The sequence below is a fragment of the Drosophila sulfurigaster genome, chromosome 2R (genome assembly GCF_023558435.1).
Source record: "Drosophila sulfurigaster albostrigata strain 15112-1811.04 chromosome 2R, ASM2355843v2, whole genome shotgun sequence".
Classification (NCBI taxonomy): domain Eukaryota; kingdom Metazoa; phylum Arthropoda; class Insecta; order Diptera; family Drosophilidae; genus Drosophila; species Drosophila sulfurigaster.
Window position 1 is genome coordinate 5972929 of NC_084882.1, and position 69444 is coordinate 6042372.

Sequence of the window (69444 nt, forward strand, 5' to 3'; positions counted from 1 at the left end):
AATTGCAATAACTATCCATTTTGACATTTTATAATAAGCTACGTAGAATTCTTTAATGACACATTTCAATGAATTCCCATTGTAACATTTTAGTATATTAAAAATATGATGTACAACAAGGTAAATTCAAAAACAAAAATGTCCAACGAGACAAAAAATGTAATTAAATTAATTTCAAACATATATACATATGAGACAACCTCATAACTCATTTCCCTTTTTTCGTCAAAAATTACCAATTACTTAAATTATATCAATATTTACATCGGTTCCATAATAATACAATCAAAAATATCTTTTTTTGTTGTTGCTAACCATAGTTTTCGGTATATTTTTGTAATTTTTCGGGATATTTTAGGAATAATGCGACTCTGTTTTACTGTTGAGCTAATCCAGTAGATTCATTGAAAGAGTACATATGGGAATTAAATAATTAATTATCTAATATGATATTTACGTGTCGTATTTTATTGCTTTGAAGTTGACCATTAAAACTTCTTCTGAGTAAGGTTCTCGAGGACGTTTAACAAATATTACTGACATAATATACTTAGTAGCATTTTAAAAATATAGATAACTTTTGTAACTCATTCATTTTTTATACCCGCTACCCATAGGGTAGAAGGGTATTATAACTTTGTGCCGGCAGGAAATGTATGTAACAGGTAGAAGGAGGCATCTCCGACCCTATAAAGTATATATATTCTTGATCAGCGTCAACAGCCGAGACGATATAGCCATGTCCGTCTGTCCGTCCGTCCGTCTGTCCGTCTGTCCGTATGAACACCTAGATCTCAGAGACTATAAGAGATAGAGCTATAATTTTTTCGACAGCATTTGTTATGTTTGCACGCAGATCAAGTTTGTTTCAAATTTTTGCCACGCCCACTTCCGCCCCTGCAAATCAAAAAAATCGAATAACAAGCGTAATTTTAAAGCTAGAGTTACGAATTTTGGTATATACAGTAACAGCTATAGTAGTTATGATCCCTGAAAATTTGGTTGCGATCAGATAAAAATTGTGGAAGTAATTCAAGAAATACTTTTGTATGGGCAAAAACGCCTACTTACTGGGGGGTCTTAGTTACTTTGTCTGATAATCTGGTATATTGTGCCGTCTATGGTATATTTTGAAATAGGTACTATAACGATATACCACATATACAATTTGGTATATTTTTTTTAGTATTTTTGTAGTATATTTGGTATATTTTAAGAATAATACCGCAAAATATATTGCTTTTATTCAAAATGGGTAGCGGGTATCTCACAGCCGAGTACACTCGACTGTAGCTTTCTTACTTGTTTCGAACTAATGTGCAGAACGAAGCAGCTCAAAATATAATGCTTTCCAACAGTCATCGACTCTTAGACTGTTTGTCTGACTGACTGGCGGATTATGTTAACGAGCGAGAAGGTCGTAAAACAAAAGCCTTAACTTGTGTTAAGAGTTGCATTTAAAATGAAGCTAAGACAACGCCGGTGTATTCAACGCTGGCGCGAATCTATGCAAAAGCGAAATGAGCGGCGAAGGTTGAGACTGAGTTGGAGACGAAGCCGGTATTGGAGTCTGAAGCCGTGCCACATATAATGTTGCTTTGTTTTTTTTTTAATTAAAGTCAGAAAAATAACAAAGAACTTTTTAAGAATGCATTATGCATTTACTTGCACCTAAAACGCTGATAATGGGCTCTTGGGCTAATAGAAAATACGCATTGAATGCAAATGATCGAATCGCAGACTTCGACGATGAAATGAAAGAACAAAAACCAAATATAGAGACCGAATCCAATGCTGACTTTCATAGAATGTGATTCCATGTTGAAAACCCGTTTTGGGTAAAAACCGGATTCACATTAGATGGTAGCTGCAATGGTTGATCATTTGATAATTTTGGATGCTTCCATGGATAGTTTGTGGCCAGTATCGGACAAGAAGATAAAGCAGACCAGCATCAGCTGTGAGTCACGTTCAGCACTTTAGGATTTGATTTTGACACTTTCTGGTACGTGACCCATTTGAAGAGATTGAGTAATATTTCAATAGCCGGGTAGGAACAGCGAACATCTACAACAACAATGAAGCATTGTAAATTATGAGATAATGTCTCAAGTAAAATACGAAATCGAATAATAGACCCTGGTTTCGAATACATTTTCACATTATTTAAGCGAATATCTCTCCGATTGCCGTTTGCCATTGTCTTTGTAGCTTAGCGAGACTTATCAAGTGATTTGCCAGCTTGTGCTTTAAGATTGTGTCTGATTTATGATATGATATGGGTTTACAAAAAACGTTATTTTTCTTACTATAAGGTTTCCATTTTCGTTCTGGATCATATGCTTTCTTCTTAATTTGAATATCAATCTTTGCTATGTTAAGTTAAAAGCAAAACCTATCCGGAATATTAAAAATTTCATAAATATTGATATAAATTTAAATATATTTGTCTGGCTATATTCTCAAGGCAGTGCATTTTACAACGCTGTATTCAGATTCCAAACTGTTCAACGAAGTCTTGAATAAATTATCGTTGAGTCTGCATTGAAGTTGAGCAACCAGTTGATGACTCAGATTTCACCTCTGTTTCGTTGACGTTAAGACTACATTCAGGTCTGTGGGCGATGCACAGTTTCTGAGAGGCTCGTGGAGTGAGGAGGGGCAAGTTATTGCATATGAATTAAGGTTGCCCTGCAAACCCAGAGACCTGACCTATGACGTTGTCAGTAGTTGTCATTTCTGGTTCTTCCCCTTCTTTTGTACATATTCTTATTTTTCCGTGCGCTGCTGTCGTAATCTTTGTTTCTTTTGTTTTAGCCTCTTCATCTTCTCTACTGCGTTTCTTCGCATTAAAACATTTTGCGTTTGCGGTTTTGCATTTTGCAACCTTTGAATGGAAAATTCTACTTGACCATTATTTGACTTTTAAGTGCTTGCAACAGCAAAAGCTTTTGAACTTTTGCGGTATCTGAAATGAGTCTGTGTTGGCAACACTTAATTTGCATCGAAGTTATATTTGAACAGCACTCTTAATTTTACGATGTCTTTGTATTCATCAGCATTTACCGTGTTTATTGTATAATGGTTGAATTAAATTCAATTCTAGCAGTTGTAGGATGCCTTTACATGCTTATTCGACAAACACTTTGACCACTGATTGAATCTAATTGAATTACGTCGCGTCTCGTGAGTTACAACTCGACTTGGATGGGCCCTGAACTGTGCCACAGTTCACATCGCATCGGCCCTGATCCATGCCGCTCGGCAAGACGAGAAGGAAGTCGTTTGCCAACTGCCAAACTAGGGAACTAGTTTATTTTGACATTTGGTGGCTTTTTGGAATTTTGTAGATGGCCTAAAAGCCATCTCAAGTTACGAGAAATGTTTACCTTCTTGGGGCGGCACACATGTCGCTCTGTGTGCTTAGCCACAGCTGCAGGCTCTGGGCGCAAAATGCATTTATGAAAACTCTTTTTGTTTACCTTTCACATTGAGGGCCATTGAGGTCAACCCCACACAAGCAAGCCCAAGGCACACTCACACTCGCACACACGTATACATATTCATAAGTAATATATCCGCATTTGCTCTTTGTTTGTTTATGCTGCATCGACTCAACTCAACGGGCTTGAAAAATACATTTTGTATCTGTTGTTGAACTCTCCACGTATCTGCGAGATACAAACTATCATCTGTTTTCTCCCTCTCTCTTTCTCTCACCCCGAATATTTGCATTTTTCTAGCAAACTTTTTATGATTTTTCGATTTTGATAAAGAACAATTTTTGTACGCAGTAAGTTTGTAATAAATAACAATTAGTTTTGCAAATTAATTTGCATTGGGGTTCTTTTGCTGTTTTGAAGCACGAGGCGCAATTGTAAGCTATCTCGATTGCTAATTGGCTTTCGAATTTGAGCGTAAAAGTTGTATAAATTTGATTGTCATACATATTTGTTATACGTCTGCTAATATATGTATATGTATGTAAGTAACTGCATATATTATAATCGTATATGTATAATAAATTCATTAAATGGGGTTTGCTCTCGTCGAATCTGAAGTCGAGGCCGGAGCCCATCCCGTTTTACTGGGTAACAAAACTAGTTTTACTGTGATGGCTGCGAGAATTCGAGAGAATTCTAAATCTTATGAAATTCGGAGAATTCAGCAGTCGAAAGGGTAAACAAAAAACCATAAACAATATACAAATCATAAAAAACAACTTTCCAGGTAAATGCGAAAAACGAATTCAATTACATTTTGTAATATATGGCTATACAAATTTTCAGATAATTAAATTAATAGTTGTAAATGTTGTGACTATAGAACTAAAAGTAGTTAGGTTTATTTAGAAAAGATATTTTTTATCGTGTTGTTCGTGATTCTTACCAAGCATACATATAAATGCTGGTAAATGCAATTAACTCAGCTAAGCTCATAGTTGATAACATATTTTATGTTTGAACGCATTGACCATCCAAAACACGTAAAATCATAAATTAAAACAAAAAAAAAGACATGTAAGAAAGTCGAGCACACTCGACTGTGAGATATCCGTTACGCATTTTGAATAAAAGCAGAAAACCATACCAAAATAATATACCACAAAAACACTAAAAATATGTTAAAATGTGTATTTGGTATACGATATACTATAGAAATAAAAATATGCCAGATTGTGAGCCAAACCAACTAAGATCCCTAGTAAGTGGGCGTTTTTTTCCCCATAAAAGTATTTCATATAAAACTTCTACAATTTTTATCCGATCGCACCCAAATTTTCAGGAATTATTAATACTGTACTAATTATTGCCTGTACTAACAGCTTTAAAATTATGTTTGTTTTTTGATTTCTATCGACTTGCGGGGGCGAAAAAGGACGTTGACGCTGATCAAGAATATCCATACCTTATAGGGTCACAAGCTATAATACCCTTCTACCCTATGGGTAACGGGTATAAAAAAGAGTGTTGTAATACTTCGAGGGGCATACTACACGCATTTACTTAAGATAATAATTAACATAGTTTTGCTAATCAATAATCGCCATGAACTCTGTGTAACTATCAAGTGTAAAATTAAAAAAGATTCGAAATATACTAATATGATATGATGATATCGTAAAATCTGTGTATCTTTAATTAACAGTTATTGCGTTGGCAATGACAAATTTACGTGTGAAGCAACAACTACAGAAGAATAGCGTACAAAAGAGAAAAAATAATTAAATAAATTACTTGGCTGATAGTCTATGTTGGTTACTGGAATTTGATGACATTCACTGTTGGTACTTTTAAAATCATACTCAAGTACATATATGTATGTATGTTTATTTATTACTCTCCGAATCTCAACAGATCCATATTAAAATAGTAGAAGAAAAACAGAACGGCTTCAAAGATACAATTATTTTATAATTACTTTTTTATTAATGTGGGAGAAATCGTTCAATTGAGGGGATCACGCAAATGGAAAGTCAAGAGAGTGTTTAATTATATAATTCACATTGAACTGTCCAATGATTCCGCCCACATAATCTCCAACATGCTAATACTCTCTCCCCATTTCCCCCTTCAGTCCGATCTTCAAGCTGCTGGCGATCATTAACACATTTAAATGGTAGCTGACTCACGGAAAACTTGTCTGTCAACTCTTACAGTTGCGCTATGTGGTTGTCTTGCCTAGAGTTTCAGCTACGTTGCCAGATGCTGTTACTGTTGCTGTGAAAATTAGTCGTGAAAATGTATCTGTTGGATTGCGACGCTCACGGAAAAAGTAAAAGTGGTGCTCTGGGCACTCACGTTTTCTTTCATTTAACAAAAAACCCGTTTTGGGTAAAAACCGGATTCACATTAGATGGTAGCTGCAATGGTTGATCATTTGATAATTTTGGATGCTTCCATGGATAGTTTGTGGCCAGTATCGGACAAGAAGATAAAGCAGACCAGCATCAGCTGTGAGTCACGTTCAGCACTTTAGGATTTGATTTTGACACTTTCTGGTACGTGACCCATTTGAAGAGATTGAGTAATATTTCAATAGCCGGGTAGGAACAGCGAACATCTACAACAACAATGAAGCATTGTAAATTATGAGATAATGTCTCAAGTAAAATACGAAATCGAATAATAGACCCTGGTTTCGAATACATTTTCACATTATTTAAGCGAATATCTCTCCGATTGCCGTTTGCCATTGTCTTTGTAGCTTAGCGAGACTTATCAAGTGATTTGCCAGCTTGTGCTTTAAGATTGTGTCTGATTTATGATATGATATGGGTTTACAAAAAACGTTATTTTTCTTACTATAAGGTTTCCATTTTCGTTCTGGATCATATGCTTTCTTCTTAATTTGAATATCAATCTTTGCTATGTTAAGTTAAAAGCAAAACCTATCCGGAATATTAAAAATTTCATAAATATTGATATAAATTTAAATATATTTGTCTGGCTATATTCTCAAGGCAGTGCATTTTACAACGCTGTATTCAGATTCCAAACTGTTCAACGAAGTCTTGAATAAATTATCGTTGAGTCTGCATTGAAGTTGAGCAACCAGTTGATGACTCAGATTTCACCTCTGTTTCGTTGACGTTAAGACTACATTCAGGTCTGTGGGCGATGCACAGTTTCTGAGAGGCTCGTGGAGTGAGGAGGGGCAAGTTATTGCATATGAATTAAGGTTGCCCTGCAAACCCAGAGACCTGACCTATGACGTTGTCAGTAGTTGTCATTTCTGGTTCTTCCCTTCTTTTGTACATATTCTTATTTTTCCGTGCGCTGCTGTCGTAATCTTTGTTTCTTTTGTTTTAGCCTCTTCATCTTCTCTACTGCGTTTCTTCGCATTAAAACATTTTGCGTTTGCGGTTTTGCATTTTGCAACCTTTGAATGGAAAATTCTACTTGACCATTATTTGACTTTTAAGTGCTTGCAACAGCAAAAGCTTTTGAACTTTGCGGTATCTGAAATGAGTCTGTGTTGGCAACACTTAATTTGCATCGAAGTTATATTTGAACAGCACTCTTAATTTTACGATGTCTTTGTATTCATCAGCATTTACCGTGTTTATTGTATAATGGTTGAATTAAATTCAATTCTAGCAGTTGTAGGATGCCTTTACATGCTTATTCGACAAACACTTTGACCACTGATTGAATCTAATTGAATTACGTCGCGTCTCGTGAGTTACAACTCGACTTGGATGGGCCCTGAACTGTGCCACAGTTCACATCGCATCGGCCCTGATCCATGCCGCTCGGCAAGACGAGAAGGAAGTCGTTTGCCAACTGCCAAACTAGGGAACTAGTTTATTTTGACATTTGGTGGCTTTTTGGAATTTTGTAGATGGCCTAAAAGCCATCTCAAGTTACGAGAAATGTTTACCTTCTTGGGGCGGCACACATGTCGCTCTGTGTGCTTAGCCACAGCTGCAGGCTCTGGGCGCAAAATGCATTTATGAAAACTCTTTTTGTTTACCTTTCACATTGAGGGCCATTGAGGTCAACCCCACACAAGCAAGCCCAAGGCACACTCACACTCGCACACACGTATACATATTCATAAGTAATATATCCGCATTTGCTCTTTGTTTGTTTATGCTGCATCGACTCAACTCAACGGGCTTGAAAAATACATTTTGTATCTGTTGTTGAACTCTCCACGTATCTGCGAGATACAAACTATCATCTGTTTTCTCCCTCTCTCTTTCTCTCTCACCCCGAATATTTGCATTTTTCTAGCAAACTTTTTATGATTTTTCGATTTTGATAAAGAACAATTTTTTGTACGCAGTAAGTTTGTAATAAATAACAATTAGTTTTGCAAATTAATTTGCATTGGGGTTCTTTTGCTGTTTTGAAGCACGAGGCGCAATTGTAAGCTATCTCGATTGCTAATTGGCTTTCGAATTTGAGCGTAAAAGTTGTATAAATTTGATTGTCATACATATTTGTTATACGTCTGCTAATATATGTATATGTATGTAAGTAACTGCATATATTATAATCGTATATGTATAATAAATTCATTAAATGGGGTTTGCTCTCGTCGAATCTGAAGTCGAGGCCGGAGCCCATCCCGTTTTACTGGGTAACAAAACTAGTTTTACTGTGATGGCTGCGAGAATTCGAGAGAATTCTAAATCTTATGAAATTCGGAGAATTCAGCAGTCGAAAGGGTAAACAAAAAACCATAAACAATATACAAATCATAAAAAACAACTTTCCAGGTAAATGCGAAAAACGAATTCAATTACATTTTGTAATATATGGCTATACAAATTTTCAGATAATTAAATTAATAGTTGTAAATGTTGTGACTATAGAACTAAAAGTAGTTAGGTTTATTTAGAAAAGATATTTTTTATCGTGTTGTTCGTGATTCTTACCAAGCATACATATAAATGCTGGTAAATGCAATTAACTCAGCTAAGCTCATAGTTGATAACATATTTTATGTTTGAACGCATTGACCATCAAAACACGTAAAATCATAAATTAAAACAAAAAAAAAGACATGTAAGAAAGTCGAGCACACTCGACTGTGAGATATCCGTTACGCATTTTGAATAAAAGCAGAAAACCATACCAAAATAATATACCACAAAAACACTAAAAATATGTTAAAATGTGTATTTGGTATACGATATACTATAGAAATAAAAATATGCCAGATTGTGAGCCAAACCAACTAAGATCCCTAGTAAGTGGGCGTTTTTTCCCCATAAAAGTATTTCATATAAAACTTCTACAATTTTTATCCGATCGCACCCAAATTTTCAGGAATTATTAATACTGTACTAATTATTGCCTGTACTAACAGCTTTAAAATTATGTTTGTTTTTTGATTTCTATCGACTTGCGGGGGCGAAAAAGGACGTTGACGCTGATCAAGAATATCCATACCTTATAGGGTCACAAGCTATAATACCCTTCTACCCTATGGGTAACGGGTATAAAAAGAGTGTTGTAATACTTCGAGGGGCATACTACACGCATTTACTTAAGATAATAATTAACATAGTTTTGCTAATCAATAATCGCCATGAACTCTGTGTAACTATCAAGTGTAAAATTAAAAAAAGATTCGAAATATACTAATATGATATGATGATATCGTAAAATCTGTGTATCTTTAATTAACAGTTATTGCGTTGGCAATGACAAATTTACGTGTGAAGCAACAACTACAGAAGAATAGCGTACAAAAGAGAAAAAATAATTAAATAAATTACTTGGCTGATAGTCTATGTTGGTTACTGGAATTTGATGACATTCACTGTTGGTACTTTTAAAATCATACTCAAGTACATATATGTATGTATGTTTATTTATTACTCTCCGAATCTCAACAGATCCATATTAAAATAGTAGAAGAAAAACAGAACGGCTTCAAAGATACAATTATTTTATAATTACTTTTTTATTAATGTGGGAGAAATCGTTCAATTGAGGGGATCACGCAAATGGAAAGTCAAGAGAGTGTTTAATTATATAATTCACATTGAACTGTCCAATGATTCCGCCCACATAATCTCCAACATGCTAATACTCTCTCCCCATTTCCCCCCTTCAGTCCGATCTTCAAGCTGCTGGCGATCATTAACACATTTAAATGGTAGCTGACTCACGGAAAACTTGTCTGTCAACTCTTACAGTTGCGCTATGTGGTTGTCTTGCCTAGAGTTTCAGCTACGTTGCCAGATGCTGTTACTGTTGCTGTGAAAATTAGTCGTGAAAATGTATCTGTTGGATTGCGACGCTCACGGAAAAAGTAAAAGTGGTGCTCTGGGCACTCACGTTTTCTTTCATTTAACAAAAAATTCATTCAGTCAAAACTTTCAATTGCAGTTCATGAAGGTGTCTTCCAATTTAAAAATCTATAAAAATACTCACGAAATTGTTAGTAATTACTAAATAAATATTACAGATGGAATATATTTATTTTATATATATTTAGATATGTAAACATTGTAAAAATGTTTATACAAATTCTTGAGTTTACTTTCTGCAGAGAGTTTGCGCAAAGTTTTATATACAATAAAAGAAAAATACAAATAAATAAATTCAATTAAAGAGGAATTTTTTGGTATATTATATTTGCTTAATAGACTTTAATAATTAAATTAAAATAAATATTTTTGGTGCCTTTCAATGAGTTTGTAGATACAATATGTAAATTTTGAGGATTAGACAATATTGATAGATTTAGGAAGTCGATACAAAGGGAAATGATTCGGACTTATTCTCTCCCACTAAGGTATTATCTTTTTGAAAAAGTGGACAGAAAGAATGGGCATTTTGAAGTGATAGTCCGATGTGGCAACTTCTGCAGATTATTCACTAATTTGTTGCCATGCAAGCAATAAATTCGAAATAAGCAGAGTGCATTACTTAACTTGAGGTTTGATGTGAACTGTGCAAGTGCCCTGAGGCATTCAGCTGACACGACGTCAACGAATGAACTCACATGAGTCACAGCGTACTCTAATGTGAGCTTATACACTCACACAGAAAAATCGTCACAGATACACACACACACAAAAATTGTTAAATCATCTGGTGGTCGTATGTGTGTATGTGTGTGTGCTGCTGTGGTTGTGGAATAACCTCAATTTCGTTCACATTGCGGATTGCGACTGGCGGCGTCATGGCTGTAACTCTTTTTATACCCGTAACTAAAAGCGAAAAACCCAAAACAAAAAAAGACAACAGCAGCAGCAACAACAACAAGATTACTCGTGCAATTGTGTCCAGTAACAATAACAATCCAATGGAAATGTATCTCGTTGTTGTTGTTGTTTTAGCCAGACATGACGGTAGCCCCAATTTTATTTAACGCTTTTCAATTTCGTGACATTCAAATTGACCACGTAAAAAGGGCAAACATTTTCGTATTAGTTTCCCTCGATTCCCCCAATCCGCATTCAGTATGCAACAAGTGGTGATTGTTGCATTAGCAAATACAGATACAAGTTGTCTGTTGTCGTCTGTGGGTGTTAACTTGTTGGTCTGTGCAAGTGCTGGTTATTGTTGATTGAAGTCTTGTCCTTCAGCTTGATTGAATATCTCTAGTCGCTAGCAAGGCTGCGACAAGTGCGCTTCTTATTATTGACTAAAATCATACGACAAGCGAAATAATATCTGAAACTGTATTTTTAATGTGTATGTCTATGAAGTGGAAATTAGCTATGCTAAGAAAGTATTTTACGATCGTAATGAAGGCTTTTATCCTAGCTAGCCTCTTATTTTGACTTAGTATGTGTAAATGTTCTCTTATTTAACTAATGCCGAATTAGGCAATTTCTGATTTTCTATTGTAGATACGAATGTTTATTTCTTTTGAACAATTGTGGAGCAGCCCCACAGTATGGAGCACCCACATATGGTTGTTTATTTGATGAAAGAAAAAACCACCCCGAAAACATACCCCGTTAGCCGACTAGACTTGCCATTTCATTAGGCCAACATATATAGATTAAAATCTTGGCTAGGCAAACTGCATTTTAGGCCTGTCCCCTGGCTATATAGACAATATTCCCATTCGACAAGTCGCGTGCCCAATTTGGCAGTAAATCAACATTACTTTTGCCCCAAATGCATTTAAATTCGTATCTCCATTTCAATGTGTGTTTCCCCAGTCTTTCAATGATTGTGTGTGTGGGGCTGCCTATGTCATTATTTTAATGACCAGTGCTATGAAATCGGTTGTAGATATATACATAAGATACACACCACGGCACTAATTCATTTAGGCGCTTAATGTGCTCGTCAGCTGCATAATTGCCTCTAATGCAGTTGGTCAATTAGTCAAAACGTGCATTATTAGTGCTACTTGCTCAATGTTTGCTGTGGTTACTTTATAAATTATAGAACCCCTTCTCGCTATCCTCTATCTTATTGTACATTTGGGTTTATTGACATTCACAACAAACTTTTACGAAATAGTCAGATTTTTCTCTTAATCTTCTGTTGCAATTTACATACATTTTTTAATTCACATTTTTATACTAACTAATTTAAACAAAATGTAAAAGGGTTTGTTTATTATAGTACAACAGAAAATGTATTTATTTGGTAGGCAGAATGCGGACAATTTTATCGATATCTCATGAGCTGAACAGTCGAGATGGAGTCATCTATTCTAATTCTTGCAAGCGGATTAAGTATATTTCATTTTTTTTGCTATCTTCCCGTCTAACCATCCAATATTGTGATGCAAACAAAAAGTTTGAGAATATGTTACAAACGAATAATCTAGTTATTTATCGCTGGATAGTTATTTTAATAGTTATAAACTAATTAGAAATGTTTAGTGCGTTCAGAAATTCTTTTTAATTGCCCTAAATATAGGTTTTGGGAATGTCCAAGTCGGTTGCAGTTGTTACAGCTCTCCTACTTTGCTGCTTTTAGTCTTGTTTGCGGTGTTTCTATGGAACGCGACGTATTTGTCAATTTTTGTATAAGCTCAAGGCACATACGTAAGTGGACGCAAGTCACACTCTCTTACACACGTACACTCATATATGTATTTATATATACATCACTTATTTCTATATAAATATAAGAAAATATAGTACATGAAATGAACAAATTAGATTGGCTATTGTTGGCGAACCAATTGTGATCATGCCATAGTTGGGGCCAAGCAAGTTAAGCGGCTTACAAATTCGCTTTGTATGGTTTGATTTCATCTTGAGCTTTGTAAGTAATTGGAACTAGAGTGGTTTATAGTTTATATCAATAAATCAACATGATACAAATTCAATTTATTATAATTAATTGTGTCGGACTGTAAATTGGGAAATATCGGTAAGACATGCGGTAACTATCGTTAAAGATCTCTGTAGTAGTGTTCTCAACATATCCATTAAATGTTAAATGTTAGCAATCTCAATTTGAATGTTAATATTGCAAGGGACTCATTTCATTCATTAGCTATCTTAAAATTATACATACCGATTTTTTTTGGCTGCGTCATTCTTATAATAAGCTTAACAACATTGGCATTAAGCAAGAAGCAAGAAAACTAAAGTCAAGTGTGCTCGATTCTAAGATGTCCGCTGACCATTTTCGATCAAACCAAACAGTGCATTTTTATACCCGCTACCCATAGGGTAGAAGGGTATTATAACTTTGTGCCGGCAGGAAATGTATGTAACAGGTAGAAGGAGGCATCTCCGACCCTATAAAGTATATATATTCTTGATCAGCGTCAACAGCCGAGACGATCTAGCCATGTCCGTCTGTCCGTCTGTGCGTCTGTCCGTCCGTCCGTATGAACACCTAGATCTCAGAAACTATAAGAGATAGAGCTATAATTTTTTTTCGACAACATTTGTTATGTTTGCACGCAGATCAAGTTTGTTTCAAATTTTTGCCACGCCCACTTCCGCCCCCGCAAATCAAAAAAATCGAATAACAAGAGTAATTTTAAAGCTAGAGTTACGAATTTTGGTATATACAATAATTACTATAGTAGTTATGATTCCTGAAAATTTGGTTGCGATCAGATAAAAATTGTCGAAGTTATTAAAGAAATACTTTTGTATGGGCAAAAACGCCTACTTACTGGGGGTCTTAGTTACTTTGTCTGACAATCTGGTATATTGTGCCGTCTATGGTATATTTTGAATGGTGTGCTGTATCGGTATACCAAACATACCATTTGGTATATTTTTAGTATTTTTTTTAGTATTTTCGGTATATTTTGAAAATAATACCACAATATTTTACCCTTAATAAAAATGGGTAGCGGGTATCTCACAGTCGAGCACACTCGACTGTAACTTTCTTACTTGTTTTTGTTTTGGTATATACATAATATTTTGGTATATATATAATATTACGTTGGTATATATATAATATTAGAGTTTAATTAGGAAGCAACAGCAACGGATGTATTTTTAAAACCTTCTACAATTTTCATCTGATCTCATGTTTTCAGAAATCATTAAGTATTGTAGTTATTTACTACATAGTATCGGCTGTTGACGCTTATAATATAGATAGTCTTTATGTCGGGTCGGAGAAGCCTCCACAAAGTTTATATGCCCTATTCGTACATAAAAACAAGAAAAAGCATATTTAAATGTACATGACCATATTTTATGGTGATTAGCGCTTTTAATAGAACAAAAAATTACTAAAATCGATAAAAATAACAATAATTATATTTTTTGTGGAGGCATGTCGCTGCCTGGTTCAATAAACGCTTTAAGAGAGCAACAAGGTCAGCGTAGATGTGTTTTTGGATAAATTTTGATTTGAATTTCTATTTTAAGTTGGCAGAAAGTTTAGGCCCGGACGTATCACATGTATTAATTTATTGTGGTGTCTGAGCTCTAATCATTGATTTTCTCTCGATCGTGCATAGTTTGCGCGTTGAATAAGCAAATGTCATGCAAATGAGTCATTCAAACCGAGTTAAAGCAAATGAATGAACATTGGTTTGAGGTCAGAAAGAGTTGAAGACATGCGAATTATGAATGAAATTAAAAAAGAAGGTAATGGCTAAGGTAAATTTCACCAATATATCAAAACATATTCATATTGAAAACAAAAATAGTTTATCGCCCAGGCTGATCCTTGTGAAGAACTAACAGTTTTCTTTTATTTTTAATTCGCTTCCGCTAGTCTTAATTTTGCACGAAATTGTCGTAAATGTGTGCAACAATTAATTTGCCATTTCGACACAGATAACACAGATAATTAAAAGAAACAGTTACGAGTACTTCTAGTTAGCCTCCTACAATAACTAACACCTCACATCCCCTATACCGCGTTGCTTTCCGCATTACACTTGGTTGATTTCAGCTTGGAAAAAACAAGAAATATTAAATACATATGTCGTGGAATTTATTATCATTTAAGCACGAGTATCTGTACGACTGAATGAAATATTCGTACGCAGCAATTATAAAAGAGCAAGAGACTCTTAGATCTATGATTAACTAGCCTAACTGTTTGCATTCTCTTCTCGCTAGAAGACTACCAAGAAGTGTCTGTAGAATTGCGTGCAGAAAAGATTCGGGTTAACTTAAGATTTGGTTCGTCAATTGTACTGATTACTCAAAAGAGAAACACTTTAATTAAGGCTAAAGACTAAAACTACTTACAGGTTCTTTTATTAAATATGATTTTTAGGTTCAACTGGATAATCCCTGTTTATTATTGTTACTACTCCAATTATGTACATAATCTGAGTATCAACAAATAAGAAAGCATTAAGATAACCATATATCATACCATATCAATTTTTCTCTGATTGCAATTAAATTTTCAGGAATCATAAACATTATAGATGCAATTGTATATACCAAAAATCGTAACTCTACGTTGCTATGCGCTACGGTTGCACAGACTGATGGATATGGCTATGTTGTCTCGGCTGTTGACTCTTATCAATAATATATATACTTTCTGCCTTTTACATATATTTACTGGGGGCACAAAATTATAATAGCCGGTATAAGAGGTGACTAGAAGTGAAAGTCATTTCTGCGAATTTAAAGATATTTTAAGGTCAACAACTGTAGATCATCCTAAATGAACATCATCAAAGAACTAAGTTTTTATCATTGAGCTTAGGCTTAATAGATATCATTCAATCTTCGAACTAATTATCATTTTGATCATTATGATATTTTTTTTGAAGAAAATTTCGCCATAGACTAGATTGCAATGGAAGAAATCATTTTAATTGCAAATACGAGGGTTGCTATTTATATTTCTGGCCTAATAATAAAAATGCGAATATTTATAAAAAAAAATGGATTTATTGTTTGTCACAGTATTCTCCAGCAAGATTTATATACTTTTGAATGCCCTCAAATCAATTGTCGAAGCACTTTTTCCACTCTGAGGCACCTCCAAAACATGGTTTTTGAACGCTTTAACAGCATCTTCTGACATCGAAAATCTATGATCACACCTTTTTTCGATGATGTGCGGGTATAAAAAGAAGTCATTGGGTGCCAAGTCAGGGCTGTACGGCGGATGACCCATGAATTCCACGTTTTGACCACAAAAAAAAAGGCGCGGGTTTGAGCTGGCGTGTGAGAGTTCGCGTTGTCATGGTGCGGAATGATCCATCTTTTCTTGTTCGTTTTCGAATTTCTACAAGGACTTCAGGCTTACAAATTATGGTGTACCACTCAGAATTGACCGTCCTACATTGCTCAAGCGAAACAGTCGCCACATGACCAGTTTTACCGAAGAAACAGGCGACCATTTGCTGAATAGTGCTTTCTCCACGAACAAGGTTCGTTGGATTTGGCTCGTCTTCAAAGACCCACACGGTCGATTGCTGTTTTGTTTTGGGCTCATAACCATAGATCCATGATTCGTCACCTGTGACTATCTTATAAATGTCATTTGAAGCACAGGGAATGTATTTTTCCAAAATTTCTTTGAACCAATCCACACAAGCCTTTTTTTGAGCAATTGTCAAATTGTGCGGGATCCAACGAGAACAATCCTTTTTTACGACCAGGTGTTTATGCAATATCGAATGTATTCTGGTGGAAGAAGTGTCAAAGGATGCCTCTATCTAACGATATGTCACATGACGATCTAGCATTATCAGTTCACGCACGGCATCAATGTTTTCTGGCACAACGTCTGTTTTTTGACGACCTTCACAACCTTCGTCTTCCAGCGAGCATCGGCCACGATAGAATCCATTAAACCAGTATTTCACAGGGCTATAGGATGGCACTTCATCGCGTTATAAAGATTTAAGTTCATCGGTGCACTCTTATCGTAATAATCTAAGTCGAAAGTTGTGAAAAATTTTTGCTCGAAAGTGTTCACGAGTTAATTCGATTTTTCTGCCGAGGTAAGTTTTTGATTAATCGTTTATCGATATCAAACGTGGTCGCACATGAAAAAGTTGTATGGAGCTTTTATCGATAAAAGTCCAAACTTTTTTTGGGAAATAGCCAATTGGTCCTAATATGGCTAAAAGTGACCTAGGCCAGAAACTTAAATAGCAACCCTCGTAGAGATCGAAACCATAGCCAAGAGTAGCATTATTGGCCACAAAAACTAGATTAACATTCCACGCGATCGTCTTCATCCACTTTACAGCTTTGTTGTCGTCATGATCATCATCAATATCATCGTTATTAACTATAGTTGGGTCGTATGAATGTGAAGAATTCTGCAGATTCTAAGTCATTCGTTCATCTTCAGCGCCTTTCCTTGCCTCTCAAGCGGAAATGAATCTTCTGTCTGTAAAGTTGGCTTTCTTTAATTTCTTCAGTCGACTATGCCATGATCGCGTCTTTTACCTTGTTTTGTCTGTGCTATGTCTTGGTCGGGGCTGCACTTGCCGTTGCTTCATCGTGTCACGTTTCAGCAGCAGAACAGATACTTGTTTTCATTTGGGTTAAGTGTAGGGTTCAAATTGCAAACAACTCTTCTTTTCTCCATCTTCCCTTCCATCCATTGTCTGCAGAACTTAACAATGTTTTGGCTATTATTTCATATTTGTAGCTACGACGTAATGCTTGAACTATGTACAAGCCAATCACTTAAGTTCTGAGTGTGCTAGATAACGATAAAAAAATTTCATAATATGAAAATATTTTCAAGTTTCTTTTTAATGTTTTTTGCTTAGCTTTTTTACAATGGAATTTAATTATATATTTTCGACTGTGCGATTTATTTTAACGAAATTACAAATAAACATTTGCCTAGATGATTCCCAGAAATTCTTTTTTGGTTCCGACTAAAAGTATGCAACATTTTATTAATGTTTCATCGCAATAACATCGCGCAGCCCAATGAATACGTTTTGCGATGTCTTTGGAATCTATTTGTTAGAAGACTCATTTTTGTTGGTATCTCTTAATTAATTACTTATCACTGGTAATGTAGAATATATGTTAAACAAGTATTATAGATTAAAATGTATTAGATGCATCAGTTACAATGTTCATATTTTAATAAATAGAATCTAGCGCCTCAAGTGGAATAATTTTTTACTCGACCTTACACATTTTTTCACAAGTTTTCTTTTTTGATATGGAAATCGTGCAGTTACAATCTTTTACCTTGCACGGCACTGGTCAGACTTATCAGAGAACAGAGAAAGGGTAAGTGCTTTACTACAGGTTACCGAAGTGGTTGTTTCTTATCAGCGCAACGTTGACATTCAGAATGAAGAATTAAAAACAAAAAGGTTACAAAACACTTTGCAGTGATTTTCGTTGCCTTTCCCACAACTTCTGTTAACCAAACAAGTCTTATCAGTAGTTTTTTTTTTTGTTAAGAATTTGTACGGCATTAGTCAGCCAATGTATATTATATAAAATAAAACATTTGTGTACAATAAGCTGCAGAGTATTGGAATTTCCATATATTTTTATGTATTTGAGCAAATTAAACTATTTTGTAGAACCATATGCACCTTCTGATGTCCCATTTAAGGCCAGAAACTCCGTTAACTCCCTTAAAACCAGTTCACTGTCACACCCCAGGTTAGACCACACCCGGCTGTAGCATTAATGGAAAGTGGTGCGTCCACCAAAGCACACTGATTCAAGTCCCTATAAAATTGGAATGATAGAGAGACGGAATTCGCTTACATAAGAACCGAAAGACATATATGTATATATAGTTAAATGATTGAACCAAATTATTTTTTTTGCAGATGCTTGTATTATTTTAATGTAAACATATTTGTCTTTTAAAAAGCCAAAGATGAAATTTCTGATTTTGAGCCTTCCCTAAAGTTTCTATTACCAAATGTCGTTAACCTCTTAACAGTGTGATGTTGGTTTTATTTACGTTCATTTCCGAGTGTTTAGATCATTTGAATAGCCCCATTCTCGAGCATTACGTTGCACGCAACATTGAAATGACGTGGGGCAATTCAGTAGATAACAAACTTACAATCACCATGGTGAGTTTTGAATGTATTCAGCCCTTAACTGTTTCGATGTCTGCCATACATTGCATGATTCGGATAGTTATGATTGCTTCATATGAAACATTGATGAACTTTGCTCGAGTTCTGGGCCATTTCCAATTGCAAATGACGTGAGTTGCAGTTGAATGAACCTTATACTTAAGTTCAATCCGCCAATTGCTTGAGTTTGAATATATTTTTTTTTGTTTTTTTCGTGAGTTTCTTTTAGCCTTCCTCAAAGTTCATTAAACCATTCAGCTTTTAAATTGACTCAGCGTGTACAAAAACAAAGTATATATTATATTACTATATATATATATATATATATTACTATAATAAATGCTAGAGCTAATGATGATGGATACAATTAAATCTACACAAGGAAATAAGTTTATTATTGACATATCCATCGAACAACATTAGTTATCTAGGATAACTAATGGAGATTTCGGTATTCTACAATATGCAGAATTGCTCAATAAGCCTATAAAGTAATCAATAATTATTTTTTATTTCTGTATATGACACATATTTGATTTCTATAGTTAACGTTTAATTTAATAAGTCAGAGTGTGCCTCGTTCTTTGAGCAAGCCGATTTCTCTAGAAAGCTCAAAAGCTTGTGTAGTCCCATTATTTCCACTTTCGTTTCCGCTTCTTTTCATGTTGTTTTCGTAGGGAACCCCTTAACCTTGAACTTGTGGATCACATGTTGTATGTAGCCAACGTTAATTAAAATGTATTTTTAGTGCCTTTCCTTCGTGTCTCACCAATTATGTCTAAATCGTTATCGCATGGCGGGGGGAAATTGTGTTTAGTTTACTTCTTGGGCTTAAACTTAAAGTAATCACTCACTCTTTGGAATAATTGAACGTTCTTGACCTGCATTGTATGTCGTACCTAAACTAATTTAAAACGAAATTGATAATTCTAATATTTAATATTGTTTTTTTTTTTGTAGGTCTCGCATACATTACAAAATGGCGACGTGACGGAACGCGAAATGCAAGCAAAGCTAAGCTCTCTAAAAAATTGAAAATATCAAGTTCGAAAGGTTTAAAATGGGCACATAACTAAAATCGGCAACAAAACCATCAACAACGGTAACAAAAAGTATTGTTAAAGAGTTAAGCACATAAGAGGAAGAAGAATAACTACAATAACAGCACGCAAATTGAAGTAACAATTTGAAAGCGCAGTGAAACGAAGAATTGGTTGAAGTGCTCCCACAAAAGTGTGAGAGAGGGAGAGAGAGAGAGAGACAGCTACCAACATGCAACTCGTCAATCGCTCTCTGTCTATCCGCTGGGTCCTGGGTATATACCTGATGGTGCTGGTATGTTGGGATCCACGATCAACGCAGGCACGTTTTATTGCCAAAAGAGAAACGCCGAATGGGGAAATGGGTGTGGCAGCCGCGACAAGTGACCCTGACATTGTTAAGCCGCAAAACGAAAGTGACAACGAATTGCAAACAACGATTGTTCAACAAGAGCGGCTAAAACCTGGATCACAAGACGAAACATCGACAACATCGCCTACAACATCAGGAATAAGTTTCACATTAGCATCCACAAATGAAATGCAATCCACGGTCAATAGCTTTCGGACCACAGATGAGACAGCAACAACGCCATCTAAAGTTGAACTTACGGAACAACCAATGCTTAAAGAGGATCATAAGTTCACAACAACAACGAAACCTGAGCAGCAGTTAATATCACAAGTGGAAGTCACAACAGAAGCTACTACAACATCCAGTATCAACAGCGAACCAACAACAACAACAGTAACAACGACAACAACGACCATAGCATCAACATCGGACCTTCGATCCACACCACGTGAAGAAGATCGGGCGCGTTCCATGCAATTTCCAAGCAGCACTGAAAGAGTCTCTTTCGTTTCTGTCGTGACTCCCATGAAACTTCGCCCAATTCCAATGGCGACGACAACAACAACAACGCATATGCCTCAGCTGCTGGCACCACTATTGCATGCTGGAGTCACGGTCACGCCGAGTGCTTCAGATGAAAACGCCATCGACGGGCAGGAGGGAATGCAAAAGGTTCATCTGCAACCTGAGAAGCGTGCGAAATTCATCGCTGATAATTCGACAAATGCTCAACAGCTGACGCTGCCGAATGTGGCCGAAGTCTGGAGTTTGGCAGCCTTGAAAATGGTGCCAACACCGTCAACCACAACAACAGCTACCACAACAACAACAACAACAAATTCACCAGTGGCTGGAAAGGGAGTGGAGCTCTCAAACGATATTGAGGAAAGAAACCAAACAATGCAACAGCACAAAGAAAAGAACATTCTCGACTGGCAGCAGATCATGATGATGCCCTTAGGGCAAGAGAATCACACAGAGCCTATCATGATGAGCACCTCATTGGATGCCACAGAGGCTGCAACGCAATCCTCAACATTGAAGCTAGACATCACGTTGAATCAGGGCGAAGTATTTCCAGCTGTCAGCAAATCTGTGACTGAGGGAACCATTAATAAAACAGAATCCAAAGAGGCTCAGCTAAATGAATGGTTACCAATTACAACTACAGAGCCATCAATTAACGAGGCGTCAACAAATCCTCCAAAGCTGCCTTTACAAGAAGCAGAGGACGACTTTACATCAACATCAACAACAACTTTTGTACCTGTAAAGTCAGAGTTAACAGAGAATTCAACACTCAACTTAACATTAGTTGAGAGCACTGTAACACAGCTTAGCATAATAGAAAATTATACAACAGAGTCTGTTGTAACTGAGTCTATAACAGCAGCGGCTGCAGCAACATTGCCTGTTAGCTTGACAACAGCTGAGCGAGCGACAACAACAACAACCACAACAACGACCATGCGAAGTGCGTTGAACGCCACCCCCAGTCCCCATCCCAATACGAATGAAACGGCAATGAATTCCACACTACATGAAAATAATGAAAACGGTGATAAAGCAAACGACGTTGACGTCGGCGTCGAGAGCGACACCAAGACTGAAAGCGACGACGTCATCGACGTCTCTGTCTCTGTCTCGGTTTCAACTACCGAAACCACTCCGACGGCAACTGAGCGGCAAACAATAACAGTTAGTACCCGAACAGCTGTCGAGGAGAGCACAGCCACAGCTCCGACGATTCAAACGGTAACGGTAACGCCAACACCAACGCCAATTTCAACGTCGACGTCAACGGTGACGCCGACGCCGCAAACATTGCACGCAAATGTTGATGAACAAATAGCAACAGCAAGTACAACGACAACGCCAACACCTACACCAACGGAAATTGTCCAAATTAGCAATGAAGTGAATTTAGAAACAATTACAGTGAAACAAGTGACAACCGACGATATCAATAGCAATAGCAACAGCAAAAAATTATTAATAACAACAGGCAGCACTGCGAAACCTATTAACAGCACTGTGAACACCGAGCCACTGCAAGTCGATAATAACAGTACTACAACAGTGACACCGCCTTCGCTGTTGACTGACGAAAATGCCAACAGTAAACTAAACGAACATGAAACTTCGCTGGAAACGAATAACATAAGTGAAACAGCTGGAATAATAATCACAACAACAACAACAACAGCAGCACCTGTGCCAAGCACAAGAACAATAACTGAAGCAACAGCTGCAGTTAACAGACTGGATGTAAGCAAAGCAATAACAACAACAACAACTGCAACTGTAGTGACAGCTGCAAAGGGTGAGTCGGTGTTTAATGAAGACGAAGTAGATGACCAGCAGCAGAATAATCATGATCACGGCACAGAGGAGTCATTGTTAAAAGAAAAGAACATGGCGAATATAACAACAATAACAACCAACACAACATCAATAACGACAACAACAGAAACAGCAACTACAACAACAGCGGCTAGAACGACAGTAAAAACAACAACTACCGAGGAACCAATTATTAATTTGCTGGATGATAGCACCAGTAGCACCTCTAGCAACCCCACTACCACTACAACTTCTACAACAACATCTCCACCCAGACCAAAAACTACAACAACAGCTGAGCCGATATACAGCTCCACTTACTCTACGAACAACTTCAACAACATGCTGCCGGTGGAAACTACGACACGTGCAATCGATTTACCCACCACAATGCTGATCCCCTCGCGTCCCACCGAACTGGATCTAATGCACCAACCGCCTCCAAGCAGCAATTCGGGTACAGATGTCAATGTGATCATTGCCATCACGGTCAGTGTGATTGGTGTCGCGGCTCTGATTCTACTGGTTGCGTTCCTCTATTTGATGCGAAAGCGACAGAAGCAGATGTCGTATGGGCAACGCTGTCGTCCCGTCAGCTTGGATGCCTACTCCCTGGACAATGTGTCCGTTCTGGGCAGCGTCAGGCGAAAAGGTCGAGATTTTCGCGTCTCGAAACGCACATATGGTAATGCCGCCTTCGATGATCCGTCGCTGCGTCACAATATGCTCAATGCTACGGAGCTGGGCAAGTTTTTGGAGCGCAGATCGAGTATCTTCGAGGAGTTCAGAGATGTACCGCAAATAATTGCGCGAGCCGATGAAGTGCCTGCCGGATGTGAGGATAAAAATCGGTGAGTGCGCACAGCTTTGTTGGAGAATAAGAGACATTTTCTATTATTGCACTATTTGCCTTATTATTTGTACTAACTGACAGACAATCTCGTTATACTATTACTATTATTATTATTATTATCTTCTGCAAATAGTCACTGATATCACGTAATAAGGAAAGTGACTGCAGTGTAGATACATACATACATATGTATGTATGTATATAATAATTTATAACATCAAACACTGAGAATTTTCAAGGTTTTTATTGTGGGGATTAATTAAATTTAATTGAGGGTATGACACTCATTTGCTATCCGCTGAAAGATGAGCGATAAGGAAAACAGAAAAAGTGTGACCAATTTGAATTAGATTGATAAAGGTATCTTAATAAAACAAAGTTTATTAGTTAAATAATTATGGATTTAAAAAAATGGGAAAGTAACTGCAACTGCATATCTATAATAATATGATTATTAAAAAGTATTAATAAAATGACTCATTTTTTTATTGTACTACACACTTCCCGATTAACTCTGTTGGTTGCCATTAATGAATCCAATGCCTTTCTGTGATCGCTGACCGGTTTGCCTAATTGAACCGAACTGAACGGAACGTAACCTCAAACTTGAAACCGCAGATACGCTAACGTAATTCCGCTTCCTGAGACGCGGGTGGTACTTCAAAGACAGGGCGATGATGACAAAACGGAATACATTAATGCCAATTATGTGCGGGTAAGTGAGACAGACGAACGAATGCCTCTCATTCAGCAAAAAAACAATCAAAAGCTGCTTTCCCACATGTGTTGTGTGTGTGTGTGTGTGTGTGTGTGTGTGTGTGAGTGTGTGTGTGTATGGTAACTCTCCAACTTTACATAAACACATTGCTATATTGTGTTTGTTGTTGCTTATCTTACAACGGTACAATAACTTAAAGTTGCCTCTTCGTCTAGCCTTGCATGACGTGTGTAGCACAAACGGCTGAAAAGGCGGAATAATTATATGGCCCATGAGATTGGTAAAGTGCCAAGAAAATTACTTCAGCCTCTTTGTTACATTGTCTGTTGTAAACAAATGAGCTCTGTGCGAAATCCATATTGATCCTACTTAAAGCAACTATGACAATAAATAATAATCATAATCAAGGAGAAAGTAGTGTGAAACTACGACGAAGTGCAATATCCTAATTGAATAGTTTGAATGTATTTTGTATTGATGTGATCATGGAACTTATAAAAGTAATTCTTATTAATGTGATTGATCGCAAAGTTATTTAGATTGCCTTAACTTAAGCCAAGACAAATTGCAAAATGAGTAAGCTTGCTTATTTTTGCTTATTTAGTTTTATGAAATTTGCAAAACAATAAACAATTAAACGAAGCATGCAATACAAGCATTGACGTGTAACGACAACGCGTCGACTGTAATAGATGCGAAGCGATTACAGAAAACGGCTAAAGTGTATTGAAGCAAATCTGGCATTGATAAGTCAAGTCGAAGAGAAAGAAAAATACGTATGCAGTTCACTCTCACTTACTCTCATTGCTCAGCTGATGTATTGTACGCAGCTGTTAATAATCTGAGCATTCCCTGATTGACGTTCTGGCTTATCTATATACGTAAACGTGTACACATGTATACACATATGTATGTACGGTGGTGTATGTAAATACATGCATTCACACACACAACCAAGTTTACAGTAATTTATCAAAAGCGCACGCAACTCAATGGCAGCCATTAAAAGCACATTCGCACACACAAATTCATACTTACTATATGTATGTATGTACATATTTTTATGAAGCCACACATGAGAGCGAGAGTATCATTTGTGTTTACCTTTTTGCACGCACTTTAAAGCTTTTAATTAAATGTTATGGCAAATTTACATAAGCTAATTTTCCGGTATATCCACAGGGACCAAGAGACGCACCAAATTATTATATCGCTTGTCAGGCACCTTTGGAGAGTACAACTGGAGACTTTTGGCGCATGATCTGGGAGCAACAATCACGAGTGATTGTACAGGCAACCGATCTGAATGAGAATGGCATTGAACGATGCGCGGAATACCTGCCGCCGTCAGTGACCCTGGATAATCACAGTAGTTATGGCGATTATCAAGTAACACTGAAGCATCGTGAGGTCAAGGATAAATACGCGATTTCCACATTGATGCTCAAGCATGTTGATGAAGAAGAGTGTCGCGAATTGACGCATTATTGGTATAAATGGCCGGAGGCTGGAGTGCCCCTAGAAGAGGCGCCCATTATAGCGATGTTACTGGAGGCGAGATCTTCCCTCAAATCCTATGCTCTGGAGCAGGCCAATGAACTGAAAGAGAAATCCTCAACTTTGAAATCCATGGACAACGCTCTCAACAATAGCGCGGACGTGGATACAAAGAAGGCAGAAGAAGTGGGCAGCGCTTCGAGCGGGCCCAGCAATGAAATTAATGGCAATGTGACCAATAAGCAGCCTCGCAGTCAGCAGGGGTAAGTTGTGTGTGTGTGTGCGTGTGCGTAAATTGTCATCAGTTTAGCATGTTAATTGTTAATTGTTTTTCGTTATCTTCACTGTGTGTTCATTTTTCATCCCTTTAGACCGCTAACCATTCACTGTTCCCCAGGCACGGGTCGAACTGGCACTATCATTGCCTGTGACATGGCCATACGCAGTCTGGAAACACCTAAACGTTTCGTGGACATTCCGCAGTTGGTTTACTATGTGCGTCGTGGACGTGCCAGCTCCGTACAGACCAAGGAGCAATACGAATTTATCTACAAGGTGGCCAATATGTATGCGACCAAAATCACAAATCTATCAAATGATAACTGAGATTGTGTGCAGTCGAAACATGTTTAACCAAGTCCTTATATAAACGCTGTATACATTTAGTCATAGGTTATATACAATTTATATCTTTATATCTATTATACATATATTATACAAACATAAATTAATTAATTAATGTTACTATTCTAAGAGTGATAGCGTGTAAGATATGTATTTATCGATTGTTCGCATACGTTATTTTCGATTGCTGGAATTTTAATTTAAAATATATGTATTCCTTTATTATTGTGATATATTCGTACATTTGTAAATCTCGTAATTATCTGTTGCATATTTATAATTAGGCTTTGTTTTTGCAAGTAAATACCTGTAAAATGTGTACATTTTATTGTATTTTAATTGTAAATCGTTATCAAATTTCTGTATTTTAATAAAAGCTTGAATGTATGTCAAATGTATCTGCTTGTTTGTATGTTGAATTTCAAAAACGATTAAAATATTACAGACTTGATTTTTTTACTTCACGATTACAGAAAAAACAATAGTTTAAATTAAATTTTGCTAGGATTAAATGAAAGTTATTTCATTCACTTAATAATTTTCAAAATATGTATGGCATTCTAAGAGAATTGTATATGCTTCCGAAATAAAAATTGTGAAAGGAGAAAAAAAAACTGAACTGAAAAAATAATTTTGAATAATGCGCGAGAATCGATTATTAGCAATTGCTATTCACATAGATTACAATAACAATGGCGCCATGTCAGCTGTGAATGGCGATAATAATCGGTGCCGTCGATAACCGATATCATGTTTTCATTAAAGAAAAATTTAACTAGAAGTGAAGATGAAAGTGCAGCATTTGTTAATTGTTTGTGCTCTTTTCGGTACGGCTTTGGCCAATGATACGCCTAAAGTGAAGATTGGAGTTAAAAAACGAGTTGAAAACTGCACGAAGAAAGCAAAGAGCGGCGACCTTATTCACGTGCACTATAAGGTAATAATCCAATAAATATGTTGCACGTCAGTTCCTGATAACAAAACACATAATTTGTTTTCAGGGTTCTTTGCAAGATGGCACTGAGTTCGACAGTAGTTATGGCCGCGGCAAGCCCTTCTCGTTTAGCTTGGGCGCCCGACAAGTCATCAAAGGCTGGGACCAGGGACTTCTAGGAATGTGTGAAGGTGAGCGTCGAACACTGACAATTCCGCCGGAGCTTGGGTATGGAGCAAGTGGAGCGGGAGGTGGTAAGATTCCTCCAAATGCGGTGCTTGTTTTCGATGTGGAAATGGTGAAGATTGAAGCACGCGGATCCGAAGAGTTATAAGCAATAAAACCAACTAAATGAATTTGCATTTCAAATTTGTAGGCATCAAGCCAGTCTTTCAATAATAAAAAAAAAACAATAATTCAAGTCTAAATAACTAAACAAATGGCAAAGCACCCTTAAGCGGTTTGTGTCTGCATCTGCGATTGCGTTGTACCTCGTTCGTCGACCTCGTCAAAGTGACGACGCATCATTCGATGCTTTTCGAGCGCGGTGCCCTGGATGAAGCGTTCGCCGCATGTGCCACAGATGAAAGGGCACTCGCCCGTATGCTGCTGAAGATGCAGCTTTAAATCCTTGGCCTGGCGATAGCTTTTGTCGCAGTACGTGCACTTGTGGGGCTTCAGTCCGCTGTGGGTGAGCATGTGTCGTTTGAGCTTATCGGATCGGGCGAAATCCTTGCCGCAGACTGTACAATGGAATGGTTTCTCGCCGGTGTGCATGCGACGATGCGATATCATTTCCGAGTGCCGGGGAAAGGCCATTTCACATAGATCACATTTAAATGGTTTCTCGCCTGTATGGCGGCGCATGTGGGTTACTAAGGTTGCTGCGGATTGCGTCTCGCGACCACACAGTGAACACAAGAACTTCTTGATGGCCTCCTTGCGTTTGCGATCGCCGTTGATGTGCACGTCCCGTATGTGATTGTTAAGGCGTGACTTCATTTGGTAGGTGCGATCGCAGTGCGGACATTGTAGTAATTGAAGAGCAGGATCGACTTGATCCGCTACATCATTGGGTAGACGACGATCAGCGCTAGCACCGCGTTCATTTCCACCATGTTGGAGTTGCATATGTTGCTGAAGATTCTCAGGCCACATAAACTTGTAGCTGCATCTACTGCACGCATATTTCTTTTCAGTGCTGTGGCACTGCGATTGACGATGCTGATCCATAATGCTCTGTAAAAGGATAAATGCTTCAGTAAATTTGCTCGAATAAAACTGTAGAATAAGTACGTTACCTTGCAGACACACTTGAAAATGCAGGTCTCACACTCATGTGGCATCTTGTCAAAACGATGCATGGCACGCTGATGCTGTATCATCTCGTATTTTCGCTTGCATTGCACTTTGCACAGCTCACAGACGTAGACGATGCGCGACGTTGATTGCATCTGCATTTGCATTTGCACTTCATCCTCTGTCTCAGAGTCACCTAGCTGCAGTTCGTATCCCGATTCATTTGTTATGGAATAGTTGTGTGGCGAATCATAGTTCTGGTGCAGCGATAAAGCCAGCTTCAGCTCTAGTTGAATGTGAGCACGCAGATCGATGATGCGCTCAAAGTGCATGTTGCAGATCTTGCAGGTGATTCGTTTGGTGCCATTCGGCTTTGAAGTGGCCGCAATAAGTGTCTCCGCCAATGGAATATCCTGCTCTCGAATGCCATGTCGCTTGAGGTGCTTCACCAGATAGTCGCGTCGGTAGAACTTGCGAGTGCACCATTGACACGGTATTAGCTTCGATTGCTCTGCGTGCACGCTCAGCAAATGAACTGTTAGCGACTTCTTCTTGTCAAAGACTCGTTTGCAATCGACGCACTCGAATGTTTGATTCTAAAGCAAGAGTTATATAAGAATAAAGTATGTAATGCATTGTTTGCCAATACTCACAGCAATTCTGTGCTCCCTGATGTGCACCTTTAGATTGTGACGCCAGCGAAAGCGCAATGGACATTTGTGGCATAGGAAACGTTTTTGCGAATTCTTGCATTGCGACTCGTTGTGATGCCGCAGCAACTGCAGGCTGACAAAGCGAGCATCGCAGCGACCACAGACATGCGGTGCATCCTGCCAGAGATGCGTTTGTCGCTGATGCTCGTACAGCTGATACTTCCGTTGATAGCGTTCTTGGCAAAGTTCACAACAGTATTTGGCTATTGGTATGCTACGTTGTTGCTTCGTATGCTCATCTGCATCCAGTTCAGCTTCGCTATCAGTCTCTGAGCTGTCTAGATCTATTTCATAGCCCGATTGATTCGTTATCGAATAGAAACGTTGATAAATGCCAGCAGCTAAATCTTTTCGTATGAGCGCCTTTAGTTCTTGTTCAGTCATATCCTTGGCATCTGGATAGAACAGCTCGGCAAGTTCATTGGGTTCCATATTGGACCGTGTGCCAAAGTTAACAATCTCTGGATGCTGCTCTAAGTGGCGTCGCAAATGAACGATCTTATCGTATTGACTTTGGCAGATCATGCACTCAATAAGCTTATAGCCATGAGGTTTGCACACATTTATATCAATATCCTTGGCCTTTTTATTTTCTCCCAAATTGGCCGATCTCTTCGAATCCCCGTGCACCTTGAGATGTGCTTTCAGTGCTTCGTGGTGGCTGAATTTTCGTATGCAGAACGAGCAGGAATACCAATCAGTTTTCGATTTATGCACCCGTGAAGAATGCTGCTTTAGATATCTGGGACGCTTGAAGCTTTTGGGACATTCTTTGCACTCGAATATTTGTCTCTTTAATTTGCGATGTTTTTCTGTTTGCTTCCACTTTTGTATCCGCTGTTGTAGAGGCAAATCATCCAGCGAACTGAAACACATAATGGGATTAACTTTTGTACACTCAATATGCGATTTGAAATCCTACTCTTCTTCGTCGTTATCATTATCAGCCTTATACAAATGGTCCTGTGCAATCGCTGCTTTTGTTGCAACTCCAACCTCTTCCTGTTTGACGGGATCGACCATTGTCAATGGATCGTTGGACGCTTTGGTTACATCTACATCCACATCACTGCTCAATGTGTTGTCAACATCGTTGGCATTTTGTACTGTGGTGAATTCCGGCAGTTCTGTGCAGGTGATATCGTTGTCAACATCCTCTTCTTCCGTTTCCAATTTAACCTTTAGACAATTGATTTGTGAGAGATTCAAGTAATAACAATAAACAAGACTTGCCTCCACATGTTGTTCGGCACACAGTTCCATGGGTACCTCCTGCAGGCAGTCCACCACACTGACTTTGTCGCTATCCTGCACATGGTTTATCAGCAGCTCGTGTGCTGCCAGCGCCTGCTTGACATAGTAATAAGCGCTTATTAGTTTCCTGGCGCAGGTGCCGCACAAACATTGTGGGAGTCGCTGGCCCAATGGATCGTCTACCTGTAAAATAACTTGTCTGCATTAAGGATATGAATAGATAATTAGTTTGTAGCATATTTACCTCAATGTGCGTCAATTCAGATAAAATGTCGGAGAGCAATTTATCAGGAAATCTTTTGGTGGCCGTCGCTAACTTATAAAGTTTATCGGTGTCTCTTGCGTCGCAAGTGCGACACATGACTGGCAGCTTCATGTTGTTATGCCTTTTTTAAATTGCAATACCTTTCAGCTAACAAGAAACAATAACATTTATCAAATACAGAATATCAACAAATTTCCATCTCGTTTTTGCTTATTTTACACACAGATGTGCGTTGGTAACTGAGAAGGGAGAAACGTCAACGCAACTATCGCACTTCGATAGCTATCGATAAGTAGAATCGTAAAATCGAAAGTAATTGTGTTTATTAATTGGTTTGGCGAATAAACAAAAAAATAGTTTGTAATGAATTGTATATTGTTTATTTAAAGTCATTCAGAAGTCATTTGCACACATATTTGAATTGACTACTTCGTGTTTCTCTATATTCTGTATATTTAAAGTAAATGATATTATAAGTATACAACTGCATCTTATTTTAGAATCTTGATAAGCGATGCGTTTCACAAAAAATTTAAAACAATATGTCAATTTGAAGAAAAAGAACGGGAATCCATTCGTAAATTAAAATCGTGTCTAGTACTTCTTGATGGTTTTTCTTATTAAAGCCAAGCGTTGTTTGTGCGCCTCAGTGACAGCAGCACGTTTATATGGACGCAGCTCGTCTGTTCCAAATCCAGGTATCCACATATTATACTTCCGCTCAAAGTGCAGCTGCACATCGCGTACCTCAATCTTGTTGGACTTGCGATGCTTAGCAAAAGCACTTGTTGACTTGACGGTGTCCTCCACAAAATCGTCTATGATCTGCAGCAACAACTCTTCTACGTCTTCATCCAACTGTGTTGTGGTGTCCACTTCACGCACCAATTCGGTAAGACGCGGTTTGGTTAGCATCTAAAGATTCCACAGAATAACTGTATTAATAAGTTATCATCGATATTGAAACCGTTTCGCTTACAGGTGTATTTTCGGCCCCAGTTGCTGGACTGTGATTTGTGCTTTTACCACTTGCACCACCGCCTCCTGCGCCACCAACTCCAGCAGCAGCCTGGCTCGTAGTTGTCGTTGTTGCTGATGTACCGTTCTGGGAGGTTGAGTTGCTGTTGTTTGTCATTGGGCTGTGCTGAGAGGGCGATGCCATTGGTGGTGAGTCGTTATGACCGCTCTTGCTATCAAAAGTGGTAAAGAAATCCGACATGTTGTTTAGAGATGTGCATGCATATATTCTTAAGACAAACAATTCGTGTTTCTTTTATAAATAGTTGAGACTAGAATCAAAGTGATGAAACCAAACTGATATGAATGTGTTATGTGTGTGTGTGTTGTGTTGGCTGTAATTGGTGGTGATTATTTGAATTAGTGTGTAATGTGGGCATAAATTGCATATTAATGATAATAGAATTTTTTTTATTGGCAAATTGCTGTGCCATGCATCCTGTTTTTGTATGCCCATATTGGCTGCTATATCGCACAACTAACTGACTTACAGTGAACGTTTATTAATAGTTTTACTTTTTATTGAGAATGAAAACAGCAAATTTATTTATTTGTTGCAAACAACAAAACAAACTCACTTGGTTTGCGTGTTGTGAAACGCGTCATAGTGGCAAGAGTATCGACCTAGCGATGAATAATACATTTGATATTTAACATCTTTGCAACACTCAACTAAATATACCAACTGATAAGTGCTGCAAAGATGACAACTATCGAAGCAGTCACTCATCGATAACTCGATAATCTTCTTTTACGTATTTAATTTAAAAACAAAGAAAAACGTCAATACGCCATTTGATAAAGTTATAAGCAATATTGAAAATAAAATGTCATTGGACGAGACAACAGCTAACATGCAACCAACTGAAAATGCTGAAGATAATGATGGTGTTGATAATCCTGTCGATATGACGTTTACCAAGGAAGTACGCAAAGCTACAAAAGACGTCCATACTTTGACTGATGTTTTGGTTAACGCAAAATTTGCATTCGGTAATTACATACATATGTGATTATGCTTATCGTGAAATTTTTATATTTAGTCTTTGGGGCGTTGTCGAATTGCAGCTCTGTCGGACGATGAAGTTTGGTACGATGGTCTCTTGGTCTTCTACGAGTTATATAAATTCTTTGAAACACATTTGCCAGAGCGCCTGCTTCCCAAGGAACTTCATCGGACCGCTGCCTTTGAGCGTGACTTTGCATATTTCTATGGCTCCGACTGGAAGAAGACTTACGAGCCGCGTCCGGCTGTCCTAGAATATCTTTCATTGCTAGAGAGTGTCGCCGCCAAAAATGAAGTGCTCCTCTTCGCCTATGCCTTTCAAATGTACATGGCATTGATGTCTGGTGGACAATTATTGCAAAAAAAGCGTATGATTGCTCGCAAACTGTGGATCTTTCCCAAAGGCAATGTCGAGCAGGAGCAAAAACAGGCACAGGCCGATGCAGCGTTGGCAACTGATGCTTCAACTGCTGCTAATGTTGAGCTTGATGATAAAGATTTGATGGCGCGTCCAATGCCCGAGCAGGTGACCATATGTCCTGTTGGATGTGAGGCCACATATTTTCCCACACGAATTCCCAAACTCAAGTCGAAGCTGCGGCGCATATTCAACGAGCTATACGGCAATCTAGACGAACAGACGCGTGCCGAGTACATCGAGGAAAGTCGCAACGTTTTCCGCCAGAACATGGAACTATTGCGCACAGTAAAGGGTGTGAATAGGGCTAATCTTAGGAAACTTGCCATTGCGGTTATCTTTGTAACCACCATATATGTGGCATTTAAATTGGCTGTCAAATAAGATGTTATTTTCATTAACCTATATTTGCAACTATTATATTTGTAGGATTCCAATTAGCATAACTATATACGATTGTTCTCTAGTTTGTATATGAAGCAAAGTCAATAAATTGCAAGTTAACTTCATAATGAAAGTCGCTATAATCCAAAAAGTTTTATTTACTTTGAATAATAAACCCTTTAAGAAAGTACTAGTCTAATTGTCTTCTTTTGATTCAGGAAGGGATTTATAGCTGTGCTATGTTTGCTAAATCTTTTATTGTTTCATATTCTTTAAAGTTTAAATTCATTATACCCGTTGCCCATCATATAGATAATTACTATTATTTTTATTATTTGACGGTAAGAGGAAATCATATTTTACAATTTTATCGAGCTGATAAAAGTAACATTACTAACACTAGACTAAGCGACTCTTTTGGTTCGGATAGGATTATATGTATAGTATCGATGTTGTTGATGAAGAATTTTCTCTTGAGCATTAGGCTCTCATTATTTATCATCCGGAAATGTCATATGCTTACAATAGATACTCATAAATCATAGTGTATAGTGCATATTATCTAAAAGTTTTAATTATATATTTATTTATTTTTTTTTTTCAATATTTGACAATATATACCATATAAATAATACATCACATTTTGCAATTGTATAGTTTCAGAGGCAGTAGCGAAAAAGAAACTTTAGACAAAGTCGAGCAATCCCCTATGATTAAGAAAGGGATATATGGCTTCGCTGTGCTTACGATATCTGTCATTATTGAAGAGCTTCCGCTTGAAATTTTTACCTTCCTCATCGTTGCCCAACATGGTCTCAATGCTCGCGTTATTTGTGGGCTCGAGCAGGACTGCTGACATCACCGTGGATGTGGTTGTCACAGCCCAAATGGAATCGTTCAGCAGCATTATGTGGAGTTCTCTTAGAGAGGGAATGTGGCGCGGATACTTCAGCAGCTCGAGGTTTCGTTTCAGTTCGTCGTGATAAAAGCGAATAAAGTAATCGAATTTCTCAAGTTTGATATCAAAGTTGGGCGAGGATAACAGGAAGTAATATAGATCCTGGGCTGGAGTGTTAAAGTTTGATCGCTGGAAATCGATGAGGAGAGTATCGATAATCTGTCCTTGTGAATTATAGGAAAACATCACATTGTTTGTCCAACAGTCACCGTGATTCATCACATTGAACTGCTTCTCATCGTACTCCTCCGCCTTGGATATCAGTGTAAAGAGGTTATCTAGTACCTTGACCTTTAAAATAAAGGATATAGTGGGATTGTACTTTCATCTGGACATAATCTTGATTTAAACTTACCACTTTTTTGCCATAAAGTTCACTACCCTGGAATTTTTGAATCGCCTCAGCCGCTAGTCCCATAAAACTTTTATTTTGCTCACTTTCGAAGATTGGACGAGTGTTCTCATTGTGCAAAGCTTTGTCCAGACAATCAGCATACTTGCCTTTTGTTACATACCATTGAGCAGAGGCTGCATGCAATTTGGCCAACTTTGCTAACACATGTTTCGTTTCACTTTCGTTCAACCCCTTAAGGCGATCCGCATTCTTATAGCCCGCTGGTCGCAGGTTCTCAAGCAGGATGTGGTCGTCCTTTGGCGAAGTCTGGAACGTATAGCTTTTGGGGCCAAAGACAACTGGCTCTCCAGCGTGCTGATAGAGTTGCTCCAGCTGTGGTATGACATCATAGTACATTGCTATCTCTTTTTTAAATGTGAGCATCAAGTCGAGTATCGTCTTTGAAGCGGCTCCAGCCGGTGGCACTTTTAGCATAAATGAAATGCTTGATTTACCACCCGATACTTTGAGGTAGTCAATATCCACCGAGAGCATGATTGAAGAGTAGTTATCACCAGCTTCTGTGGCTTTTCGCACAAGGAAACTTTGTATATCCTTATAGTCGGTTATCTCTGTTTTAAGCAGAGTCTTAAAGAAGTCGATGCTGACCCAGTCGGGGGCCTCAGGATCCACATTGATCACAACTTGATTTGGTGATTCAGTTGCTATCGCAGCAGGAGTCAATCCTGGGAGTTCTTCACTAAAAAAGGGATTTATACGTTTGAGATGCACAATCAAGTGATCATAATCAGCTGAGCTGTAGGACTTACTAGGTTTCTAGGAGTCCTCGATTATCCAGCCAAGGTAGTATCTGTTCAATATAATGCTGGTAACGCTTGTTGGAGTACATCAGATTCTTAAAATCAGACCCAGATTCAGTGTCTGCAAAGAAGTTCTCAAAGGTGGCCGATTCAGTGGGATCCAGAAGAACCACGGGCAGCACCATATAGACTGCAGTGATGGCCCAGCTAGCGTGTTTAGATAGCTGCATATGCAGTTCCCATAACTTCGGCTTGCGTTCAGTGTATTCGAGTAATTCCAGGTGCTCAATCAGCTGGTCGTGGTAATATTTGATGAAATAGTCAAAATGCTTCAGCTTATAATCAATGTGCACAGATGTCATTATGAAATAGACCAAATCTCCGAAAGGATGGCCATAGTGTGGATTCTGGAAATCCACAAAGAGCATTTCGGAGAGATCTCCATTTAGTGCGATCTTAAAGAGAAGATTGTTGACCCAAGAATCACCGTGGTTGATAACATTGAATTCATTGGGGTCGTGGTTGCCAATGGACTTAAACAGATCTTTAATTTTACCGAAATATGCTTCCTAATTAATAATAAAGGATATTAATCAAAATAATATAAAAAAAAAGAAATACTGGATCAGTTGTACTACACTTACCATCTTGTCATGGTATTTTTGACAGTCCTTGAAGTTCTTTAAATTACTAAGGAATCTTTTCTGTGTTGGTACCATCATGGCTTCTAGCATCGCCAAGGCAACTTCAATATTCTTCCCAAACATTCCATACATAAGTCGCTCCGAGATACCATAGAGGTTCTTATAATGTGCACCCGCGGCGTGATATTGTGCCATCTTCTTAAGAACTACTTTGGTCTGCTCAAAATTGAGACACTCCAAACGATTGACGTTCTTATAACCTTCTTGACCCAGATCGTACATTAACACTGTATTGGCAAGTCGAGGCTCTTCTTTTACGCTCTCCTTGAACTGATATGCTCTCGGAGCAAATCTTATGTCTAGCCCCTTTTCTTTGTACAATTTCTCCAGCTTGGGCAACAAATCTATATAGGCTTCATTCTCAACGACAAAGAAATTTGAAACGGCGAGCATTTGTTCCATTTCCGGCGATTCGTGTGGCACTTTCATCATGTACGAAACGGACTTGCTGGATTTGTCTGAAAAAAATAAATATATTACCAAACAAGTAAGAAAGTTACAGTCGAGTGTAAGTACCAGATTGTCGGCCAAAGCAACTAAGAGCCCTAGTAGGTGTTTTTGCCCATACAAAAGTATTTCTTTAATAACTTCCACAATTTTTATCTGATCGCAACCAAATTTGCAGGAATCATAACTACTATAGTAATTATAGTATATACCAAAAATTCGCAACTCCAGCTTTAAAATTACGCTTGGTATTCGATTTTTTTTGATTTGCGGGGGCGGAAGTGGGCGTGGCAAAAATTTGAAACAAACTTGATCTGCGTGCAAACATAACAAATGCTGTCGAAAAAAAATTATAGCTCTATCTCTTATAGTCTCTGAGATCCAGTGTTTCATACGGACAGACGGACAGACACACAGACGGACATGGCTAGATCGACTCAGCTGTTGACCCTGATCAAGAATATATATACTTTATAGGGTCGGAGAGGCCCCCCCCTTTATCTGTTATATACATTTCCTGCCGGCACAAAGTTATAATACCCTTCTACCCTATTGGTAGCGTGTATAAAAAGACACAATAAAGTTAGTAAGAAAGTATGCAAAAATCACAAGGAACAATCCAGACATCAAAGTAATCAAATTAATGCTACTCGTTACAATAACAATATTTGCAAGTACTAATAGTTTCCGAAATCATTAGGAATGGACTATTTGTAATGAGAGTAAATTTTTTACTAATTAAAAAATTATTTTTCCGAAGCCAATGTTTTTAAATCAGTCAGCTTGATAAATTGAATCATTAAAAAATAATTTATCTGAACCCAATATTTTTTAATTATTCAATTTATCATGCTTCTAACCTGCACAAAGTTGTTAGCGAAAAATTATTGATTATTTATTATATATATATATCTGTCTTTCCGCATTCAATCCTAGATCTTTGAGACTATAACAACATTAGACACTTTAGAAATTGTAAAGCATTATCTACAGACTAGTCAAGTTTGGTAAAAATAGTAATCGTAAAGTCGGAAATTCCACACAATAATGACATATGATAATTTGATTACGATTGGGCAATAAAGATTAAATTGTATGAAATCAATACAGTATTTGCGTCGAGTAATGCGTAAAATATGGTTTTTATCCATAGAGACAATAAAGTTATATGACTGATTTACGCTTTCAAGTTAAGATATGTTATGTACACCATACTTGACTGTAATTTAGTTATAGATAGACTAGGGACAATTATAAAATGGTTATCTCAAGTTGAGATAAGTGACCATAACAAACGATTACGCTCAAAATTTCTTTGTCGATAAGAATACTATATATAGAGCACATGAATTTAATTGCATTTTAAAATATAATTCTGATTTGTGACATCATTAAAAGATTAGCTCTTCACATACCTGATAATTCAACATCTAAGCTCACTCTCAGCATTAGTGTTGCATAGTTCTCTCCGGGGTTCAAAGCGGGTTTTATGTGAAAGCTTTTGATTTTTTCAAAGCTTGGAACAGTCTCTCTGAGTATTTCCACAAAATGCGACTCTTTAATCCATGTGGGTACCAATTTAATATCAAATTCTGGAACTGGCGCGGCAGGGGCAGCGGCTGGAGAGGAATCCGGTGTGACGATCTTGCTCTGTGCTTGAGAGTCATTAGATTTAGCGGTAATGCTTCTCTTCTGCGGCTTAGGTTCTTCACTAGCCACATCATACTTGTGCTTGGACTTCGAATTAAATGCACCCATTGTACGAGATCTAGGTACGTCTTTTCAACAGGTCGAATTAATTTCAACTGAGGGAATGCGTTAAATAGTTTGTCGATATTTATACCCGAATATAAGTACTGATAGCATTTATCGCTGATAACAAAATTATTTTATCAGTTTGCCCCCGAGAGACTGATGCAACAAGTGTATTTCGAAACTACAAACTGAAAAGTATTCTATTCATATGGTGCGCATCAGTTTAATGCAATTAAAAGCTCTCTACAGAACTAGAACATCTACATCATTCATAAATTCTCCAATTGCTGGTTGCTTGAGGGTATGCTATATATATACTATACTTAGTATCACTTAATTTTATACAAATACTGTGAAATAGAAAATGTGACGCAGTTAAATACCCTGTATACGGTAAATTCAAAAAGGTGGCTTGACATTATGATTAGTCAGAATTATTACAACAAAATGAAATCTTCAACTTTGTAATGACAACGACCTATTTGACTTATACATTTCTTCCTTGCAGCATATTAATTTTCTTTGTAAATGGTTATTGGTAATTAATGTGAACATGAAAATATTAAAATTTTTACAGGGCATTTTAATGTTTGCTTTAGGTCTACAACAAATTGATTAGGAACACACAATTTGAAATGAATGTTTATCAATCGTACTCGTTTACTCATAATGACTTTAACTTTGTGAATACTTCCCAAGTGGACGACAATCACAACCACAAGCGATAATAGCATGCAATAATTTTATTATAAGAACTAGTTTAACATTTGTAGATTAGAATGATGCGAACTAAATTCTAATACACTGAAAAATACCAGTTTCTAAAATCAAGAGTATTCAGCTTAAAATTTGTGTTTTAAATTCTTAAAGTAAGATCAGTTCGTCCAGCTTCTCTTCATTGCAGTCCATGATGTACATATGTATGTATGTATTTCGTAAGCAGAGAGATTAACATACAACTGAATGAAATGCGCACAATAAAAAGATTAAGAAATAAATAGTAAACAAAAAAAATAATAAAAATTAATGTTTGTTTTTTTTATTTGATTATAAAAAGATTTTTGGTCTTAAACCTATGTATTAAATTTTTTTCTCTTATAAACAAGAACTTGTGTCTTATATCAAATGTAAGACCAGAAACTTGATTTTAGAACCTTTTTTCCTGTGCAGCAGTAAATGTCGCTGATCGAACATATGATTCAAAAAATTGTATTATTAATCAATCATTTGAATTATTTGTTCCAAAAGGAGTTGAAGTTGGCAAAACGATTTAATTTCCGACTCATATAAACATACATACTCAAGTCAATTGTGTTGTTAAATCTAATCATAAGAAAGTACTTAAAGAAGTGCAGCTTTTATATTCTTAATAGACTCTTAGGAAAAATTGACAGATTAAAACAGTTTAAATTTTTGTTCTGAAATACAACAAATTTTATTAATAAGCTTTTATTATATGTATTGATATTGCTATGGATATTGTGCTTCCAGAAGTGCTCTAATCTTTACATTTCTGAAATTGCTGCGTCGAGTATGATCATTATACTTTTATTCTTCTAACAGACCCCGGTTGTCTAGCCATGGTAATATTTTCTCAATATGAGTCTTATAACGGCTATTGGTGTACAACATGTTCTTGAACTGGGCACCTTCAAGTGCTTCTTCGTTGGGATCCAGTAGAACAATTGGCAGCACCATAACAGAAGCTGTAATTGCCCAGATTCCATATTTATACAGCTGCGAATGAAGTTCCTTTAAGGTAGGCATTCGCTCCGAATAGCCTAACAGGAGCAGGTGCTCAATCAGATGATCGTGGTAGTATTTGATAAAAAAGTCGAATTCCTTTAATTTGAGATCAATGTGCACAGAAGTCATGATAAAGTTGAGTAAATCCGTTGAGGGGTGTCCATATTTTGGCAATTGAAAGTCAACAAAAATTACATCGACTAATTCCTTATTCGGCCCAAATTTGAAGAGCAGATTATTAATCCAACAATCACCATGATTAATCACATTGAACTCATTGGGATCATAGGTACTTAGTTTAAGGAATTTCTGACTCATTTTGGAGAAAAGATGTTCCTAAAAAGACATTTTGAATTAATTTCGAAGTTGTTCGTTTAAAGTGCAATTAAAACTATAGTCATAATTACAAATTTGTCATAGTATTTGTCGCCATCCTTAAAGTTTTTAAGATGACCTAGAAACATTTTCTTAAAAGGTCCCATTATGCCGTTCAGTATGGTGAGGGCTCTCTCCTTGCTGGAACCAAACATGGGCTGAGTAAAAACGTCTGAATAGGGCCCATGAATGACGCGACAATGTGCTCCGGCTGCATGGTATTGTGCAAGCTTGCGAAGTACAAACTTGCTCTCCTCCATATTGAGGCAATCCATTCGATTGAGGTTTCTGTAGCCATCCTGGCTTAGATCATACATGAGCACCGAATTCGCCAATTTGGGCTCATATTTAAGGCTCTCTTTGAACTTGTAGGTTCGTGGAGCGAACGTGATGCTTATACCTTTGGCCTTATAAATGTCCTCGAACTTCGATATTAGTTCAGTATATGTTGCATTCTCCACAGTAAAAAAGTTGACGGTTTTTAACATTTGTTGCATTTTGGCCGATTCATGAGGCACTTTCATCATGAATGACATAGGCTTTATGGTTTTATCTAAACATAACAATTGATTTGATGTTAGGTTTAAAAGGTTAAGTTACAAATTTCCTTATATATCTCACCTGTTAACTTTATATCAATGATTACTCGCAACATTAAGGACGAATAGTTCTCGCCTGCACTTAATGCTGGTTTCACCAAAAAGTTCTCAATTCTGGCAAACTCGGGAACATTTTCTTTTAGAATCTCAATAAATTGGGACTTGTGTATCCAGTCGGGTACCAACTGACTATCAGAATTTTTCTGATACTGATTTTGGATCTTGTTCTTTCCATCCTTTCTGGTGCACAAATCGGAACTATTTCGAACTTCAGTTAAATGCTGAGGCTTCGAACACTTTTGACCCATGGCCGACATCTAAAAACGTTTTCTAAAGTTGTTGAGTTGAAAAGACAATTAAATTTAATTATAAGTTATAATAATTATAATATAATAATAATATAATATAATATAATTATAAGTTCATTTAAACGCCTCTATTTATAGTGACGGATCAGTTTCCACTGAAAGCGTTGCAATTTTCATCCTTCGATGAAGATATGGTGATAAGACGACACAAAAATTAAGTTGTCAATATTTTAGATATGTGCGTATTTTAATATTACTTTTTGTTGTAAAAGCTCGTAGCCAATGTACAAAGTGCAATTTCAATAACAGTTTTGTGTAAATACTTACGAAATCAAGTGTCTTTTTTTTAGCTTTCATGTGAGCTTAGAATTTGAAGAAAAAGTTTCGAGCTTTGACCATCATAATGGAAAACTATTAATTGACTTCATTCTCGTTCTTTTCTTAGAAATAGGACTCATTTTCTTTCGATTTAATTTGACCAAGCTTTTACCATACCAATCCGTTGTTTTAATAACCGAAATTCGTATAAATGTTCACATTCACACACAGTTTATTTTTCCATTTTCAACAAAAACAAAATATGAATTTTAAAAAGTGAATAAAGTCGAAATAAATTGATAGAAATGCTTTCCCTGTCATCAGATTTAAGTAAAAATATAAAGCATTGAACTTTCAAACCGTATGTATGACTTACCACATGTTTGCTAAACGCTTTGCTCACTACTTTTGTATTACATCTACAAATGTTGGTATAGGTCGCTCTTATCATTATGACTAAGGGTTTTTTATATGAAATAATAGAAACGCCAATTACATGCTATTTAAATTCTACAAAGTGAAAGAAATTCTTAATTTTTTTTGGTCACGCCAATTAACTCTTTAATTATAAACCAATTGTTTATTTTTGACCTAAATATTTTAATATTTAATTTAAAAGTCCGCGATTATCCAGCCAAGTCAAAATATTTTCAATCTGTATTATATAACGTTTATTTTTTTGTTGATCACCCTCTGCACTTTTCTTCTGTTAATCTAATCTAATAGCACTACAGGTAGAGCCATATAACTGCCCAAGTTCCATATTTGAATAATTTGATATAAAGTTCCCTAATGGTAGGAATTGGTTGTTCGTAGTCTCATAAACGCAGATGTTGTATGAGTTGATTATGATAATAACTTATGAAATAATCGAAATTTTTTAGTTTATAATCGATGTCCACACACGTAATGAGAAAATGCAAAAGATCAGGAGATGGGTGACCGTATTTGGGTATCTGAAAGCGCAAACCATCCAGATCTCCATTGGCTTTAAATTTTAAAAGCAGATTATTTATCCAATTATTATTATTTATCGCCATAGATTAGAATATGAAATTTTTAAGGTTCGTACTTATTCAGTATTGCAAGAGTACTTTTGTGTCCGTCGAAAACTTTCAACTGTGGAAAATGTATACAATATTATATGACTTATTTTGTTTAATTTATATTGATTATCAATTTCATACATAGTCCTTGGAGTTTTTCAGAAATAGTTTCTGCAGTGGCTCTAGTATTTTTTGAATTTTTTGATTTGTCTGATTCCAGTCCAAGCATACCCTGCATTAGACGGTCAGTGGCGCTGCACAGTGGTTGCGTCCATAGGCCAAAAATAAAAAAGTCATAACAACAAAAATGTACGAAAAGTAAACAAATCGTTTCTAAATTGTCCAACCTTTTTCATGGCAAACTAGATTTTTCTGGATATCTAACGGTTCTTTCTAAAAATATAATTGAAGTTGCGAGCAGGTAGTCAATTGCACAGCACAGCTTGCGCGCATCGCCAATTTTTCACAACAAAACCGAACTTTGAAGTGGTCAGTTCATTTATTACGTGTCCAAGTTTATAATATTTGTAATGGATTTTGAAGTTGAAGGTATATTCTAAAATTTGAGATATTATAAAAAAACGTACTTGTTAAACTCTTGTTATATTAATTTGAAATAATACATGTTTTTTGTCTATATTTTGAAAGTATTTTTTATGTTTAGCTAAGGTTTTAGTAGTGACGCCACAGAATGCCACAGTTAAGTTGTATATCAATGTGTTTGTCTGGCTCTAAAGGTAATAAATGTGAAAATTTTTTTTTTGCCGAAAATTGCCGATGTGCTTGCAATCGTAAAAATTCTAACACCGTCTTAACATTTTCAGGGTCAGTTTTGCACTAAAAAAATTGTTTTCGCTCGTGTGCTTGTTGTGCTGTTGCCCTGTCTTCGTCTTTTGAGTTAGTGTTTATTAATAGTTTTTCATTTATTAATAGTTTAGATTTATTTTTTGTTTATTCCCTTGGTTTAAACTTTAATAGGTTCTTCTTATAAGTGTGTATTCTCACGTTTATATGTTTTTAATGTATGGTGCAGCGAAGAAGGTAGCGCCGTTGAAAGGAACAAAATTGATTGAAATGATAGAAGCAAATATTATTAAAAACGGCTATATTGTTGATAAGAGTGAAGTGTCGAGAACATTTTTTAGCGATACGAAATTGTCTGCTGATATTACAGGATTGGATGAAAATGTTTTAATTAGGTGTGCGACATTACTGCAATGCATGGCATCTGGATATAAAATCAATTCGGAAAAATTTGGATGCTTTGCACTTGACACCGCAAAATTTGCTTATTGAATTGTATCCATGGTATTACCTTCCACCATCCGTTCACAAAGTTTTAGTCCACGGTTCTGAAATTATAAGCTATGCCCTTGTTTCGATAGGAGAGTTGTCGGAAGAAGCTGCCGAGTCTAAAAACAAGGATATAAAAAAATTTCGAGAGTTTCACACTAGGAAAACGTCTCGAGTAGACACAAATAGGGATTTATTCCATAGATTGCTATTAACCTTAGACCCTTTTATAAGTGGGCAAAGAAATTTACAATGCACAAAAAAAAAACAAAATTATTAAGTGGTGTGCATTTTTTGCTCGATGAATAAAATAAGTGATATATTTATGGTTGTTTTAATTTTGGGGATTACGATTAAACCAACGTTTGTATTAAGAGGTCAAATATTGAATTTAGTCTTGGAAAAAAATTATTTTATCCGTTTGTATGGAAGCTATATGAATATTTTAGAATATTTTTATAGATTTTTGGAGTTTTCACGCATGTACATACATCTTTGATCTTTGGTGTAAGAAGTGGGCACTAATGAAGAAAAAACTCGAAGAGTATCTAGTTTCGTAGAAGAAAGCAGCAATATAAATTAAATATAATATATATATAGTATATCTTGGATTCTAATATGAAATTTTAGCACTGTAACTCCACCGGAAGAATTTTGGCGCACAATCGGCATATACGCCATATACAAAATATTTTTTTAAATTTTTGGGGAAAATTTCATAACGATATCTCAACGGGAAATATTTTTGGCCGCGGCTTCATACAAGCCCAACCACTGTGCGCTGCGGTGTATTGAGCCATTTTTCGCAAAACAAACTTGGTCTGCTCAAATCCGAGATTTCTTAGACGATTGGCGCTCTTATAGCCATCCTGGCTCAGATCACACATGATCACTGTATTTTCCAGCTTGTGGTACAATTTTGAACCCATTGTAAGGAGCCAAGCTTATTCCCAGCCCTTTCGCCTTGTAGAATGCCCTGAGTTTTGATAGAATGAACAAATAGGCTTCATTCTCAATAATAAAGAAGTTTGATGTTTCAAGTAATGCATGCATATTATATGAGTCAAGGGGCAGTATTATCTAAATTAAAGAAGAACATATACATATATTGTAATCTGCAGGGTAACTTCCTCCAATATTCCTCTGACCTGTACCACCTCGATGCGAACTCTTAACATGCCGAGTGCATGATTGTCACCAGCCTTCAACGCACGACTTAAAAACGTTGAATTTTTAAATATTTGTGTACACTAGCCGACAGGATTTTCTTAAATTGCGAATGATTGTGCCAACATGGATTGTTACAACATCAGATATGAACCCACTTTTGATCGATGCTTTAAAATTACGCTTATAATTCGAGTTTTGTCAATTTCTGGGGGCGTAAGTGGGCGTGGTAAAATTTTGAAACAAACTTGATGACAAAAATATTATAGCTCTATCTCTTATAGTTTCTGAGATCTAGGTTTATATGGACAGACAGATAGAAGGACAAAGCTATATCGCTTCATCTGTTGACGCTGATATACGGAGATGCCTCAATATGCCTGTAGCATACATTTCCTGCCGGGACAAAGTTATAATACCCTTCTACCCTATGGGCAGCGGATATAAAAACGTCCGTGCAAAGTTTTTGCGACTTCATTTCGTTCCGCAGTTCCTAGCACAAAACAATCGATACTCCGGATACTGGAATGTATGTATGTAGATGTCACATCAGCACTTCCACATTCGAAATAATAGATAACCTATTATTCTGGACTCATATCGACAAAATTAAGAGTAGCATCAAGAAGGATAATTTAAAAAAAGATACATATGTTATGCATTCCCTCGAGAAGAGAGATAGTATAAATTAATATTGTGGAGTCCCAACACTATATGTGAAATTTAAAATAAATTAAAAATGTTGTAATAAAGTTGCAATAATATGTACTTTCGATATTGTTGCCATAGACATAAATATTTGCTTTTTAACTTTTCCGTGCAAAAATGTAGGGTGAAACAGGATCCTAAAAACGGTTGTGGAACTTGCAAATTTGCAATTTGTCTAAATTTAAAGATTATGATATGGCCACTCACAAAAAAAAATTGGCGCGAAAGCATGTAATTTTTTCTGTGAGTGTTACCTTGAAATTGTAACAACACAAAAAAGCTTGTCGGAGTCTGTTCTACCGAAGTCTGTTTATTCATTATCGCGAAGCGAGTTTCGATGCTCTCACAGGCGATTGCACGAGCACACTGACCGCTCGATCCTTTTACTGCCTACACCATAGCCATCGAAGCACACTCAGCGACAGCGTCTCGACGCTGTCGCCCCGCAATAACTGTACTTGGCAAAGCGACAAAATGCGGACAACCAACAAAGCGCAAATAAGGAATGATGCAATCTAACATGCACACTCTTAATTACGCAGTGCCAATGTGCCGAAACGCACAAGCAACTACGCAGTGCCAAAATGCCAAAGTGCACCTAAAACTACGCAGCGTCAATGTGCCGAGACGCACGCACAGCTGCGCAGGGACAATGTGTCGAATCTGCATTACTTACTCTCCGACAAGCTTAAACATGGAATTTATTGGTTAAGGTATGTAAAATAAATTATTAGCACATTGAACGATTGGACAATATATCACATTGACTAAATATTTAATTTAGTCAAGGGCGGTTGAGCTGCAATTGGAGACCCCATTCCAAATGACGTTGCCTGAAAAACCGGTTACGCTGCAAGAAGTAGAGCTTCTTATAAAAGCGTTAAAGGCCAAAAATTCCCCTGGCGAGGATCTTCTAGATAACAGGACGTTGAAGCTTCTACCAAAAAAAGCACTGTTATTTATTGTGCTACTTCTAAACAGCATACTTAGGCTGGGTTATTTTCCCAACATCTGGAAGAATGCGCTAATTACTATGATTCCGAAACCAGAGAAACAGCTTACTGAAGTCGATGGATACCGGCCAATCAGTCTTCTTCCAGCACTGGGAAAGATGACAGAAAGGGTTATTTTGAACCGCATCTTGAAACTTGAATCGGTGGCACGACGAATTCCAAAGTGGCAGTTTGGTTTCCGAAGAAAGCACGGCACTCCGGAACAACTTAACCGTGTTGTCAACTTCGCCCTGGACGCCATGGAGCGCAAGATGTACACAGTTTCGGTATTTATGGACATCAAACAGGCGTTTGATAGAGTGTGGCATGAAGGTCTGCTTTTTAAACTAAGAGGCAGCCTTACTCCACAGTTATTTCAACTCGTCAGAAGTTTTATTCTGGACAGAAGTTTCGGCGTCGTCTTTGATGGAATAAAATCAACAAGACGTCCTATCAACGCAGGTGTACCCCAGGGCAGCGTACTAGGTCCTACACTGCATACGCTCTACACAGCGGACATGCCTAACCACAGCATCGTCACCGGTATAGACGAGGACAACATACTAATAGCAACGTATGCCGATGATACTGCAGTACTAACAAAAAGCGTAAGCATTGACACTGCTACTGAAGCACTGCAGCAGTACGTAAGCTCCTTTGAAGTCTGGGCCCAGAAATGGAACATAGGCATCAATAGCAGTAAGTGTGCGAATGTTACATTTGCCACAAGACCATTGTCATGTGGAAATATAACTTTGCAAGACTACACAATGACGTACAACGAAGTCAAAAGTACCTTGGTGTCATATTAGACAGAAGACTAAACTTTAAAATGCACACAACAATGGTCAAGAAAGCGGTCATGGCAAAAGCAGAGAAAATGGCGTGGTTACTTGCACCATCGAGTAAGCTCTCCCTACGCAGTAAAGTTCATATATACAAAGCCATTCTTAGTCCGATATGGAGATATGCTGTACAAATTTATGGTATTGCAGCCAAAACAAACCTAAACAAAATAAGAGTATCGCAAGCAAAAATATTACGAAAACTATGTAATGCTCCCTGGTACATGCGTACGAGAGATATAGAGAAGGATCTCAAGGTCCACAAGGTTGGCGATGCTATTCGGAAGCATTCTAATAACTTTCTTTTGAGAATGAATTTTCATCCCAACCCACTAGCGAGAAGTCTAAGATATGCTCCAAAAAAGAGAAGACTAAAGAGGTGCCATCCACAGGACCTTCCTACAAGGTTCCTTGTTTAACTTAATATATATGTTTATATAGTATATTAATATATAATACATAGTATTGTAAGAATTTTCACATAATATGATTTATTGTTAGTATTTTTTTATTTGTTAAGGTATAACTTGTCAAGCTGCCAATAAAGTAGCAGAACACTTGTTAAATAATAAAACATACAAATTTTTAAGAAAAAAAAAAAAAAAAACTTGTGAGTCTAGGCCAGTCGATGCAATTTTAAAGCTGAATGTTATTAACTAAACTGTTATTAAAAACTGGATGTCATTTGTGGTTTGTCATTCAACGATGCTTGATGTTTGGAGCGACAACAACCGCCAACAAGTTGCTGTAAAGCAGTAAAGCAGTTTGCAAAATTTCGATTAAACTGAATTAAGTAATGTTAGTAAAAGATAAGCTTAAGCAGTTTATCAGATTGATTATCACTAATTTGTCAAAATGCAAAAGAATGCTCGAATGCAAACGAAAAGCATGCGCAATGGCTTGCAACCCCGTTAGAAATTGAGTTTCTTTAGATAATGCTCATTGCGAAACGCATGTTCGTAAACGCTTGACGTATGTATAGTAAGGCACGACCAAGGTTAAAGAGAAAATTTGCTTCTGAACTGGTCAATGAAACAGAAAATTCAATATCACTCTTGTTGCATGCCTTCTTGAACAATTTTTATGTAATTTCAATTGCTACATATTGTAAGTATAAGGTATGCCCATCAAAACTTAAAGTACCAAATTTGGAAACCTCCGTACTTCCTCTTCGAGCTCTCAGCGAAAATGCGTTAGAAGCGCGCAATAAATTATACAAACGCGAAAAGCTTTCCCATGCAAGAAAAAGCAGCCGCCTAAATACTATGTCAGACGTGTTTAACAGAGCATTGGATTCCTCTGACCCACTGCTTTCTACTACAGATCTGAAGAAAACCGATTAAACCATAATAATGGCTACCGTCAGAAGTTACATCTCTTTTGGAATTTCCTGATATTGAGCTTTCAAGAACAGGGGCATGCTAAGACAAAAAAAAGAACGGAGATGATGCAATCGAAATTTTCGGGCTGGATACCTTAGAGTTGGAGGAACAATGTATAGAAAGTTTCATTGTTTTATCTTCAAAAGTGGTAATAAACAAGTAGTTTTGTGTAGTCTGTAGAGAAAATAAAAATAAAGTAACTTTAATATATATTAAAATTTCATACTGTTTTTTACTACAATTTGTACTCTACAATAATATAAACTAGCTTCAGTTTTGCTTCTTTTCATATTCAAATAATCCACGATTGAACGCCCATGGCAAAATTAGCTTGTAGTGCTGTATAACTCGAGAATTGCCGAACATTGTGTTACGGAACTGATTTCCTTCTTTCTCTTGATCCATTAGTGTATCCATGTTGGATTTCTCATTGGGATCGATCAGCACAAGTGGCAACAATAGAGATATAACTGGATAAGCTATAATAAAGTTTGCAGTTTTTGAAACAATTCTATTTTCCAAATATATATAATTTAGTAATTGTGACTTACCCCAATCTCCATGATTGAAGATCGCAATGTGTAAATCCCTTAATGTTGGCAACTTCTTAGAGTATTGTAAAAGTTTCAAATTTTCAACTAGTTTGCTGTGGTAAAAAAGATATTAGATAATCAAATTTCGAGAGTTTCAGATTAATCGAAACAGAGGACAGTATAAAATAAATTAGATCTTGAGCTGGCGAGCAATAGCGACTCATTTGCAGATCTATAAAGTATGTTTCGGAAATCCGACCACTTTCATCGTATTGAAACATAATATTATTGCAGTAGAAGTCTCCATGGTTGAGGCATCGAAATTCATTGTCGAATTTTGCAGCAAACGCCTGATACATATCAGGTGCCCTTGAAGTGTAAGATTTCTGAAAAAAAGTTATTAGACAAAAAAAAATTTGTCACATTTACGAGTTGATTTTTGTTACCAATGCGGATGTCAAGTGTTCTGCCTCAAAGAGAGGAAGAGCAGCAATGAGGGAGTTGGCTTGGGTATCGCGAAACTCTTGAAATTTGTCCTCTTCACTGCAAAGATTTCGATCGTAGAGGTTTGGATATGGTCCCTTTAGCTCATAATATACTGCCGAAGCTGCATGGAACTGTGCTAATTTTTCCAGCACAATTTGGGTATGATCCAAATCTAAGCCTATTTGACGATTTGTATTTTTAAAGCCTCGATTACGCAAATCCTCCAAAACGATTAATTCCTCTGCTTTTTGGCTATGCAGTTCATAGTACTTGGCGCCAAAACTAATTTTTTTATTGGCCTTTGCATACATTTCCTCAAAATGTGGCACATACTGGCTATATAAAAGCTTCTCCTTATCAAAAACCTTCCAGCTGGCAATCATATCCCGGGTACTCAGAGTTGTTGGCAGTAGCTTAACAATGTATGATGCAGATACTTGGCTATCATCTTCAAATTAAAATATTTTTAGTATTATTGTTTTCTTCTTTTATAATATAATTATTACTACCTTCAATATTTACAACAAACTTTACGCGCAGTACCAAAGTGGTGAAGTTTTCGCCTTTGGCGCAAGTTTCTTCAATAACAAATTGGTCAATGCTCTTAAAATTCGGAATATCTTGTTTTAGAAATTCTACAAACAAGTGCTGGTCTAACCATTCCGGAGACTCTGGTATGTTTCGTTGGTGTTCCATTGTTTGTTAGCTACCAAAAGTTTGATGTTAACTGAAAGTAATATTTCGACGCGATTGGTTTATATGCTTCGTGCTTTAGTTGCAAAAGCTTTGTTTTCATTTCACAATAATTTCAAATCGAAGGCAGTTAGTTAGAAGGTATACACACTTGGATACCCTGTAATACAATATGATCTACATGAACATATTCGTTTAACAATTTGAATTAAAAAATATTATTGATCTAAAGTCACTACCACTTTTAATACATTAGCATTAAAAAAAATATTAACTTAGTGTGGTTTAAATACATAAAATAGTTTATTCTTTATGATACAGTCTATTTTTTTAAATCCTATATTATGTTGTGCTTTATTCACAAACATATTTATCTTAATTGCATCTCATACAACCATTACATACAATACAACCCATTACCACAAGATATCACTCACAAGGTATTCGAATTTCGTGCAAGCATTTAAAGCTTTTTTCTTATCATACACTGCCGCAAACTGTCTAGCGAAGTTTATAATAGCTTTCAAAAGCTTTTTTGTGATTAACTTAATACGTATTCTCTTATAATTTTGCTGAGAGATCGTATACAATTCTAATCTTGAAACATCTGTTTGATTTGGGCAAACTTTATGTCATGTCAGCGATATACAATATATTGAATTTCAGCATAACAGGGCTAATGAAAATCTCGATAATTTTGCGCAAAATGTGCCGAAAATTGTAACAAACAGTAATCAATTTGTCATAGATATTTGACATGGGCACAATGGAGAAGGAGGGGATCATTTTTAAGGGATGCCCTACTTCATTGTTAGTATGTGTCGGTTAGGGATTCTTCTTGGTAAATGATTTACCATGGGAAGCATTTAATGAACGACACGTGGCTAGTCAAAATATAGCGCTGCAACAAGGTGATCCAATTTACAATTATGTTATGTAGTTAAACATCTAGTCAATAGATGAGTTAAATCTCTAGTCAATACTTCTCAGAAATTCACACTCAGCAGGTGGTCGAGTCAAAGTACAAATTGATGCTTATTTGACTTTGGATATAAGACACATCTAATCACAGACACGTGAACGCACTTCATAAGCAGAAGTCAAGCGATAAGCCCACCCCAAATAACAAATAGATGTGCAATATAATACGGCATGAAGTGTCACGAATTCATCAAAACATATTGCAACACCAAAAAGACCAAAGCACCAAAACAAAAGCAACAGCAACCACATTGCAAAAGGGTCGCAACATGTTACAGTATGACGAGGGTTGTCTCAGCTTACTCTCAGGTATTTCTGTCTATTGGGCCCTTAGTGCTATGTTTTGGGTTCAAAATTAATTATGAGATCTGAAAAAGGGGGAAGCTAATCTGCGGAAACTGGGCGTTGAACGCAAATTCCTCGGTATTTAGGCAGGACTATTAGGGAATGAAGTTTGTATATATTCGAATTTGTTGTACCCTGGAAAATACGTATGTATTTAAATCCATAGATATCTCGAATTAAATGCAAATATACGTGTATATACATATGCGTATTTATAAATCTGAACTAAAGAAAATTTCATAAAATGTACTAACTTCCCTTTTTTGTATACAGTAATAAAAGATAGAATAGAATTGCATCCTCAGTGGTACACTTGTTTCGAAAAAGCATCTGAGGGTTGTTGCAACAATCGTCATAGTATTCTTGTTCATTTTATTGGAACATTAGTTTGTTATTATTAATTTTACGGATTGTTAGCGAAGTCCATTTTTTTCGACTGCTTCGCTGTTACATCGGCATGTGTTGTGGATCTGCCAGCTGCAAGATTTCACACGTAAATCACGCCTAATAATGTTGTTATGCAGAGAAACAAGTTGTGGTTGCAGGAGTATCAGGTGGATGTTCATTGAATTAGTTTGATTTTGCTTAAGCAAAATAAGTTTTAATACAACATAATAGGCTCCGTTTCAACTTCAAAATAAGCGCGATTCTCCATCCAGGGAAGTAAATTCTTAATTTCTTCCGAATAATTTTTCGTCCTGAACGGATCTTCAATGTCAGTAGATTCAAAATCAGCTAGCACTATGGGTAATATTTCCATTACCACCTGGAAACCTACATAAACATGTTAATAAGATAAGTGGATTAAAAAAAAAATAAAAAATTAAGATGAATAGCTTACCCTCATAGCCATAATTTAATAGATCTAGCTGCAGGTCTGTAAGCGTAGGTAAATTTCCCTTGAACTTGAGCAACTTCAAATTGATGAGGAGCTCATCGTGATAATACCTCAGGAAAGCATCAAAGTTTTTAGTTTTCTCGACAGGTACCGTCAGAAGTATCTCAAATAGATCATGTGCAGCTGATCTATAGCTGGAATTACCGAAATCAATGAAAACTACATCCTTAACTTCGCCAAAGGCATCGAAACTGCCAAGTATGTTGTTGGGCCAACAAGCTCCAATGGAAATAACATTGAAAGATCTTTTCAGATCGGGTGTGTCAATACTTCCTGGTAAATTTTTTAAATAGTATTTCTGCGAAGTAAATGATAGCTCAGTCCATATTTAATTTTTTTAATTCTTAGTAGGCAATACTGACCACTTTATCCTCATAGTGCTGAAGACCATTTGAGCGCAAACTTTCGCTAAACTTTCGCTGCAACCAAGTTTTACGTTGAATAATTTCTGCATCTATTTCGTTCCCTAAATTCCGTATTAATTGGGCTTTTAAGTGAGTGGGAGTCAATTTAAGATAACACGCAGTAGCCGCATGATAAGCAGCAAGTTTGGAAAGAATTGCCATCATTGCAGATTTTCTCAAACCTTTCGGCTGAATGATAGTCCGATAGCCTTTGGTCTGCAGATTTGCCAAATACAGGTGACTTGATCCCTTACTGCTATGATTATCAGGGCTGAAGGTTATTTGCTTGCCCACATTTTTATATAGGTTCTTGAGTGCTGGCAAGACCTCATTGTACATGTGCAGCTCTAATTTAAAGTTGTACGGCCTTGGAAACTTTGGTGTGCTAGAAATACTAGTTGTCTGCTCGTTTGATTTTACCAAGTAATTCAAAACTTGTGTGGAGTTGTCTGTTTATTGAAATGAGCGGCATCAGCTGAAGTTATAATTCTGGTTATCGACTTACTCACCAGTTAATTTTACTTGGAGTTGCACCCTCAGTACATTTTGTGAGAATATTTCCGATCTGCTAACGATCTTTATAATATCTTGAACTTTTGCATTACTTTCTAATATGAAACTCTGCAACTCGTGCTGATTAAGCCAGGTAGGCAGTCCTCCGATATCCTTGGACACCTGCGATACAAATGCTGGCTTGGACATGTTCGTTGGCCTTTCAATTCACTACTGACCTAATACGTGCTAGATAAACACGACAATCTAACATTCTACTATTTCTTTTTGATATGGTAAGATTACTTGCAATTTTTACTGATAATGAAAAATGCTTTGAATTCTTATCAACTGTTATGTTAACGCCAGTCAGTCATATCTTTAATCGGACTAAGAAATACCAATGTATTAATAAATATAGATTTTTAAAAAATATAGATGCTTACTAACATTAAGAGATATTTTATTCTCTTATAACAACTAGTTGATTTTTATGAAAAAAAAAGCTCTAGAATGTAAAGCCAGAATCTAGATGGAAAAGTAAATTGCAAAACTTGAGATAAGAACTTTTCGACCTTAAAAAAACTTCAAACAAGAATTCCAGATTAGAAAATTCTTAAAACAAGATTTAGTTCTTCAATCATCGTTTTAAGATTAAACATGTTACAGTGTCCTCCACTGTTAGATACCCGACACCCATTTTCAATAAAATCATATTCTATAAATATACGAGTACCACAAAAATATTACTACTTTAAAAACATACTGTAGAGTACAGACTGTGTCAGACAAAACATGTAAGATCCTTTTCCAGTAGGCGTTATTTTGGCATTTCTTAAATAACATCCACAATTTTTATCTGACCGAAACCAAATTAACATGGAACCATAACCAAAAATAAGAACTCTAGCTCAAAAATTATGCTTGGCGGGATTAGGCTTTTCAAAAATATAAAACAAACTTTATTTCTGTGCAAACATGAGTGTTGTGTTCGAAAATTTCAAATCATCAACAGTTGACGTTTTTTTTTTTGTTTTGCTTTCTGCGTTGCTATTACTTTTGATCGAAGAATTTCGGAAGTCGGCGGCAGTCACAGTCGCGATATTCAAACGCGTTCTTCTCTTTCCACTTTTGATTTTTGTCTCAGCTGCTTACGATCAGCACCGCAAGTTGAAAAAGCAAAAGCGACAGATGCGTGAAATTCACTGTCACGTTCGTTTGCTTCATTTAATATTACTTGTAATATTACAGTAGTTTGCTGCTATACTCACACGTAGTTGGCTACAGCACCAGGTGTAGTGTGTAAGTATTTTGAATATAAACCGGCCGGGTTTAGCATATGCAATATACGCAAAAATTCTTTTTAAAACAATAGACTGTCGAATTTAAAAACGTAAATAATAAATGAGCACAAATTTGATTTAAATTTGTTAAATCTTGAAAACATTGAATCATATTTTTTTTATTAAAACCGCGTTTATATTGGTTGAAAATAAAATAACAAATTTTGGGATTGATTTAGTGGAAAGGGGAGCCGAAAATCTTACCGCCGAAGTGGTCAAAGGTCTTAATAAATATAATATTCATTCCATAACTTATGATAACGGTGCAAATATACTCAAACCAACTAATATTTTTGTTTTTTGTTTTTGAACAAAATATTGAAGTGGTCAACGAAGAGTGCACCAACAACGATTATTTACAAACAGTTGACTCATTTAAATAAACTTATTTATTAATAGGTGATATTCAAGATTGTCGTTGTGGCTGGTTCTTGACGTGATGCAATCATTGGACATACTAATGTACATACTCAATTGTAGAAATATGACAATATACATTAGAAAAACATCTAATGGTTAACGTGAATTGTTGTTTGATCTACTTACACGATGCTAAACAACTTTTTTGATGCTAAAAAAATATTTAAACTAAAATAATTCGAAATTTTATTCTTGATTTTAGCACGTTTTAAATGTGTGTTATTTATTTTTAGCATATAATGATGATAATGATAATTTAGTGCAGTACACAGGACTACATTCAAAATTAAATTCATTGATACCGCATAGTCAATCTCTTAAAACCATAAGGTGCAATATTTGTAATTGAGAATTCTTATGTAACATAGTTCTATTCTCACATTTCAATATACATATCTTTAACTTTAAGCTTAAATATCAAAAATTATAACAGAAACTTCAGAGAATATTGGAGTCATTACTCCTAGGTCTTGGGAAGCTCTAGGTTAGGCTGTGGTTGTAAGGCGAGGCAAAGTCACGCTGATAAGCCGAAGGATGTAGATGATGTGGATGCATTGGAGGCCCTGGAGCAACATTCGAAGGATGATGATGTCCGTTCATTCCACCGTAGATATCCGAACGTGATTTGTGGGAGTTGGAAGGCGTACCACTTAGCAGCTCTGCCATAAAGCCAATATACGTTATTGCCAGACGAAGAGTTTCGATACGAGAGAGTCGTTTCTCATATGCGAATGTGGGCACTTTGCGTCGCAGCTTATCGAAAGCTTCATTCAAATTGAACATGCGACGGCGTTCTCGAATGTTGGCGGCGCGTCTTTGGGCCATGGATGCAACTCGACGACGAGTTTTCTTGGAGGAAGACGAAGAGGACCCATTTGTGCGCCCATTAGTACTTGGACGTTGATTAACTAAAGGTGTCACCTGAGATCTTTGCCACAGTGCTGTAGCAACTAAGCTGGTTAGCAATTTTTACAATTGATTTGCAGATAAAACTTACACAATTCAGAACAAGGGAATCCAGCTATAAGTTCTTGATACGGCACTATCGGCGGCGGTGGAGGGGCCTCTTGACTCCACAGCGGCTGAAATGGTACATCGGGCATATAGGTGGGCTGGTCGCTCGGATGTTGCATCGTTAGAAGTGACTGCTGTGCTTGACTGTTCGAATTGGAATAAATTCTGATTGTACTGACTATGTTCAGTATGACTTATTGGATTTATACCAACCCCTTACGGCTTGTAAGCGCATCTGTGACAGGTCGAGTATGCGGCCATTTTGCATTGGCAACAGATTGAGACACTCTCATTGGCTGAAAGACAAACAGGGTTCATTGCAATCAAATAGCAATATGTGTATGTATATCAGGTAGGAATAATCTAGACGTTATCAACAGTTACAACTAGTATCTTAAGTGAACGATTTAATAATACTTGATACTTATATTTTGAACACATAAAATTATTTAAGAAAATATTTGCTTTTGCAAGATGACAACCCTCTAAAGCCCGTTCACTTTGTGAAGAAAGTGAGTGCTTTCTGTTGGTTGTTGTATTGGCTAAACTCGCATTTGTCTCACAGATGGCGCTAGCATTCGGTGCGGTCAGGTATTTAACAAGGTAAAAGCACTAAAAGAGTTTAGCAATTATTATTATACGCATTTCATATTTTATTATTTTATTTAAAATCAGTACCTAATGAAATGCAATTGCAATGACAATTTTGAAAATGTTGTAGTTGCTATCGAAACACGAGTTTACAAACGTTCAATGGCTAAAAATGAATTTCATTTCATATCATCGGCCCATCATATCATCGACATCAGCGCTGAAGCATCCAATATGAATTATGATCAAAGAGTGAAAAGAAAAAAATTTTAAGAAAATTGTATTGCAATAAATGATTATTTTTGAATTGCATTATTCCAATCATTTTTTAAATTTAAAATTAAAAATCCTTATTAGGGGTGCTCAAGAAATAAAAACCAACTTAATTCCATCTGAAACCCCTTACAATTGCAGTATGTAGCCTTTTATATATAAATTGGGATAAACTTATTTTTTTATACATTTATTTTTTTAATTCATAACTTTTGTTAATAAGATATTTATTCGGAAATTTGCCATTCGCTGTACATTGCCGTCTCTGACAATAGAGCTGCTCATAGTTGTGTAACTAAGAATCTTAAAATAGTTATATTCATAGTTATTGCTATTGTGGATTTATAAAAAAAAAGTATATAGTTTGTTTTTTTGCATAATTGCAGATAGATGGTTTAGTTTCAATAGCATTAATGCAACCCGAGAACAGCAAAGAGCTGCGACTGAAACCCCAGAACCTCTTCGTCTCATTTAAAAATTTAAAGTTTCAAAGTAACGCACAGCTGAGTTAACAAACTCAGTTCAGTAGCAAATCAGTTTTAGTTTTTAAAAGTACGGATTCATTTTAATACACTGTTGGTCTTGGGTTAAACGCACACTTATTTTCGTTTTAATTAGTTTTAGCAATTTCCACATAGCTTTTAGCAACTTTTTTTTAGATTTGTTCGGCAGAATCTGGCAGCACTGCTACGCGCTGCGTCCGATGTTCGAAACTCGAAATCAGTATGCCACAGAGCGGTTGTTGTCATGGCTTGGGGTGCTATTTAAGCTGCTTGACATACACTGCATTCATTTCAGCACTAACCATACAATACATAGATGCTTCAGCCAGAACAATTTTTTGTATCATCAAAAACAGTATTATCACTAACCATACAATACATAGATGCGTCACGCCATACAACCAAAACGTCTCATCACTAACCATACAATACATAGATGCGTCACGCCATACAACCAAAACGTCCCATTGAAAACAGTATTATTGCCGCCCCAGTCGGGTCGTGCGCTGCGATTCGAACACCGAGCCTCTTCGGCTCATTCGAAAATTCGAAGTTCTAACGCGGCGCGCAGCGTTGAGTTCAGTCGCAGATCAAATGCGGAGCGATGAGCACGGGCGCATTTCGTTGCGCTCTGCTTTCGTTTCTATGTATGCGTGTATGTATCTACATGCTCGCCTTTATTAGTATGTGTATGCATATGAAGTTTTGCAACGTGCAGTTGCCTCACTGACAAGCAGCTAGCGCACGTCAATTTTGTTTTGCCGCGACGAAAGTCTCGAAGATGAAGTCGACTGTTCGTGCCTTCGACTCTTCGTGCCTATATACTGGCAATTTACCGCCGGCAAAATTCAAAGTGCGTTGGCTTTACTCGTAATGTGTTGGCGGGTGTGGAAAAGTGCTTGGGTTCAAATCCCGTCTTTTATATTTTATTTTCATTTTTTATTTATATTTTCATTTTTTACAAATTAAAAAATTTAAATATTCATTTATAAATTCTTTATTTTGAATGACGAAACACCATTTTTTTTTTTGTTAATAAGCAGAAAAGAGTCGAAGGCACGAACAGTCACTCGACTTCATCTTCGAGACTTTCGTCGCAGCTAAACAAAATTGACGTGCGCTAGCTGCTTGTCAGTGAGGCAACTGCACGTTGCAAAACTTCATATGCATACACATACTAATAAAGGCGAGCATGTAGATACATACACGCATACATAGAAACGAAAGCAGAGCGCAACGAAATGCGCCCGTGCTCATCGCTCCGCATTTGATCTGCGACTGAACTCAACGCTGCGCGCTGCGTTAGAACTTCGAATTTTCGAATGAGCCGAAGAGGCTCAGTGTTCGAATCGCAGCGCACGGCCCGACTGGGGTCGCAATAATACTGTTTTTGATGATACAAAAAATTGTTCTGGCTGAAGCATCTATGTATTGTATGGTTAGTGATTTCAGTGTGATAACAAAATGATCAGTATATTAAAATAACCTAAAATATTGTTGCACTGGAATCAGTAATTCAATTATTGACATATCTACATATATATTCTTTGGTTCGACCGCATCATCTCTTAAGCGGCTGCGTGTAAGAGAGGGACGACTAATACGCTGTTTATTATAAACTGCATTATTGAAATTACTGTTAAGAAGAATCTTCCGACGCATCATTCCATAAACGGCTGCGTGTAAGAAAGAGACGCTAATGGAGATGCATTATTGATCAGTGATGGCAATGATTCTGTAAATGAAAGTAAGCAATTTTGGCGCTTTAAATTTATTTTCAAATTGCTTTGTAATTTAAAAAGTCGAAAAATAAAACCAAATAGACAGGCACGAGAAAATAAATGAAAATCACTAAGACGATCAATTTAGTGACTTTGTATAGAAATGTGATCTTTCATATCGAGTTACTTATTATGATGTAAAACGGAAATAAGTTGAGTTTAAAAATAAACAAATAAATTGATTATAAAATTAAATTATACTTATAAAACGAAATAAGTGCCGTATAATTTTTTAAATTGCGCATTTTCTTCTTCTTGCCAGGGTTTGCTTACTTAAACAAGTACTTACTTACTTTAATCAGCTAGAGTTTGCTTACTTGTTTAACTTTAATCAGCTGGTCGCGTGATGTGACTTTGGTGTAAATACTTGCATCATTGAATCAGATTCTATTGGTCTAAATTTATTTGGTTTTATTCCTCAAAACATTTTTATTTAAATTAGTTATTAATTATTTCACAGCTACTAGCTGTGTTATTTGTTTTATTTAAATGAGTTTTATTTAAATGAATCGCGAAACCAATTGTGGAGAAATTATAAAATATGGGGCAACGTCAATTTAGTCCTTATTAAAATCTAGGAGGATTTGGCATTGTTTCATAATAACTGAAACTTGGCGACGCAGCATAACTGTGATGCCTGCTCCTTATTATAGATCCGTTTTGTACGCCAATTTCCAAAAAAATCTTCAACTGTCTTTATTAATTTATATTGTTGGCGAGCTGTGCCCTTCAATTTAACTCTACAAGCTCTCAGTAGTTGTGTCGCCGTGTGCGGCTTATTTAGTATCCAGAGACATTTAGCCATCTGCTGAACGGCAATTTCCATCCTATCGTTCCTATTCATGTTTATTTAATTAGAGGTGTAAAACAATACAATTTTGTACAAAAAAAAAACTAAAAAAATTAAAATATTTAGTTTATATCAAGAATATTTTTCATTTTGACAACAAAATGCTAGTAAGCTCAATAATTATATTGAATTCTCTTTTAAAGTGTATGTGGTTCATAAATTGTGTTAATATTTAATAAAATTAAATAGGCTATCAGTTTCGTCCCATACCTACCGTAGTTTTAGTATTTCGTTTCATAGCTACATACATATACATAAATGCAAGTAAAAAGATATCAAAAAATAATAAACTATTCAACAACATCCTACGAATAAAATGCAGTCCAGTGATCTTCTGCAGCTTCTTCGGGACCATAGCAATTAAATCAAGCAACCCCGTTAACAGGAATGAAAGTGCACGCATCTGTGTGCAACTCTGGTGCGATGACTGCAATTAAAAAAAGGAGTTGGTCACCAGTGTTTAGTTTTGTGTGTAAAACAACAAGCACGGTTTTTCCATTATTATTATTAAAAAACTCGGTAAAAAACTTTGAAAAAGAAAACCTAAAACTACCTAGCTATTGTTGACCAAACAATCTTCCCTCGTAATGACCGCGAAGTCATCAGTTTCCCCAAACTTCTTAGATTTCGAGCTGTTGTAGTTTTAACCAATAATACTCAAATCTGAAAAAGAATAACAATTCAACATATGTATGCATTAAGATGCAAATCTGATTTCCGTCCAATTTTTCTGAGAAGGTAAAAGCAAAGTTTCCCAACTGCACGTTTTAAAATGCTATTATTCGTTTTTAATATGACATCTCTAACCATGCCGTCGATACACGAATGAGAATGCGGAGCATCCAAGAAAACCATCTGATGAACGCTTACAACAGACTCGATGTGAATAGATTTAAAACGTAGTCGGAAAGAATTCGCAATATATCCCTCTTAAGATTTACGTCCTCGTCAATTAGCGGGTGTTGTGCTGAACGGTCCAGCGCTGATCGTTTTCGTCTATCCTGTCAGTTGCAGCAAGTAAGTATCAAGGTTTTGTTATTGTTCTCTATTACCAAGCCCTGCTGGCGCTTAGAATACTTTGATTGTGTATGAGGAGATTTTAAGAAAGTGAAAGAGCACTGAGTACTTTTTAATTGCTTCAACATTTTCTCCCCCTTGCATTGGTGAAATTTAAAATTAGTCGCATGTGCCACCTCAGCGTGGAATTCTGGGTCATGGACAACAATCTCTTACCCGGGAGGATACCCGGCAAGATTAGCTTCAGATACACTTCTACCATTAAGACCGACGCTGATACCGACGCGGAACATGTCAGCTAACACAATGCTGCTGAAAGAACATGACCAGGCTGGCTAGTCGTAGTGGTCGTTGATGCTCGAAGCCGAGTAGAGCATCGTAGTCATGTTGACATCTTCATCGCCCATGCGAGTGATAGAGATTGCCACTGCCATTGACTCTCTGATGCAGCGTACAGGATAATACGGATCCAGAAGCACTCGTCCCTCGCCAGGAAGGTTGAAATGCCAAGATGATAGTCTTGATGGATGTGCTTGGCGAGATTATTGAACAAGATTGAGGAAGCCCCGCGAACGTGTTGCCCGGCGCACCACAAACCGTGTAAAGGTTTCGCTGTGAGATCCCTATTAGCTTTGAGGTAGGCGGTCTTGGGGATGAAATATACGAAGACATACACATAACCCTACCCACTCTTGTAGCCCCTTCTAACGTAGCCTTTACTGTCGAAGCGACCTTAGTAGACTACGCCGTAAACGGTCGTAAAATGTCGTGCAAGGGTCGGCCGTGTCATTGGACATAAGTCGCTTCACATTAATGCTGCGTATCGCACTTGGACACATAAGGCGTTAAATGACATTCTTATGGTCGGACCGACCATTCAAGAAGAGCTCTTTTCGACTTAGCTTCGTTTTCGATTACATAAATATGCATTAACGGCCGACAGGCCTATACAACGCAGAGCTCTCGTGATATCAATAAATAAAGACAAATATTTTTATCTACATTTTATATATTGAATGTGCTAACATCACACTCCCCACTTTCACTATAGATTCCCTACGACTTGAATTGTCCGTCGGTACAAAGCCAACTTGAAAAGCGCATATGCAAAGCGTGTGGGTGGTGTTTTGCATCACATAAATCAGCTACTCTGCATGCAATAATTCACAAAAATGTAGCTGTAAGCTTCGATACAAAATCAAAGAAACCCCTTTACTGTGTGGCTGGACGGCGAAAGGGAGAATGCCTAGTAGTTCAACCATACGAAGGATGCGAAAATTTCGAATGGCTTGGAGAAGACTATGGTAGACGACGAAGACGAAGATGATACCTGCGGAGATAAAGAGATTTTGACAAACCAACTTCCAGTAATAATAATTATAACAATTTGAAGATTAAAACAAACAAAACAAGTCGCAATACAATTTAAAAAACAAGTAAGAAAGCTACAGTCGAGTGTACTCGACTGTGAGATACCCGCTACCCATTTTGAATAAAAGCAATATATTTTGCGGTATATTTCTCAAAATATACCAAATATACTACAAAAATACTAAAAAATATACCAAATGGTATATGTGGTATATCGATATGTACCGCACTCAAAATATACCATAGACGGCACAATATACCAGATTGTCAGACAAAGTAACTAAGACCCCCAGTACTATAAGTAGGCGTTTTTGCCCATACAAAAGAATTTCTTTAATAACTTCGACAATTTTTATCTGATCGCAACCAAATGTTCTGGAATCATAACTACTATAGTAATTATTGTATATACCAAAATTCGTAACTCTAGCTTTAAAATTACGCTTGTTATTCGATTTTTTTGATTTGCGGGGGCGGAAGTGGGCGTGGCAAAAATTTGAAACAAACTTGATCTGCGTGCAAACATAACAAATGCTGTCGAAAAAAAATTATAGTTCTATCTCTTATAGTCTCTGAGATCCAGTGTTTCATACGGACGGACGGACAGACACACAGACACACAGACGGACAGACGGACAGACGGACATGGCTATATCGTCTCGGCTGTTGACGCTGATGAAGAATATATATACTTTATAGGGTCGGAGATGCCTCCTTCAACCTGTTACATACATTTCCTGCCGGCACAAAGTTATAATACCCTTCTACCCTATGGGTAGCGGGTATAATAAATAGATTTAGAATATAACCATTGTATAACCATCAAATATACGTATTACTTATAATTATAATTTATATTTTTTCTGGATTGGAACTTTAGTTTTTTTTTTACATATGTATGGCCAGTTAACAGATCAGCTGAACTGAACTTCGAATTCAGAGTATCGAATTGAGAAAAGATAGATAGGGTTCGTAAGAGTGCACGTGTGAAATCGAGCATACAACGACTCAATCCTTTTATACATGAGAATGAAAGATCTTGGTGTTCGTTGTTGTGAGTTGGTTGGGCGACTGGTAAATGCTACTATTTCGTATGAGCGCTCCGCCCATTTTCAATATGTGGCGTAGATTTTGTGGTTCAGTTAAGACCACCTACAGGATTCACGTTACAAGTCGTACATTGCGGAGTTCGTTTGTTTTGCGTCAAAAACAGTTTCCTTAGAAATTGTATCTGACTTAACAACTAATACTTTTCAAATGGCTTTCCAAAGGTTTTTTGGTTGACGAGGATGCCCGAGCCGAGTCCATTGCGACAACGCGACGAACTTCGTCGGAGCAAGTCTGGAGGAGCTCAGAAGGCGAGTCGAGGCCGAGGAGAGTGCAGTTCTGGATTTCGCATGAAGAAGTGGATGCGAATTTGTGTTCATACCAACGGACGGTGAAAAACGCTCAGCTTACGGACATGGAGCTGCAGACCATGGACATGGAGCTGCAGACCATGGTCGTGGCGGTTGAAGCGGTGCTAAACTGTCGCCCGCTAGGAGCTGTCAGCTAGGATCCAAACCTACTGGTGGGCGGCCCACTGGTAGCACCGCCAGCGTCACGGACCCTGGACCAGGAGGGTCTGAGCTGCTTAAGGCGATGGTGAGCTGTTTCGTCACTCAAGCGAGCGTCCTGGCAGCGATGGTCCCGGGAGTATGTGCTGGGTCAGTGACAGCCAAATCTTCGAATCGGAGAGCTCGTCGTCATCGCAGAGGACAACCAGCCACCGATGCCGTGCTGTGTCGAGTCGTGGCGGTGTACCCAGGACAGGACGGGACGACAGTGCGCGTTGCAGAAGTGCGAACTAACGCAGGAGGAATATACAAGCGGCCAATCCACAAATTGGCGTCTTTGCCAGTAGTGTGAAGGCCCTGCCGTTCATAGGGGCCGGTGTTGGTGCAGTTCAGTTAATTTAAGAAAGTACAAATGAAGTTGTTAGAAATAGGGCGAAGAGAGAGCGCAATAAAGCGGAATCTTAATATTACATAAACTCTTGTAATTCTTCAAGATGCTTTCACCAAATATGGTAACTTACATTACGTGCTTAGTCTTGACACTAATAGTTGCATAGACGCATTAAAGTCTACCAACATATGTTTGTATGGAGTGCCTATAAGCAATGTTGACGACAGTTGAAACGAGTAAAGGATATTAGCTGGATGCTTTAAAAGAGGTGCAGTAAAAGAGGCCGTAAATTGGTAAAGAGGCTAGATCAATTAGCATTATGCCAATAGTATAAGAAGACGATACTGACATTAAAAATGTTATCGAAATGTAAAGAAAAATGCAGATATGAGAAGCAACGATACGATAAAAACAAGTAAGAAAGCAACAGTCGAGTGTACTCGACTGTGAGGTACCCGCTACCCATTTTGAGTTAAAGTAAAATATTGCGGTACTATTTACAAAATATTACCAAAACAATATACCACAAAATAATAAAAAACAAGAAATTAAGAAATTTTCGTCAAATCAAGAAATGATCGATGATTGTATCGAATTTCAGGATATAGTAAGCAAAGTAGTTGTTGGTTAGAAGTAATTGCAAGCCCTTGATTGAAATATTGGAACAAATCGTTTTGACTCGGTTGAGAACTTTGTCTTAGAACTTTGTTGGTGCTTAAGTGTTTGTGAATTGTGTCAGCATTAATAGGTAGGCAGGCTTCTTCTTCCATGTCAAAGTCTAGGTTCATACCTACTGGAAGGCTTGTAAGAGCATCGGCGTTGGAATACGCTGCTGTAGCACGATATCGAATATAAAAAGTGTATGTCATGAAATAGAAAGCTCAACGTTGTAACCTATTTGATGTCATAAAAGGAAGATGCTTGTATGGTTTGAAAATACTTACATGCAGCTTGTGATCTGTTATCACAATACAAATATTGGTCGAATCGGTTTACACCAAAGATTATTTAAAGTCCCTTTTTTCGATTTGGCTGTATTTCACCTAGTGCTTGTCTAAAGTTTTTTACGCGAAAACTATTGGTGTTTCGGTGCCATCATGCTGACGATAAGAAAGTACTACTCCGAAACCAAAATATGTAGCAGTAAATTTTCATCGAAATGACCTAGTTGCGTTGCATTAATAATGTGAAACATTAAATCCGTAAATGCTTGTTGTTTTTGAGGTCCAAAAGTTTACCCATAAACGCTTCCAATTGCTGACTGCTAGGACTGATGTATTTGATGTAAATTGCTTACCATGACGTTTGATATGCAATAGAGCTTCTTTCGTAGGCAACGGATACTGTGCCACATCGATTTGTGCTAGAACAATTGGGGATGCACGCACAATTGATGAAATTGACAGGTTTTCAAATTCCTGCTTGTGTGAGCATGTCAGAACCGGTTGCTCCTGAGCCCATTTGAAATTAAATGACTTGGTTAAGTATTTCGAGATCAATGACTTTTTTGTTCATTTTACTTTTTATACCCGCTACCCATAGGCTAGAAGGGTATTATAAATTTGTGCCGGCAGGAAATATATGTAACAGGTAGAAGGCGACATCTCCGACCCTATAAAGTAAATATATTCTTGATCAGCGTCAACAGCCGAGACGATCTAGCTATGTCCGTATGAATACCTAGATCTCAGAGACTATAAGAGATATTTTTTTTTTTTGAGGACTTTGCTTTTATTTATTGAATCTTCTCTAGATTTTGAGACTAACAATAAGTTTACGAATCTTAACATTAAAATTTAGCTAACAGTGTGTTAAAACTGCATTCTGGTTGCGCGTCCCTCAGGTCGGTCGCTGGGTAGGTAAGTCATTACGACGAAGACGTGATTGGTTGCTCAACCTTGTTAGACCTCTCGCCAGGTGGTTAGGGTGCAACAGTAGCTTGGTAAAGTACTTTTCCTTCTGTTCTGCGATCACTTCTTTGACTGGTAGGATGTTTAAGTCGCGTTGTATGTTTTCGTTGCGAACGTACCACGGTGCCCCGGTGATGGTTCTCAAGATCTTCGACTGAGCTCGCTGGACTATGTCAATATTACTATTGCTGGCACTCCCCCATAATTGGGAGCCGTACATCCATATAGGTTTTAGTACCGAGTTATACAGCAGGACTTTATATTCAAGGCTAAGGGGAGACCGTGCGTTGATAAGCCAATGAAGGCTGCTGGCTTTTAGCTTTAGGTGTGTTCTTTTGGCTTCAATGTGCCGGCGCCATGTGAGTCTTCTGTCGAGGTGTACTCCTAGATATGTCACTTCGTTTGCTTGCGGGAGTAGAGTGTTGTTTAACGTTAGCGGCGGGCAGTTTTGTCTGTTCAGGGTGAATGTAACGTGCTTGCATTTTTGTTCGTTCACTCTAATTCGCCAATCTGATAGCCATTTTTCAACATCGACCATATGAAGAGCTAGCTGCGCAGTTGCTTTCCTCGGGCATTTTGAGCGGCTAAGAATAGCTGTATCATCAGCAAACGTAGATGTTGTTATTCGTGTGCTTGTCGGGATGTCTGCTGTGTAGAGGACGTATAGTGTTGGCCCTAGCACACTACCTTGAGGAACTCCAGCTCCAACAGTGAAAACATCAGATATAGCAGAGTTGCATCTCACAACAAATTTTCTGTCGTAAAGGTAAGACTCTAAAAGCTTATGGGTGTTGCTGGGGAGCATTGTCTTGATCTTGTACATTAGACCTTCTAGCCAGACTCTGTCAAATGCTTGAGAGACATCTAGAAATATGGCAGTACAGTACTCTCGTTTTTCGAACGCGTTCCGAATTTCTGATGTTATCCGGTTGACCTGCTCAATTGTTCCGTGCTTTTCACGAAACCCAAATTGATGTGACGGGATTCCTTCCTGGAGTCTTAGGTACGTGTTTATCCGAATCAAAACGCATTTTTCAAAGAGTTTAGATAAGCATGAAAGTAGGCTTATAGGTCTATACGACGTGGGGACTGTGTGGTCTTTTCCCGGCTTTGCTATCATTATTATAATTGACTTCTTCCATCTCACTGGATAGTAGCCAAGTTTTGCGATGGTGTTGAAAAGCTGGGTGATAGTGCAAACGGCGCAATATGGGAGCTCGATGATCATTTTGGGAGTTATGAGGTCGCATCCCGGGGATTTTTCGGATTCAGTTGATTTTTGATGATGCTAACGATTTCATTTGGGCGAAATTCGATTGGCTCACGTTGAAGCTGAGGCTCATTTGATAAAGTCGGCAGAGTAAACGCACTCGTGGCAGGATTTGGTTGGAATACATTTTTAAGGTGGTTGGCAAACGTGCTGGCTCTGTCTGCATCGCTACGCGCCCAGCCTCCTGTGGGATTTCTTATAGGCATCACGGCTTCTTTCGGTGAGCTCAGAGTAGGGTGAGCTCTCCATAGTGAGTTTTTCGTACTAGAAGTACACAATTGCTCTATGTAGTGGCGTTGGACGTATGCTTCTTCTTGCTGTAGAGCTTTAGTAAGTTCACGTGAGGCATGTCTTAAACGTTGCTTAGAAGATGGCGATCTGTGGAATTGCCACTCTCGACGTAAGCGTCGCTTTTCGAGGACGAGCTGCTCGATTTGTAGATTTGTCTTCTTTCGATTGCTTTGTGTATTTATGGTTTGAGGTGTTGAAGCTTGGGCTGCAGAGACAAGTACAGACTCCAGTGAATTAACAAAGCTGTCTACGTCGGATTCATTATTGAGATGGGGACTTAGCTCAATGTGTGAGCTTATATACTTTCTGTACTTAATCCAATTAGTTTTCTGTGAGGTCAATTTTAGTGATTGTTCCAATGTTCCTGGATGCCGGAGTAGAATAAACAGTATAGGCGAGTGGTCAGATGAAAGATCCGAAAGGCATTCGGCGCTTATCAGATTTTTGGAATGTTTTTGGTAATCGCAAAGTCTATTAAATCGGGCAGTTTCTTTGGGTCTGCCGGCCAGTATGTTGGTGTGCCAGGAGAAACATAGTCGAGCTTGTTCTTGGCGTTGATAATGGCATTGTAGAGCTGCTTTCCTTTTGGAGTCACGAGACG

At 37.2% G+C, this 69444-nt stretch overlaps 10 protein-coding genes across 14 annotated transcripts; 3 read left to right on the plus strand and 7 right to left on the minus strand.

Moving 5' to 3' along the window:
• Nucleotides 1-19872: 19872 nt before the first annotated feature.
• Nucleotides 19873-26718, plus strand: LOC133835826 (mucin-2). 2 transcript variants are annotated; one of them, XM_062265939.1, is made up of 4 exons: nt 19873-23501; nt 24122-24218; nt 25404-25981; nt 26090-26718. In XM_062265939.1, the coding sequence occupies exons 1-4, from the start codon at nt 20185-20187 to the stop codon at nt 26322-26324; spliced, it is 4227 nt and encodes a 1408-aa protein (XP_062121923.1). In that variant the 5' UTR covers nt 19873-20184; the 3' UTR covers nt 26325-26718. The 2 variants fall into 2 exon arrangements, with proteins under 2 accessions (XP_062121923.1, XP_062121924.1); XM_062265940.1 differs by having other exon boundaries at nt 26116-26260.
• A 374-nt stretch (nt 26719-27092) lies between these two features.
• LOC133835831 (peptidyl-prolyl cis-trans isomerase FKBP2) lies at nt 27093-27692 on the plus strand. The gene is made up of 2 exons (XM_062265947.1): nt 27093-27279; nt 27344-27692. The coding sequence occupies exons 1-2, from the start codon at nt 27130-27132 to the stop codon at nt 27608-27610; spliced, it is 417 nt and encodes a 138-aa protein (XP_062121931.1). The 5' UTR covers nt 27093-27129; the 3' UTR covers nt 27611-27692.
• Nucleotides 27177-31074, minus strand: LOC133835827 (zinc finger protein 420). The gene is made up of 6 exons (XM_062265941.1): nt 30787-31074; nt 30522-30725; nt 30211-30467; nt 29229-30153; nt 28578-29171; nt 27177-28515 (listed from the first exon to the last, which is right to left on the minus strand). Exons 1-6 carry the CDS (start codon nt 30916-30918, stop codon nt 27730-27732), a joined length of 2898 nt encoding a protein of 965 aa, XP_062121925.1. The 5' UTR covers nt 30919-31074; the 3' UTR covers nt 27177-27729.
• A 90-nt stretch (nt 31075-31164) lies between these two features.
• LOC133835830 (transcription initiation factor TFIID subunit 12) lies at nt 31165-32504 on the minus strand. Of its 3 annotated transcripts, none has more exons than XM_062265943.1 (3): nt 32403-32504; nt 31787-31997; nt 31165-31722 (listed from the first exon to the last, which is right to left on the minus strand). In XM_062265943.1, the coding sequence occupies exons 1-3, from the start codon at nt 32465-32467 to the stop codon at nt 31402-31404; spliced, it is 597 nt and encodes a 198-aa protein (XP_062121927.1). In that variant the 5' UTR covers nt 32468-32504; the 3' UTR covers nt 31165-31401. The 3 variants fall into 3 exon arrangements, with proteins under 3 accessions (XP_062121927.1, XP_062121928.1, XP_062121930.1); XM_062265944.1 differs by having other exon boundaries at nt 32316-32448; XM_062265946.1 differs by having other exon boundaries at nt 31787-31993; nt 32316-32425.
• A 27-nt stretch (nt 32505-32531) lies between these two features.
• LOC133835829 (uncharacterized) lies at nt 32532-33775 on the plus strand. Its single transcript, XM_062265942.1, has 2 exons — nt 32532-32817; nt 32893-33775. Exons 1-2 carry the CDS (start codon nt 32652-32654, stop codon nt 33630-33632), a joined length of 906 nt encoding a protein of 301 aa, XP_062121926.1. The 5' UTR covers nt 32532-32651; the 3' UTR covers nt 33633-33775.
• Nucleotides 33776-34302: 527 nt separating this feature from the next.
• LOC133838049 (uncharacterized) lies at nt 34303-38713 on the minus strand. Its single transcript, XM_062268998.1, has 5 exons — nt 38312-38713; nt 36390-36907; nt 35755-36314; nt 34946-35684; nt 34303-34881 (listed from the first exon to the last, which is right to left on the minus strand). The coding sequence occupies exons 1-5, from the start codon at nt 38652-38654 to the stop codon at nt 34318-34320; spliced, it is 2724 nt and encodes a 907-aa protein (XP_062124982.1). The 5' UTR covers nt 38655-38713; the 3' UTR covers nt 34303-34317.
• A 1431-nt stretch (nt 38714-40144) lies between these two features.
• Nucleotides 40145-42321, minus strand: LOC133837942 (uncharacterized). 2 transcript variants are annotated; one of them, XM_062268856.1, is made up of 4 exons: nt 42007-42321; nt 41394-41688; nt 40805-41325; nt 40145-40733 (listed from the first exon to the last, which is right to left on the minus strand). In XM_062268856.1, exons 1-4 carry the CDS (start codon nt 42034-42036, stop codon nt 40200-40202), a joined length of 1380 nt encoding a protein of 459 aa, XP_062124840.1. In that variant the 5' UTR covers nt 42037-42321; the 3' UTR covers nt 40145-40199. The 2 variants fall into 2 exon arrangements, with proteins under 2 accessions (XP_062124840.1, XP_062124841.1); XM_062268857.1 differs by having other exon boundaries at nt 40146-40733; nt 41394-41701; nt 42007-42320.
• A 7282-nt stretch (nt 42322-49603) lies between these two features.
• On the minus strand, nt 49604-51170 carry LOC133837046 (uncharacterized). The gene is given in 5 exon segments (XM_062267697.1): nt 49604-49909; nt 49982-50087; nt 50089-50349; nt 50410-50897; nt 50959-51170. Coding segments are annotated over 5 exon segments (1251 nt in total). The 5' UTR covers nt 51146-51170; the 3' UTR covers nt 49604-49700.
• Nucleotides 51171-52663: 1493 nt separating this feature from the next.
• Nucleotides 52664-54765, minus strand: LOC133836875 (uncharacterized). Its single transcript, XM_062267468.1, has 4 exons — nt 54280-54765; nt 53729-54219; nt 53310-53664; nt 52664-53242 (listed from the first exon to the last, which is right to left on the minus strand). Exons 1-4 carry the CDS (start codon nt 54470-54472, stop codon nt 53070-53072), a joined length of 1212 nt encoding a protein of 403 aa, XP_062123452.1. The 5' UTR covers nt 54473-54765; the 3' UTR covers nt 52664-53069.
• Nucleotides 54766-56198: 1433 nt separating this feature from the next.
• On the minus strand, nt 56199-57180 carry LOC133837949 (protein Fer3). Its single transcript, XM_062268863.1, has 2 exons — nt 57023-57180; nt 56199-56966 (listed from the first exon to the last, which is right to left on the minus strand). Exons 1-2 carry the CDS (start codon nt 57156-57158, stop codon nt 56506-56508), a joined length of 597 nt encoding a protein of 198 aa, XP_062124847.1. The 5' UTR covers nt 57159-57180; the 3' UTR covers nt 56199-56505.
• Nucleotides 57181-69444: the final 12264 nt, after the last annotated feature.

Excerpts from the sequence above, each read along its gene's own strand:
- LOC133837942 (XM_062268856.1), bottom strand. The coding sequence starts at position 42,036 with ATGAAAGCTAAAAAAAAGACACTTGATTTC. Across the intron at positions 41,689-42,006 it reads AAAAAAAGACACTTGATTTC|ATGTCGGCCATGGGTCAAAA; the intron begins GTAAGTATTTAC and ends AAACGTTTTTAG. Across the intron at positions 40,734-40,804 it reads ACAAATACTATGACAAATTT|GAACATCTTTTCTCCAAAAT; the intron begins GTAATTATGACT and ends ATGTCTTTTTAG.
- LOC133835829 (XM_062265942.1), top strand. The coding sequence starts at position 32,652 with ATGTCATTGGACGAGACAACAGCTAACATGCAACCAACTGAAAATGCT. Across the intron at positions 32,818-32,892 it reads TAACGCAAAATTTGCATTCG|CTCTGTCGGACGATGAAGTT; the intron begins GTAATTACATAC and ends GTCGAATTGCAG.
- LOC133835831 (XM_062265947.1), top strand. The coding sequence starts at position 27,130 with ATGAAAGTGCAGCATTTGTTAATTGTTTGTGCTCTTTTCGGTACGGCT. Across the intron at positions 27,280-27,343 it reads TTATTCACGTGCACTATAAG|GGTTCTTTGCAAGATGGCAC; the intron begins GTAATAATCCAA and ends ATTTGTTTTCAG.
- LOC133838049 (XM_062268998.1), bottom strand. The coding sequence starts at position 38,654 with ATGGGTGCATTTAATTCGAAGTCCAAGCACAAGTATGATGTGGCTAGT. Across the intron at positions 36,908-38,311 it reads CTTAGATGTTGAATTATCAG|ACAAATCCAGCAAGTCCGTT; the intron begins GTATGTGAAGAG and ends TATTTTTTTCAG. Across the intron at positions 34,882-34,945 it reads AACTTTATGGCAAAAAAGTG|GTCAAGGTACTAGATAACCT; the intron begins GTAAGTTTAAAT and ends TTTATTTTAAAG.
- LOC133836875 (XM_062267468.1), bottom strand. The coding sequence starts at position 54,472 with ATGTCCAAGCCAGCATTTGTATCGCAGGTGTCCAAGGATATCGGAGGA. Across the intron at positions 54,220-54,279 it reads ACTCCAAGTAAAATTAACTG|ACAACTCCACACAAGTTTTG; the intron begins GTGAGTAAGTCG and ends TTCAATAAACAG. Across the intron at positions 53,243-53,309 it reads ATTAAATTATGGCTATGAGG|GTTTCCAGGTGGTAATGGAA; the intron begins GTAAGCTATTCA and ends ATGTTTATGTAG.
- LOC133837949 (XM_062268863.1), bottom strand. The coding sequence starts at position 57,158 with ATGCAACATCCGAGCGACCAGCCCACCTATATGCCCGATGTACCATTT. Across the intron at positions 56,967-57,022 it reads ATTCCCTTGTTCTGAATTGT|CACTGTGGCAAAGATCTCAG; the intron begins GTAAGTTTTATC and ends TAGTTGCTACAG.
- LOC133835830 (XM_062265943.1), bottom strand. The coding sequence starts at position 32,467 with ATGTATTATTCATCGCTAGGTCGATACTCTTGCCACTATGACGCGTTT. Across the intron at positions 31,998-32,402 it reads TTTCACAACACGCAAACCAA|CAAGAGCGGTCATAACGACT; the intron begins GTGAGTTTGTTT and ends CACTTTTGATAG. Across the intron at positions 31,723-31,786 it reads CTGGGGCCGAAAATACACCT|ATGCTAACCAAACCGCGTCT; the intron begins GTAAGCGAAACG and ends TGGAATCTTTAG.
- LOC133835826 (XM_062265939.1), top strand. The coding sequence starts at position 20,185 with ATGCAACTCGTCAATCGCTCTCTGTCTATCCGCTGGGTCCTGGGTATA. Across the intron at positions 23,502-24,121 it reads GGATGTGAGGATAAAAATCG|ATACGCTAACGTAATTCCGC; the intron begins GTGAGTGCGCAC and ends TTGAAACCGCAG. Across the intron at positions 25,982-26,089 it reads CAGCCTCGCAGTCAGCAGGG|ACCGCTAACCATTCACTGTT; the intron begins GTAAGTTGTGTG and ends TCATCCCTTTAG.
- LOC133835827 (XM_062265941.1), bottom strand. The coding sequence starts at position 30,918 with ATGAAGCTGCCAGTCATGTGTCGCACTTGCGACGCAAGAGACACCGAT. Across the intron at positions 30,468-30,521 it reads GTGCCGAACAACATGTGGAG|GTTAAATTGGAAACGGAAGA; the intron begins GCAAGTCTTGTT and ends AATTGTCTAAAG. Across the intron at positions 28,516-28,577 it reads TTTTCAAGTGTGTCTGCAAG|AGCATTATGGATCAGCATCG; the intron begins GTAACGTACTTA and ends ATCCTTTTACAG.